The sequence below is a fragment of the Vipera berus genome (genome assembly GCF_964194415.1).
Source record: "Vipera berus genome assembly, chromosome: 2".
Taxonomy (NCBI): Eukaryota; Metazoa; Chordata; class Lepidosauria; order Squamata; family Viperidae; genus Vipera; species Vipera berus.
Window position 1 is genome coordinate 168,736,233 of NC_138203.1, and position 56,787 is coordinate 168,793,019.

Here is a 56,787-nt window from a genome sequence, read left to right on the forward strand (position 1 = left end):
AGGGTGAGGCAAATTGAGAAGCTGCCAACATTGACGTTCCCATGTCCCTCCTAGAGTAGAACTTGTTGGTCTGGTTTGGATGTGGGGGAAAAAAAAGTGAGCTGAAGCTGTTCATTTTACAGTTATTGTACTTGCCCACCACCAGGCTTCTAACATCTGGCTATTTCCTCTAAAGCTTTCGTTGGCTGCTCTTTCCTGCCAATGAAAATTAGTTGTGGAGCTCATAAATGGATTTTCTTAGTGGGGGTGGGGGTGGTTATTTATTTATTTTATTTATCTTATTTATTTTATTTATTTATTCAGCATATGGCATCTATATATATATATATTGACAGTGCAATATACGAGTTAAAATATTAAATTAAGGCAAATCCATAATAAAATCACCATTCTCAGTAGGATGTCTGAACTTAGTCATTACAGCTAGTTCAACAAACCTTTGTTAAGCCATGGCTTTGATGAGAACTGTGCAGCTAAATTCTAAATCCAACGTCTCTCATAGCAAGGGGTAGCAATTCTATTTTTTTCCTGTAGATTTTGCTGTCCATATATAATCCTTTCCCTAACTATTTCACAATGGTTGTTCACTCCTCATATCTAAGCCCTTAGTCTTAATATATTTGCAGTTGGGAAGTGGCTCAAAAGTGTTTCATATATTTTAGAGTTACTCTTGAATCACAATAAGAATCCTCTAGGAGCGGACTACCAGAAGTCTTGTTAAACACCTACGAAGTTGCACAATATTGAAGAAAGGAACAAATCATTTATTGAAACTGGCATAGTTTCCATGGTAAGTTGGAATTGCTCAATTTCAGAAAAGTACAGATAGTCCTCGATTTACAACAGTTCATTTAGTGACTGTTTGAAGTTACAGCAGCACTGAAGAAAAGTGACTTATGACCATTTCTTTCACTTACAACCATTGCAGCATTCCCCATGGTCAGCTGTTCAAAATTCAGATGCTCGGCAACTGACTCAGATTTATGACGGTTTCAGTGTCCCGGCATCACGTGATCACTTTTGCGACCTTCTGACAAGGAAAGTTAATGGGGAAGCCAGTTCCACTTAACAACCATGTTACTTACTTAACAACTACAGTGATTCATTTAACAAGAAAGGTTAAGAAAGGTTGTAAAATGGGGCAAAACTCACTTAACAACTGTCTTGCTTAGCAACAAGAATTTTTGGCTCAATTGTGGTTGTAGGCATCTGTATAAGCATCTTGAGTTGCCAGAATTACTCATTTTCTGGATGCCGTACTTTGTTTTTGTCTTTATGGTGGGGTTTCTGCCCAACATGCTTGACGTAGTAGGGGATTTTATACATGTTATTATTGAAAGAAGCCAACAAGACTTGGGTTTAGCTAGCATGTTAATTTGATATAGGTCATAAATTAATATAGAAATCCTAATTCCAAGACTGAAGCATTCCATATTTCCATTCCATTTTTCAACAGTTATGGCAGGTATAAAGATTCATAGTACTAAAATACAAAAAATGTGGTATTTAAACCATTTATACCAGTGGTATCAATTAACAACAACAACAAAAAGACTGTTTTTGTTTTTTTTAAATCAAAAGCAATCTGCAACAATTAAATAGGAAATGACATTATTTTCATGGAGCAAAGTGCATTGCCAATAGAATAAAAATTCAGCTTCTACATAGCACTTAGGCAAATATCTGATGTTGATATGAGGGGAAATAATTAATTGCTGTATTTGGATACCCCTTGATATTTATCATGCTGTGTAATATTCTGATTTAGTAGAGGTGAAGGAAAGAAATGATCAAAGCAAAACTAATGGGCACAAACAAATGATGGAGAAGCCATCATTCAAATTTTTGTTTTTGTATTTTGCAAACACTTCTTCTGAAAAATGATTTCGTATTTAAATGATGTCCTGATGCAGTTTTCCCCATCTTATTCAACAGCTATACACGTCGAACTAAAAATAGAATGTCACTTTTTATATGTTCAAAAGTCCTTGAATGGAATATTTTCCTGCAGTTATGCAACTGTTAAGAAATCTTCTGTGGAGTGGGCTGAAGAAGGCTGAAATCAAATAGCATATTCTTTTCTAAATCTAGGTATCAATTAGCCTGCCTGGAAAAAAAAATATTGCAATGTTGAGAAACCTGGCAGTCAACTAAGAATCATGTTCCCGGTATCATACTTTCTATCATTTACCTTCTGTTACGTCCATGCCCTGGAGTTACGTACTGGGGTTTCAGAAGGAAGCATCTACGTATCAACTAACCTTCAAAGACCATCAAAACTAGTTTTTGGGTGAACCCAAGTCTACTTACACATGAAAGGCTCCTAGGACTATCAATGAAAAAGCCTTGTGGTCTGATTCCATTCTTTACTTCTTCATGGCTGTTCTTTGATAAAGAAAGCGCCCTGAAGCAGCAGGTGAATTGCAAATAGAACACAATCACTTAAGTGCCCATGCAATCTGTGAACAAAGCAAGACATTTTCATGATAAAAGCCTTGTCTCAAAACAGCGCCTCAGCTGTCAAACCAGATCAGAGAAGAGGAGAATATAGGGATTGTAAAGCACACCAACTGCAGCCTTAAAAGGTAAAGGTAAAGGTTCCCCCGCACATGCATGCTAGTCGTTTCTGACTCTAGGGGCCGGTACTCATCTCCGTTTCAAAGCCGAAGAGCCAGCGCTTGTCCGAGGACGTCTCCGTGGTCATGTGGCCGGCATGACTAGACGCCAAAGGCGCACGGAACGCTGTTACCTTCCCACCGTAGTGGTCCCTATTTTTCTACTTGCATTTTTACATGCTTTTGAACTGCTAGGTTGGCAGAAGCTGGGACGAGTAACAGGCGCTCACTCTGCTACGCGGCACTCGGGATTCGACCCGCCAAACTGCCGACCTTCTGATCGACAAGCTCAGCGTCCTAACCCCCTTTTCCCTACTTGGAATAGTTCCAGTAAAATAAATCAGTCTGCTGGATAAGCATATTGGTTAAGATGAGGCTAGGAGAGAACTTTAAAAAAAAGAGTAATCAGGAGGAAAGAGAAGCAGGCATGTATGGCAAAAGTGCTATTTCCCCATGCTTTGGAGGAGAAATGTGGAAAAGAAACTTTCCCTCAGCTGCAGTAGTTTCTGCCCTAAGGGCTGAATATTGAGGAACATTCGAAGGGGTAAAACTGGCAATGGCTTCACAACGGCCTTTCCAAAAGGAATCTGATCTTGCTATGAAGTTTAGGCATGTAATTAGTATATTCAGCTGATCCAACTCTGTTGAGTCAAGAGAAATTGTTGCTCTCAACAAGAAGCTGGCGAAAGGGAGGGGGGGTTTAACATTTACTCAAAGAAATATAGAACATGTGGACTCTGAACTAGGCAGAATTTGGATCAAAGGTGTACCAGTTCTAACAAATCTGTCTCCACCAATAACAGCAGATGCCAACAGCTTCTCTGTGAGAGTCCTAAGAAAGGACACTATGAGAAAACCCGCCATTTTTTGCCTTATCCATCACCCTTCCCCCTCTCAAAAAATGCTCAAATTTGTGGACAATTTTGAATATCTCTTGATTTGCGATTTATTTTTGGTTGATTTGTCTGAATTGCTTTAATCAGTTTTGGTACCGACTTCTAAAATAAACTGTAAGCTAATGTATTACACATTGAAGAATATACAGTAGATGTCCTGGATTCCCTATGGCTTAAAACTAACACCTGATTTTACTGTATGACCTCTGAATTCTTCAGATGGAGAGCTCTTAGCACTACAATCAAAAGTCTTTAATTTTTTCGGTTGTATTCTGCTTCATATGAGGGTAGCAGTGGACAGAAAAGATATATTTACATCTTAACAATACCCGGTTTCCCAGTAAAAGTCTATGAATAATGTCACCAGGGCAATTGCAGGACAAGGGCCTTTTCTGAATTAACCCTAAAGAAAAGAAAGATAAAAGCAGAAAATACAAAAGAACAATGGTATCATAAATTTTACTAACTATCAATCAGGACAGATTTCCCAGGTGATCTTGGTTTGCTGATTGTAGTAACAGTTTCATCCACACATCAGATGGATTACCACGCGGCAGCGCTTTCATTAGTTCATCTGATCAGGTCAGGCCAGTAGGGGTTATCTTCTAAAATAAGAAATTCAAGAGGGCAGTCAAGACCTCCTGGGAAAATGATTGCAAATATTCCAAACATGAGCTGCCACAAAAAGAAGTTCTTCAGCTGCTTGAAATCTCCTCAGCTGGGAAAATTAGCTCCCTCGCTTGAAGGAGCTGAAATGGTTTGTCTGTAGATGGTTCAAGAGGAGAACATTTCCACATCTCTAGCATTGTGGCCTACAATTGTCCAAAGATTGTTCAGGGCTCTGTATATGTAGCAAAACCAAATAATAAAATGGGGGAGTGGAAAAGGGATAGGGATCCTCCATTTTCCTTATTTCTGAAAACAACCAATTTTTTTTATTTTTTTCCATCAAGTAGTAGATCAATTTGCAATTCTAACCAGTAGAATTTTATTTGTATATTTGTTCATTTAATTGGTTCATCTAGCAGCCCACCTCATTTTTACATCTCTGGGTGGCTTACAACAAACCACATAAAAACACAATGTAAAAACTAAAATAAAAACACATCCACACAACCAGGAGACAGGCTCTAACCACCACCCAGGACCACAGGCTCAGGTACAACGCAAGGTTTTCAAGGTCTTAGGAAAAGCCAAACTGGGAGTGGGGGCGCTAATCTAATTGAAGAGGGGAGGGGAAATGGTGTTTTGCAATTGCTTTATTTATTTATTTCTCAAATTTATGTGCTGCCCATCTCTTGGATCAATTGCTTGGGGGCCCTGCACTTTCACCCAACCTAAAAAATAAAAAAAGCCATCATGCTGACAATCTAATCTGCAAAAATCACAGGAGTTGTTCTGCATGTGTTTGTTGTTAACAACTTTGGGGGGTTTGTTTCTGAGACAGTTGGGGGGAGACACTTGGTTTAGTATGCCCTGGAGCAGGATCAGCACAAAAGAACAGTAGTTAGCAAGTTTTATGTTCTTGGTCCTCAGATATTGGTTAGCTCAAGATGGAGACTGATTGACTGAGAGTGCTACTACGTGAGGGTACATGCAGATTACAGCCACAGATAGTAAGGTTGATAGTGATGGGAAAGAATTGGGGAATGGTCTCTAGGACATGTCCAACAAATGTGTAATGTTCATGGACAAGAACTAATATGAACTAATAGCCTTGGTGGAGAGCCTTGGTGGAGCAGTGGGCTAATGCCTCCTTAAGTAACACCAGCTGCCTGCAATTAGTGCAGGTTCGCATCCCACCAGGCTCAAGGTTGACTCAGCCTTCCATCCTTCCGAGGTAGGTAAAATGAGGACCCAGATTGTTGGGGGCAATTAAGCTGACTTTGTAATAATGCCGCTTGGGGGGGGGGGGTGAAAGCCCTAATAAGCAGGCATATACATAGAATGAAGGCTACTGCTAAGTTTGTAAAGCCGCCCTGAGTCTTCGGAGAAGGGCGGGATATAAATGGAATTTTAAAAAAATAAAAAATAATAGCTTGTCTTTTTACTTTCTATCTTAACTATGTCCTCTTCTTCATGAACCTGAGCAAGCTGAACAAGGAGAAGCAGAAAGAAAAGGCCCAGTTAGTCCTTTTATTTAGGCAACTGTACCTGTTAATCAGGGAAGTTTTGTACCATAAAGGTAAAGGTAAAGGTTCCCCCGCACATGCATGCTAGTCGTTTCCGACTCTAGGGGCCGGTGCTCATCTCCGTTTCAAAGCTGAAGAGCCAGTGGGACGAGTAACAGGCACTCACTCTGTTACACGACACTCGGGATTCAACCCGCCAAACTGCCGACCTTCTGATCGACAAGCTCAGCATCCTAACCCACTGAGCCACCACGTCCCTTTTTGTACCATATCAAATGGATATTGTCCTAGTTGTTCTTCAGTTAAGGAGAAGAGAATCTATACAGGTACACATTTGACTGAAATGGCATAGGGTTTCCTGCCTGAGCAGGGGGTTGGACTAGATGACCTCCAAGTTCCCTTCCAACTTTTTTATTATTATTATTATTATTATTATTATTATTATTATTATTATTATTATTATTATTATTATTATTATTATTATCGTCATCATCATCATCATCATTATCATTATGACTGCAATTGGGACCAGAATTTTTATTGCTAAGCAAGATGATTGAGTCATACCCAACTTTACGACTTTTTTGCTATGGTTGTTAAGTGAATCATTGCAGCTGTTAAGTGAATCCCATGGTTGTTAAGAGAAGCCAGCTTCCGCCATTGGATTTACTTGTCAGAAGCTAGCTGGGAAGCTGCAAATTGCAAGCACATAATGCAGGGACACTGCAACTGTTGTAAGTACATGCCAGTTGCCAAGTGCCAGAATTTTGATCATATGACCATGGGGATGCCGCGATGGTCATAAGTGCAAAGACCGGTTATGGACAGTAGTGGGATTCAGCCAGTTCGCACCAGTTCGGCAGAACCGGTAGCTAATTTTTTTGTTGCCCGGGCCCAGAATGGACTTCCAGAAGCGGCATCCACACAGAGAACCGGTTGTCCACATATTTGAATCCCACCACTGGTTATGGGTCACTTTTTTCCAGTGCGCCATTGTAGCCTCAGTCATTAAACGAATGGTTGTTAAGGTGAGGACCACCTGTATCTCTTGATTCAGATTCAGATGTGTGCCCCATCACACATAATGCACAACTCTTTTTCTGGTGAATGTCAGGTAGATAGCCTGATGGCCCAATGAAGACCTCAAGCATAAGCTATTAGCAGGCTAACTTTTGCTAGACTCTTCCTAACAGGAACCGTCTGAAAGACATGATGGAGGAAACACCGGCTCTTCTTTTTAACATGTGCTCTTACTGATGGCCCATCATGTCCCAAGCAGCAGAGTTGCACATATTTTGAATTATGCAGGAATGTTTGCTTTTCTCAGATGGCAAGGATTGACTCATGGTGAATGTATACACCTCCAAAGCTTTCTAAATGCTGCGTTAAATGGGCGCAGCTTCCTTTTGTATTACACCACATCATTATGCTGTTTATTATCTTACCCTGTCAGATGAGATTTCGAATACTTCCTTAATTTAAGACACTCCTGCTGGGTGGAAGTAACTGCTCAGTTTTGGTTTCAGCTCATTGTGTTTGGGAGGAAGGCTCAGACGTCAGTCGTGTCACAGAATCAATTATGGGATGGTACAGAGAAGCTCAACAGGAGTCTCCCATCAGTCAGGTGCCTTTCAGATGCGATAAACCCACAAATTTTAAACCATAATTCTTTCTCAATGTGCTATCTGGGGGAACATGAACATTGTAGCCACCACATACCTGGAGGGTGCCAACTGCTATACAGAAATAACCTTAGGCCTTTCCCTTTTCTGAAAATGACCAGGATTTGGGAGAAATCTCATATCTTTTTTTAATCATTACCAGTATCATTCTTTAATTCATCCAACTGTAACCATAGAATAATAACTTGCTCAATATGGCACAGGGAGAGGGATAATTTCTTGATGTATCTGTGGGACTGACCAGGTTCCAGTCTGATGGACAATTCTTCTGAAATAGCTGGGGATTAAAATATATTTGAATGGAAGTCTTCTCATACTTGGAGTACAGTTGGGGCTGGATTCACTTTCAACGCGGCACAAAGAAGATAAATTGCAGAGGAAGGAGAGGGAGGAGAGGGAATGGGGGTTAGATTCTAGTCATGTGTTTTGTTTTGTTTTGTTTTGTTTTGTTTTGTTTTGTTTTGTTTTGTTTTGTTTTGTTTTTGCCAGTCGCTGAAGTACCGTAAATTGACCATAGCCCTAACAGGGACATGGTCTCTTATTAGTCATCTCTTCACCAGCAGAGGGAGCAAGTGCATCACTAATCCTAGCCCCTCAGTGTGGTTTAAAGACCAATGAAATTTATGCTATGCCGATCCAGCATTGGGATGACATGTACAGAGCTGCTGAGCCATAAATCATGATTTACTAAAGTTGGCGTCAGTATTTATATCTTTTAACCAAAAATAATAAACCATATTATGACATAGCAGAAGGTGAATGAATGCAATCATCCCATGAGCCATGGGATAGAAAAAAAAACAAGCATGAAAAAGACTTCTATGGGTTTTAATATGCCTGATTTATCTTCCATACATATTGCAGTTGATGCCAGTGTTGCCATGTTGTTCTCTAAATCTGTGCATTTACCAACTGAGAATCAGAGTTCGTGCAGTTGTTCATGCTGAGTCTGTGAGCCTGGAAGTTTATGATGTAAAGGGTCTCTAGAAGCATATCAAAAAATCTTGGTCACTTTTTCCTCTAAATCATGGGTGTCAAACTCACCTCATCACGTGATGTGTTGTGATGTATGGTGACTTTTTTTGCATTGCCAGCACTGGGGTGGGTGCAGCCTCTGTATGATGCAACCGGCCCGTGGCCCGGCAGTTTGACAGCCCTGCTCTAAGGTATGAACTGAGATCAGAACTACTGCAGCGTGGAGGACTTCTTCCTAAATAGAAGATAGCTTTTCTCTCTCTTCTCAAACAGCTTCCCCAACTTGTCATTTTTAAAATAGGCAGCCTTTACAATGATACTTGGGATTGTGGGAATTGCAGTCCCCATCCTTCTAGATGGTATCTAGCAGAGTCTAGTCTGCTAGGGTTTTAGGCTTCCGTTTTCTCCCATCATGCCTGCTGTGGCATTTATCCCCACTGTCATATAAAGACTCTGTATCCCATTTCTTTTAATACACCAATGGGATCATTCACTAGCCTTGCTGTGTTTTGTATTTTTGAATATTGGTTCCCTCCCCCCGCCTAATTTTACAATGCCATTTGAAATGAATGGATAGTGGGTGGTTAGCTGCATCCAAAATTTCAGCAACTGCCGTATTATGCCTTCATCGTCCTTAAAAAAAATCCATAATTTTCACTTTAATATTATGCTGGGGAAGAATAATTATCTTAGCAATGGTTTAGTGGAAATAATTGATTACAAAGCAGGTACAGTCATGAGATGACATTTGTGGGCAGATGGACTAACCTTGTGATTATACCTGCAGTGGCTAGACCCTACTATTGAAGGTATAATCACAAGGTTAGCCCATCTGCCCGCAAATGTCATCTCATGACTGTACCTGCTATGTAATCAATTATTGGCCTTGCTACCTTTTGGAAAGTTTTTAGGATGGTATAGCAGCAAGGTCCAAACCTGAAAACATTTGCAAGAACAAGTCCTGGGCTGCCAACATGGAATAGCTTTAGCACAAAACCAGATATTACAACCACATGACTGCACAGATGGTATAACAAAACCCAAGTGTATAGCTGCTAGCTCATCTAGCTAAGTCAGGATAAATGGGGAGGAATGGAGAAAGAGCTGGTGACTTAGTCAGTACTCAAGTCACAAAACCCTATGGAAAAGTTTGTGAAGAAAAGGTCAAAGACAGTACCAGAAAGTGGGACACTCAGGAAAGAAAACATTAAACACGCTACTCAGGGAGACCAATGACCTGCTATAGGTAGTCTAATAAATTAAGGTGTGGGAAGGGAAGAAACCCCCTTGTAGATCCTGAAAGCTGATGAAGTCCGTGAGAAAAGGAATAGATTGCACTGGAAGAAAATGAACAAGATTGGCATGTGAAAGGTATGAAGAACAAACCACGACAAGCTTGATACCATCTAGAAGGAAATGAGAAGGACAAAAATAGGCCAAAATAGAGGAACTGGACTGGAGATGGCTACTTTCAGTCTGATGAATTGACAGTACCGATAGGACAACCTCAGAAAGAATGGACTAGCACTGATTACAGACAAGAAAGCCAGCAAATCAGGTGTAAGAAGCCAGCTGCCATTATGACAGAATAATAGCTGTTCAGATCCAAGTTCAACCTCTGGATGTCACATTTTTCCTAATATGTGCACCAACCACAGATCCATCTGAAGGAGGAATGAAAATCTGTTGGATCACTAAGAAGGGTTACAACAGCCACCCAAAGCAAATGTAACAGCTATCATGGAAAGTCTCAACAGCAAAATTGGAGACAAAAGAAGAAGCAGAAATAGTTGATAGATCTGATTTAGAAGAAAGCTTGTTGCAGTTCTATAATAATAATAATAATAAGAGGAAGAAGAAGAAGAAGAAGAAGAAGAAGAAGAAGAAGAAGAAGAAGAAGAAGAAGAAGAAGAAGAAGAAGAAGAAGAAGAAGAAGAAGAAGAAGAAGAAGAAGAAGAAGAAGAAGAAGAAGAATAGTAGTAGTAGTTGTTGGAAGGGACCTTGGAGGTCATCTAGTCCAACCCCCTGCTCAGGTAGGAAACCCTATACCATTTCAGGCAAATGGCTGTCCAGTATCTTCTGTCAAGAAAATCAACCTAAAAGACATTTGGAGATATGACATCTCCAAAAGGACTCTACAACAACCAAACTAGCCAAAATCTGTTTTAGATTCAGTTTCTGCAACATCAAAAAAGAACATTGCTCCAAGGAAATATAACATGGACAAAATTTCATCTGCACATGCAAACCTAGTAAAGAACACACTCAACTTATTTAATTTCACTAGAAAACCTTTGGATGAACTCTGGGAAGAAATGAAAAGCATGCTCAGCAAAAGAGCCCAGGGTCAAGGCTTGTGCAAAAGAAAATAATGCATACAAATAAGCAAATGGCTATCAGAAGAACCATCCAAACTCTTCAACAGAAGAGGAAGGGTAAAGCCTTGGTGACAGAGATGAAACAAGCCAGCTAAATGCAGAATTTCAACATAAATTTAAAAAATGACAAAGTTCTAGAATGAGCATTGCAAAATAATGGAAGAAAGAAACCCATAAACTACCGGTATTTACTGCATGCAAAGGAGCAATAAAAGCAGAGATGAATGATCAGAAGCAAACAGATGTCAGGAAGACACTGAGGAATTGTATACTAGTTATTTTAAAAAAAGCCTGTAACAAATAGTAATCTGAAGGAGAACTAGATATACCAGCAAAGGAATTAGCACTGAAACAACTGCCCAAAGGGAAATCCTCTGGACCAGGGGTGTCAAACTCAATTTCATTGAGGGCCGCATCAGCATTGCGGTTGCCCTCAGGGGACCGGGTAGGTGTGGCCTGGGTGGGCATGGCTAAAGTGCATATGGCCTACTGGGTGGGCATGGCCAGCTCTACATCGTTCGCATCAAAGGTGCCTATGGGGGCCTGGGCAGGAGTGGGACAGATCTGAGGGTGTCTGGCAGGAGGAGGGTCTCTGGGCCAGGGCCAAGGCAGTGGGGGCCGTTCCTTCACTGTTTCCAGGATGGCTTCGCGGGCCGCATGAAACCACTTCACGGGCCGGATCTGCCCCCCGGGCCTTGTGTTTGACATGTCTGCTCTGGACCATCAGAACAATATCAACAGCAGCAATTTTGACATAGCAAAGCTATGTCAAAAAACATGGGACACCAATGAGTGGCTGAAAGACTGAGAATGATCAGGGTTCATCCCAATCTCAAAGAAGAATGGCTACTGCAAATGTGCCTCTATTACCCCGGTTTGTATGCCGACAAAATTTGGTTGAACATCCTATAACAATCTAGGGTCCAACCTTGGAAAAAGAACTTGCTTGATGTACAATACAGTCTGGTTTTAGAAGAAGAAAGAGAAAGTGCCTTGCAAATGTTCACTGGATCATGGAATAATCATATTCAAATTATACCATAGCAAAGTTTTAACTGCACTGAACATGACAAATTATGGAAGTACCCAAGGGAAATGCACATTCCAGGACACTTAAATTCACCCTCTGTCAAATATCTTATGGAGATGCAGACTAGTTCAAGATTGGAAAAGGTGTATAGCAGGACTGCATTTAAGCACTTTTCTATTCAGTGACAATTCAGATTAATTGGAAATTGAAATAAAAATCGGCAGCAGAATCATTAACAGTTTAAGATGGCACCACTCTGTTGGCAGAAAACAAAAAGATATAAAAGTCCTTATCTTAAAAGTCAAGGTAGAAACTGGGGAAAAAATGGATCGCATCTAAACGATGGTGTTATTAAGATAAAAACTGACAATGAAGAAACTGAATCAGTTCGACACACACATACATACACCATTTGGTACATTTGGTGAAGTGTCCATAGGCAAGTAAAATTATAAACACTGAGTGTGGACGAGTATTACCGTATTTTCCGGTGTATAAGATGACTGGGCATATAAGACGACCCCCCAACTTTTGAGATGATTTTCAAGATTTTTTGTCTTATACGCCGGAAAATCAGCGAGCCCGGGAAGGCACGCCCTCCCCTCTCACTGTGGAGGAAGCAGGGCAGGCTGGCATCTGGCGGGAGCCGGCAGGGCAGTCCTGCGCACGCGCGTGCTCCCCAGCTGTTAAGGAGCACTTCTTAGCAGCCGAGCAGTGCGCACGTGTGCAGGACTGCCCTGCCGGCTCCCGCCCAACGCTCTTCCCTCTTGAGGCAGCATCGCTCCCCAGCTCCTAAGGAGTCCTCGGGAATGCTGCCTCAAGAGGGAAGAGCGTCGGGTCCTGCCGGCTCCCGCCCGACGCTCTTCCCTCTTGAGGTTTTTGAAGAAAGGCGTCACTGCCTGCAGTTTCGAGCCTGAGCTCCACCGTCCAAATGAATCTCACGCAACATCCCAACAGGCCCTCCGCTTTCATTTCCGCTTCGGATAAACAAATTAAAGGGAGATTTTTTGTACGACTCTCGGTTTCAGGACAGCGACGGAAGTAGAGGCAGTGATCAATTTCCTGTGTCCAATGGACAAATCAGGACCCGGTGACGCCCAAAGAGGTGGCGCCTTCTCTTCCGTTGCAAGCTGCTCCAGGGATTCCACAGGTGGCTGCGCGTTCTGGTTAGGGAGGGCAGCTCCTCGGCTTTAGAGACGAGGTGGATCGGGTGGGGGGGGAAAGAGGAAGGGACGCTTTCGTCTTATTTTCTATCTCTCGCTCACCTCCTAGCCATGATTCGTGATATTTACAGCTGCCCGGGACATTATGTACTTGTAGGGTAAGCCTGGGGGAAGGGAATTATTGGGAGGAGCTGCGGGAAGGCGTTAGGGAGACAGTGGAGGAAGAAAGTAGCGATGATCTCTTCCCACCCTCCCCTCCCCGGTGCTAAAAGGGAATTTGGGTGTACCCGGAAAATAAAATTGTCGGCGGGATCTAGGCGGACCTTTGGAAGGAGTCTAGCTGTTGCTGGAGTCTTGTCTTCTAACCCGCTCTGTAGTGATCTTGCTGGAACAGAAGGTTTGCTTCTCCAGGAAAGCTAATCAGTATTAGAAAGTTAGCACAGGAAGCGGTAGCTTCTGTTCCTTTCACAGCCAAGAGCCGGAAAACGTTTCTTCCAAGATTTGGAATCGCAGTAGAAAAATAACTAAATTTGGAACTTTTCGGCATATGGTAAACGCCAAGAGAAATACAAACAGGTTGAATGGATTTTCGGTCTGGCCAGCAAGATCCAATGTTATGTATGCTAACTAAATCATAACCAAAGCATTAATATATATCCAATATGTGTGCACAAGACAGATAGAGATCTTAGCAGGGCCGTTATTTTACTCTTGGGTCCTGCCGGCTCCCGCCCGACGCTCTTCCCTCTTGAGGCAGCATCCCCGAGGACTCCTTAGGAGCCGGGGAGCGATGCTGCTTCAAGAGGGAAGAGCGTCGGGCGGGAGCCGGCAGGGCAGTCCTGCGCACAAGCGTGCTCCCCAGCTGCTAAGGAGTGCTCCTTAACAGCTGGGGAGCGCTTGCGTGCACAGGACTGCCCTGCCGGCTCCCGCCAGACGCCAGCCTGCCCTGCTTCCTCCACAGTGAGAGGGGAGGGCGTGCCTTCCCGGGCTCGCTGATTTTACAGCGTATAAGACGACTGGGCGTATAAGACGACCCCCCAACTTTTAAGATGATTTTCATGGGTTAAAAAGTAGTCTTATACGCCGGAAAATACGGTATTAACCATTATGTATTTCCTACACATATGCTCATAGCTAAACTATAATAGTTTGCAAAGACACCCACAGGTGAATGGTCACTTATTGTTTCTGCGTAATGATTGAGGTTAAATGGATTAGTTAAAGAGGGATTATATCTGGGCAATATGCCACCCTCCTGTCCCCTGAAGGAGGATAGCATATTTCCTCATGTTGTATATCTGTACTGTAGCACGTTCCCAAAACTATTATTCATAAACAGAAGAAACTTCTGCCTGCTTGGGTGTGTAGGTGGTTGAAAGAAATGACTTTGGCAAACAGGCAGGGCTCCTATCTGTTTGCTATTAATGTGGCACACATACATCATCATGTCTTCCAGAGATTGCATACGAGTTAAGGGTGAGGGCTTAGATCTTACATCAGGCATGCCCAGCTCATGACCCACAGACAAATTGCGACCCAGAATAAAAAAATAATTAAAAAGGAAGTTTGTCATTTGTATACATTAACTGTATCATATATTTTATATGGGGACCAAGAAGAATTTCTTCACTCAGTGCATCCCAGGCAAGCCAAAGATTAGACAACCATGTCTTACATATAACAGAACACACAACTTGTACAAGATCTATTGAAGGTCCCATTCAAAATAGGAGCCAGCACAGCAGATAGTCCTGGTGCATTGAACTTTAGCATTAACAAGGCCTAATCACCCACAAGATGAATACATTTCACCTTAAGAAATTTCCAAGGGAGAAATTCTCCCTTAGGAGAAATGTATTAAAAACCAGTTTATGATTTTAGGTAGGTAGTTCATAAGTTTAGATAATTATTTTACAATTTTAGATGGTTAACATGAAGGAATATCATCTCTGTCAGTAATCTATACTGATATCAAGGATTCTAATTTGTGAGTAGTAATAATCAAGAATTACTTTGAGCAATCTTTGTACTTGGCAAATTGATGTAACTTTTTATTTTAGCCAAAAGAGGTAGTGAGTCACAAGGCAGCCAACGCCAACCAGTTCTACCTTGCAAGTTGAGTATCGAGAGAAATGATGAGTACCGGGACAAAATTTTCACATCGAAATGCATTGAGTACCAAATTTGACAAATGTTGAAGCAGTCAAATAGCTACCATTTGAGCTACCACTGTATATGTGAAGATAAGGTTCATGCAAATAAATCTTAATTGTTTACTGCTAAATAGTGGTGGTCCAGATTTTTGCAGTCAATATATAGAAACCTTAGATAAATGGCATTAAGGTAATCCTCAACTTATGACCATAATGCCCATAAATTGTGATGGTTGTAAAGGGGGTTATCATGTGATTGACCTGATTTTCTGATATATTTTTGAAGTAGTCATTAAAGAGAATCCATTGTTTGTTATGGAGCATTTTTACCAAAATCTGGAAGTAAAGGCCAATTTTTGGCAAAAACCTCAAGAATCATGGTTTTGTTGTAAATTGCAGTCACATGATCACAGGAAGCTGCAAACAGCTGTAAAAGCAGGCTGGTTACTGAGCAACTTAAATACGGTCACCTGATGGGGGGCAGAACTTTGGAACACGTTGGGGAAATCTGTCATAAGTCGAGGAGTAGCTGTGTGCCTTAATTGTTGTCATTCCCATAAATTGTTTCTCCTCTCATGGCTTATTTTTTTATAGACCTGCAACTCTTAACTCCACAAAAACACCCCAAATTTCTACCTTGCTATGTTTCCATTAGGGACGCGGTGGCTCAGTGGGTTAGGACGCTGAGCTTGTCGATCGGAAGGTCGGCAGTTTGGCGGGTCGAATCCCGAGCGCCGCGTAACAGAGTGAGCGCCTGTTACTCGTCCCAGCTTCTGCCAACCTAGCAGTTCGAAAGCACGTAAAAATGCAAGTAGAAAAATAGGGACCACTCTGGTGGGAAGGTAACAGCGTTCCGTGCGCCTTTGGCGTCTAGTCATGCCGGCCACATGACCACGGAGACGTCCTCGGACAAGCGCTGGCTCTTCGGCTTTGAAACGGAGATGAGCACCAGCCCCTAGAGTCGGAAACGACTAGCACGAATGTGCGGGGGAACCTTTACCTTTACCTTATGTTTCTATTATTTTACTAAGCACTTAGAACATATGGAATAAGAAATCATCTTTATTAGTTCATCTTTATTTTGCACATTAGCTCTCCCGGTAGATTATATGTTTTAGTTTAATGCAATTGCGTTCCTTTCCCCCACCCCCCACTTAAAAAAAAGCTCTTTAGCACCAGACAAGCTTCTGCAGACAGTAAAGCAGAAAAAGGAAGCTGAGAAAGAATTGAGGCATTTTGTTGTGGCATTCATGTTTGCTACTGATCGGATCTCTAGGAGATCATTTCTGGCAACTTAGAAGTGGTTTTCTCCTGTGTTCATGGCTATCTGTAATGGAGAAAACAGATTTTGTTAATGAACAGTGATATTACTGTGGCATTAATAAACAGAAACTAATCACAAATGAAACAGCATAAAATGGCAGGGAGAGGAAACCGTTGTAAAATCAACAATTAATTTCACAAACTGCATTTCAGAGCTGCCCTGGTAACTTGACAGCCCTACTTTTTGTTATACCTAGCAATAAGGACAGTGATGGGATTCAGCCGGTTCGCACCAGTTCGGCAGAACCGGTAGCTAATTTTTTGTTGCCCAGGCCCAGAATGGACTTCCGGAAGCAACATCCACACAGAGAACCGGTTGTTCACATATTTGAATCCCACCACTGAATAAGGATGCTATATTGTAGGAAAACAGTGATTTGAAAATACAACCTGAGAACGAAACAAACATTTTTTTAATGAAAGACATTTGCTTTAAAGAGGAGAGAGAGATCATGCCAATAGCAAGCTTAACTGATAGCTCCTGGATTGCCAGTATTCGGTATTGGATTTACTCAGTGGGGATTGGAAACATTCCTCTTGGCAATCCCTCTAGTTTTCCAATCTGCTTAGATCTCCGTATATAAGTTTAAAGCTTTTGACAGGCTTGGTGATGATAAAGGGGTAAATAAGTGATAGTAAATCACTTCATGTGAGGTGGGCAGCTGTATAAATTTAAGAGAGAGGGAGGGAGGGAGAGAGAGAGAGAGAATAAGTAACATGGTCAGAGGAGAAAATGGAGAGCATGGGATTTACTACCAAAAATAGGTAGTAAAAAATAATAGCTGAGGCATAAAATGTGCCCCACCATGATCTTATCAGCCCCAGACAGGGATGTGCTTACTGATGGCCACTTCTCTGCAGTGTAAGTGCTGCCTCTGAGGCCTGTATGAAACTGGGCATCATAGGACTGCATGCTACTCTCACTATTGCTACTTCACACTGGAAGAGGTCTGTTAAAGTGCCACTTGCTACAGGCAGGTTCTTGTCTCCTCCTGTATCCCCTGGCATGCCTTGTCTTCCTGACAGGGCTATTGCCCACTGGTCTCTTCTCAATTATGCAATTCAAGATCAGTCCCCACTATTGTGAATGCAAGAGTGTGGTGGGTCTCCTTGCCAAGACTGGTCATTCATTAAGCACCTAAAAGGCTCCATAGAAGCCAGTGCACCCCTTCAACTCAAAAGGATTGCCCATTTAGAAAGATAACCAATATATTTCCAACATGTTTAATGAGGAAAATAGGATAATACTAATTAGGGACGATAAGAATTCGGAACTAAGAAAGCTGCAGAATATTACATTACATTAATATAGCGAGCATCTCTAGTTCTTATTTATTCATCTCATAGCTACTGAAACATTTATACGGACCCCTTTTTTATCATTCAAAGTCTATCAGTTAGGTTGGCAAGTTCCCATCAGGTTTTAGGCAGAATTTCTTCTAACAACACCATGATCAACTAAAACATTCCCTGCTTAGGTGAGGAGTATGTAACAAGTACCCTGCTAAGTTATGCGCATCGTATGTTGAAGACCTGAGGGCACCCACAAGTATGAAGTGGAGCAGTTCTATTGCTTACAGATCTGTGTCTTCTATGACATCAGGGTTGTCCAAAGTCTGTTTCCTTCTTTGAACAGCATCCAGAATCTTTTTCCTGGGCCCCAGCGGAATGTTGATACTTTTCAGATCATTGTCTGAACACAACATCAGAGCTTCCAGATCTATCTTCTCCTTCTTAAGGATAGAAATAAACTCAAACATATTCAAAGAAGCCAGGAAGGTCTCCAGAGGGCTAGTGTCGGGTTCGATATCATCATCCAGACCCAGTTCCACTTCATCCCAGGGCAAGTCCTCCAGATTCCTCTCCTGCAGGCTGTTGGCACTGCCGATACTGTCGTTAAGACTTGGCGAGCGTTGAAGGCGGCTGTGAAGCTTAACACTCATCCTGTCTGTATTGCCTTCCCCCAAAATACTGGGATCACTTTGACCAATCCCAAATAGACCGCTACTGACATAGTTCCTCCGGAAAACCATGGTACCAAGTCCAGGCCGATTGAATAAAGAGTCATGGCCAGAATCAGTACTGACCTCAGAATGGGCGGAGTCCATGTGCAAACCTGGGTCACTTATGGCACGGGAGACGGTATCTTCGTCAGACAGAAACATATCTCTAACATTTCGCCGGGTCCATTCCTTTGGGCTAATATAGGTGCCTTGTTTCACAAACATGACATCGTTGCCCAGCTGTAAGCCAGACAAGGACCTCACGCTTTTCCTCCCATCCTCATAAATCTTGAATGTCCCATCCACCTGTTTCTTTTTCTCCAGTTTTTTCTGGATTTTTGTCTTGCCCTTGGCTGTGCCCTGTATGGTGGCCTGAGAGTACGGCAAGGAATTCATCATGGACATGTGTGGCAGTCTCCTGCTCAGTGTGCTACTGGAGTAGCTGGAGAAACTCATCGTGTCCGAGCGGTCAGACATCTCTTTCTTGTATCGCTTCTCCATCCTTTCGTGGTGTTTCTTCTGCATCTTTAAACAGTCCTTAATGCGTTTCTCTGCATCTTTAAAGGCTTTGTCCTTCAACTTGCTCACCAGCTTAGGGTTGAGGCTGCTTTGCTTAGCAGCAATGGAGTCCAAGTAACGCACACACTCCATGTGACCCTTCATGGCGGCCATGTCCAACGGTGTGTGGTAGTCATTGTCCAGACACCAGATATTGGCCCCAAAAGACACCAGGAAGGAGAGGCAATTCAGGTGGCCATTGGCTGCTGCCAGATGAAGAGGTGTGTTCCCCCAGATATCACATTTGTCTGGATCGCCCCTAAAATGGTGTGAGAAACAGAGAGTAAGTTCTCAAAGTGGTCTGCAGTCTCATTTTGTAGATATTCTTTTAGACTTACAGAAAATACCGAAAACAACTTTCCATAAGTTGGTTACTTTCCCGTTGTATGAACTTCAATTCCCATTCTCAACAATGGTTATGGTGGTTGGAGAATTCTGGGAGTTAAAGTCCATAGCTGTGGAGAGCACCCAGTTTGGAGAATGCTGGCCTTTCCCTGCTTTGTGCCTTCTGAGTGCATTAGGAGATCAAGTCTCAGAACATTTAACCAGCTGCCATCCTGGCTGAGAATTCTGAGTTTTTGTCCCATCTAAAGGGCATGTTGAGGAAGGCTAACAAATACAGATAATTTACATTATTGTTATTCATTGGTACTGCTTTATCATGTTTATGCTGTTAAACTATTAAAGAGTATTTTTCAAGCATTTTTTGAAGAAGGAAAGCCCAGCTTTAAGTGGTGCCCAACAGTAATATTTGTAACATGCCTTTTATAAGCTGGGAAGTATATACCGTATGTGTGAAAAGAGAAATACCTTATGCATTTCACATTTAAATAGACAATTGAGCACATGTAGCATACATATCAAGCCTCGTGCACTGCAAAAATAATACTTGGCAACTTTTACATTTAGTTCATTTGTTTTACTGTATATTCTGCTCATTCAGAAGCTTACGCAACATACTTGGCCCACTTCCAATTCCCTATCTTATGCTTTCTCACTAAGATGAGAGAGATTAGCTCCGGGGTTTCCTTCAACCTTAAATTAAACATCTTTTCTACACAGCCTGCCTGAAGAGATTGCTCTGCGGGTAAAATAGGAAAGAAAAAACAACTTAGATGCTTTTGTAGAAAAACATGGCAATAGTAGAGTCAGAGTAGGGCTTTTGCAATACTTCTTAGCCTCTTTGAAATTTATAGGACAAGACAGGAGGCATATTCCTCTTTCTTAGTGTGGATATTTGGGCAGCTTCCCAACGTTAACCAGTGCTAAAGGGACTGTGACATGGATTTTGACACAAATCTTGACATCTCAAAACACATCCGTGACATTTCTCACTCATTTCGATAATGTGGGGAATGCAAAGACTCACAAGAAGGGAAGTTGCCAGACAAGAGATTGTGGGAGCAGAGTTTCTTTTGGTTGGTGGTTTCCCTGCTGAACAGACCCAGTTAGGGCCTGCCAACAAGTTCATTTGAGCTACTTGCTTAGCCCACCCTCTCTCCCTTGCCTTGATACTGACCTATCAGTAGTGGGAAATTGAGGGAAAATATCAATATTTGATGAATTGCAGACAAGGAATAAATTATTGATGGTATGTGGTTAAAGAGACAGTGAAACTGAAAATGCCAGAGCTAAGCTTTGGGTACAAGGCACACAAGGCTTTAATGTTCTGAACAAATGCCTGTGTATTAGAGTGAGCATACATGTCTCTGTGCAAGAAGAAAAAAAGGACAAGATCATAGTCATTTTTCTCCTCTTCCCTTTTCCTGTTGCACTGCAACCCCTAGTATATTTCCTAGAAATATAAATACATTGTACCACATTTATCCCAAATAATGCTGGGCAGAAAAATCTTGTCCATGTTTTTTTCCCCCAATACTTCGCTGCTTAGTTTGAGAATATTTTGATAAAATCTTCCTACGTGAGGTACTAGGCTGCTAAGGTGTGCATGCAAGATAGACTTGCTGTAGATTATTATCTTCCATTAATCTGCAACTTCCGTGATTTTCCAGCCATCAATTAACTCTCTAGGGAAAGTCATGATGGAATTCCTCCAATGGTGTTTTTTTTTCCAGAAGCAAAGGTGGTTAAAGGAAGTTGCAAACTTCTGCAGGAAAAGTAACTACACCAGCCCCCACATCATAACAATAAGCACCACAAAGCATGAAAGCATTGTAAGAATGAGATTGAAAAAAAATAGAAGCTCCTTTTGAGGAAAAGACAACTTTTATTGATTTTGGTGGCATTGATCTTTATAGTGCTGTTCTTTACTGTAGAAGGGGGGAAAAGCATCAAAAAGTATGGTTCCTCTGCAGCCTGCAGCATACCATATTAAGTATATTATGTCGTGATGGTCCTTTGAACTTGGGATTCACTATTATTAAGCAGGAAAATTATAAGCCATATGGCCATTTAATTCATGCATCACTATTAACTCACTAAGTGAGATCATCTGTGCAGAGGGACAAAAATGAGTTTACCATAGTCAGTGAGGCACAGGGCAGTTGTTTAGTTGACGATAAGCACTGACCTCTGGACCTGTGTGTTCAAATATCCTATGAGGAACTTTAGAGCGGAGGTCCCCAACCTTTTGGGCACCAGGGACCGGTTCCGTGGAGAAAAGTTTTTCCACAGACAGGAGAGTGCGTGCCTGCATCCCACAGATGGGGCTTTGCTTGTTTGTGTGGGCTGGTTGCTGGCATGCCACGGCCCACTACTGGTCCAGGGACCGGGGGCTGGGGACCCCTGCTTTAGAGTCATATGATAGGCAATAAATGCAAAAAAAGTAAAAAAAGAAACATATATTTGTGCCACGTGCCTCGAGCGATAGTGTTTGGATGCTGATTTTGTTTACCTCTTAATTCTAATTAATTCTTAAACTTGCCACCCTCAAAATGCTAAGAATAGGCTGGGAATAACCAGAGCCAATTAGTGTACCCACATGCAAAAGAGGAGGAAATGGAGAAACTAACATTCAGTCAGTGCCCCATACCTTGAACTATGACAGCTCCTGAAGTTGGGAAAAACCTGTCAAATTGCTAACCAACTGCCACATCTACTGACTTCTGTATATGCTGCATGCATTTACCAACATACTGTTTGTTTTTGTTTTGTTTTTTAAAAAAAAGTCTGATGCGAGAACTAAGGAACAGCTGCCTGCCATAAAGACATCATTTTTCCTAAGTCAGAAATTCCCACTAAATCTGAGGTGATGGCATGGCCCCATTCTTCTGCAGTTAGATGCTTTTCCCAGCAGCTAAAAACATGGTAATTGTAATTACTATACAGTATCTATGTTTATGGAATAAGTGAAGAGACGGTCATTTAAATCCAGAGGGGGAGAATAAAGTACTTTATCTTCAGCAAGGAATAAGTGAGACAGCAGGCTCAAGAACAACGAGTTTATTGTAGTGCGGAACCGGGCGCTTGACAGGTTTTCTGCGCCGCTATTTATACTCCAGCTGGCACCCTGGGGACCAATCAGAAACTTGCCGGTTTCCCGCGGATTGCGAGGTCCAATCTGCGGCGGCTGGTTTAGACAGCCGGAGCTGCAACATTAGCCGCGCTTGCTCAGTCGCCGCAGTTTGACAGTTGACAGCTGTCACACTGCTGCGCCTGCGTGAAGCTAAGGCAGCTTTGACAGCTGTCAAAGCTGCCGTGTATTCCGGCCGGTTTACCTCATAACTAGAGAACGTATTAACCCAAACACATAAATATGTAACACCCCTTACCCCACCCCTGAACTGGTGGGATAAACACCCCAATCCCTGTGTTATTTCTTAAGCCCCCATTCGTAATCTTTTAAGTAGGCTGGGGGTTTCTTGGCTCTCTCGGAACGACGGGGGGGTGTTGCTGCATTCGCTTCTGTCCCTCTTGGATCTGGATGTACGGATGCTTGCGTGGGGTCTGATTCTGGGAGTTCGTTGTTGGTTGTGTTGGGCTATGGGATTGTTATGGGATTGTGTTGGGCTATGGGATTGTTGTTAGTTCCGGGGTTGAAGTTAGGTCTTAAAATTGACCTGCTGTCCCTTCCCCCTACGTTTTGCGCACAGCGTTGCCGTAATTGGTCGATGTGGCGGCACAAACGGTTATTGTCGTCAGTGTCCACCGTATATGATAATGGCCCGGTTTGTTCTGTTATAACCCCTGGAGTCCATTTGTGCCCCTCCCCGTAGTTTCTTGTCCAGACGAGCTGCCCCTTCTGAAAAGTTCTTTGAAGCAGGGGCGGTTCTGGTTCAGCCGATGTCCTGTCCGGGTGCAGTCTATCCAGTCTTGTAGTCAGGCGTCTCCCCCAACGCAGTTCAGCTGGTGACTTGCCTGTTGTTGTGCAGGGGGTGGTATGCTGGGCCAGCAGGTATTGGGCCAACCTGCGGTGCCAATTTCCCGCAATAATTTTCCGTAGTGCATCTTTCGTTGTCTTAACCATAACCTCAGCCAAGCCATTCGTTGAGGGGTGGAAGGGAGCCGAAGTGACGTGCCTAATAGAGTTCTCCGTTGTGAAAGTCTGAAATTCACGGGAAGTAAACTGGGGTCCGTTATCTGAAACTAATACGTCTGGAAGGCCGTGTGTGGCGAAAAGTCCTCTAAGTACTTGGATTGTCGCTGCTGTGGTCATACTAGTGACAGGCGCGACCTCCAGCCACTTGGAATGGCTATCTACGGCAATTAGGAATACCTGCCCTTGGAAGGGTCCAGCGAAATCTAAGTGTACTCGGGACCATGGATTGTTGGTTGCTTCCCATTTGTGTACTGGGGCGTGCGGGTGTGCTGGTCTGGTCACTTGGCAGGGGTAGCATCCGGCCACATGTGACTCTATATCTTTGTCTATACCAGGCCACCAGACATAGCTTCTAGCCAATGCCTTCATTTTTACCGTTCCCAGGTGACCCTCATGCAGAGTGTTAAGCACCTTGGGTCTGTGTACATCAGGGACAATGACTCTATTTCCCCATAGAATGCAACCCCTATGAGATGATAGTTCTAGTCTCCTTGAGAAGTAAGGCTGGAATTCAGGCCCGGGGGATGTGGATTGCCAGCCGGAGGTGACCCAGGCCAGTATTCTGCTAGTGATTTTGTCCGTGGCAGTGGCGGTGGCTATTTCCTTAGCGGATAGAGGGCATTCAGGTAATTCTAGAATTGCTAGGATGTTGCTAGCTGGGGCGGGGTCAGGGTCCATGTTCGGAAGGGGGAGTCTACTTAGCCCATCGGCGTATCCCATTTCTTTGCCCGGCTTGTGAACCAATTTATTTATTTATTTTATTTATTTTATTACATTTATATACCGCCCTTTCCCGAAGGACTCAGGGCGGTTTACAGGGTGATTAAAAAACCAAGATACAAAAGTTAAAAACAAATTTTAAAAAATTATATTTGTCCCTGCATAAATAAGACCCCAGTTAAAATAAGATTAATCCTCAGCCTGGGCCAGAGAGCTCGAAGAGCCAGGTCTTCAGGCCCCGGCAGAATGAATTTGAAGGAATAAGCAGATAAAAAGTTAGACCATCGCAGTATGCGAGGCGACAGAATTTGTGGTGTCAGCTTGTCTGACGTAAAAATACCTAACAAGGGCTTGTGGTCCGTATAGATTGTAAATTGCCGTCCGTATAGGTAGTCGTGAAACTTTTTCACGCCGGCCACAATCGCTAATGCTTCTCTATCGATCTGCACATAATTGCGCTCTGGTTTGGACAGAGTTCTGGAGTAAAAAGTGATTGGCCTTTGCCCCCTGTTCTCAGTCAAGTGACTCAGAACAGCCCCGATCCCATAAGGAGAAGCATCACAAGCGATGCACAGGGGAAGCTCTTCCCGGAATAGTGTTAAACTGCCTTTGTTTGTGAGTAGGCTTTTAAGATTTTGGAAACTGGAGTCATGTTGGGGGGACCAGGACCAGGGGGTTCCCTTGTCCAGAGGTCTATGAAGGGGTTCTGCTATGGTAGCCTTATGCGGTAGGAAAGAGTGATAAAAATTAAGCAACCCCAAAAAGGCTTGTAATTCTTGTTTGTTTTTGGGGATGGGGGCGGCTTTAATAGCTTTGATTTTTGAGTCAGTGGGGTGAATTCCCTGGGAGTCTATCTTATATCCCAGGAATTCTGTGGAAGGGACCCCTATAGAGCATTTTTCTTTTTTCAATTTGAGTCCGGCTGTCCTGAATCTAGTTAGGACCTCCCGCAGTCTGTCAGCCAGGTCTGCCTCTGATTCGCCTGCGATTAATATGTCATCGAAGTAAGGGCAGACCCCGGGGATTCCCTTAAGGGTTTTTTCCATAATTTCTTGGAAGATCCCTGGGGCTGCCGAAATACTGAACTGTAGGCGTTTAACTTTAAAAGCCCCGCAGTGGGTCACAATCGTTTGCACATCTGCAGTCTCTTGGGTGACAGGTAGTTGCAAATACGCTTGCGCCAAATCCAGTTTAGCGAAGATGGCGCCGGATCGTATGGCAGCGAGGACGTCTTTCACCGCGGGGACTGGGTAAGCGTGCGAATTCAACGCTCGGTTCAGGGTGGCCTTATAGTTGGTGCAAATTCTTATTTGGCCGTTGGGCTTGACAGGGGTTACGATAGGGGTTTCCCAAGTGCCACCCTCCACTGGTTCTAGGACCCCTAGGCTTACTAGGCGATCCAGTTCGTTCTCAATTTTGCTTTTGAGTGCGAACGGGACTCTCCTAGCCTTAATTCTTATTGGTAATACCTTGGGGTTTAGTTTTAGGGATACGGGGCCCTGTGTACACTCCGAGTGAGCCATCGAAGACGTCTGCAAATTGATTGCAGACGGCCTCGAGGCTCGCCACCTGGGTCGCATTAACTCCAGTTAAGGCTATTCCCAAGGCCTCGAACCAGTCGAGGCCTATTTGGCTAGTACGGGGACCCTGGGTTACCAGGACTGTTAAGGGTCCCTTGAATTCTTTGAATTCTACCCAGATTCTGGCCTTTCCCTTAAGTGGGATGGGTGCCTTTTGAAAATCGGCTAGGTGCACTTGGGTAGGACGTAAGGGGATTTGCTGCTTGCTGAGGCGGCAAATCTCACAGAAGGTTTTAAACGAAATGAGGGAGACCGAAGACCCTGAGTCTACCTCCATTTCACATGGGACCCTCTGAAGCTGTACTAAGATTCTAATCTTAGGTTTTAAAATTAGATGGACCGCCCGTGACCCCTCGTTTCTGGCTACGGTGTGCACTAGGGACCTGGGGGGCTTAACTCTGTTGGCTGCGGGAGGTCTCATACCTGCGGACATCACTTCTAGTTCATGCAGGTTCTCCAGGTTCTGGCTTCTGCAAACGGCTTTGAGCTGTCCGGTTTTGCCACAGCCGTGGCATTTGGAACTACGGAAACGGCAGGTGGCCCTGGGGTGACTTCCCCCACAGCTGGCGCATCTCGTCGGTTTTCCTTGGGAATTGCCCCTCGGGAAGTTGGAATTTTTGCCGGTCGCTTGGTTGCTAGGAGGTCCTCCGTGGCTGTCACGGCGGGTTTGGAGCCTTTCGAACCTCCGTTGGACCACGTCCACATCCGTTAGGATGTCGTTTTCCCCGTTGTCGCTGAGGGTTAAGTCCTCTTGATGTACGGACCCGAATGGCCCGTTGCCTGGTTGGCCAGTTGATTCTTGGTGGCTTTCTTCATAAGCCAAGATTTTCCTGGAGGCCTCGGTTAGGTTTAAGGATGGCTTTGCGACTAGCTTCTTCCGAAGTTGTTCATCTTTGAGTCCGATGACCACCTGGTCATGGATGCAGTCTTCCAGGTCAGGGAATCAGCACCTCCTTGCGGCATGCCTGACCCCTGCTATGAAATCTGTGGCGGACTCGCCCGGAAGTTGGCATCGCTGTGCGAAGTTTACGCGCCAGAAGAGTTCCGATTTTGCGGGCATAAAATGCTTACTGAGCCCTTCCATGAGTTCTGCATAAAAAACTGAGGCGATGGGATCCGGGCTGAACAGTCCGATGGCCACGTCGTAAACGGCTGGCCCGCTTAGGCAAAGGAGTGCCGCTGCCTTGGACCGATCGTCTGCGATTTTGTTGATGAGCAGGAATCCTTCGACCTGGCCCCAGTGTGATTCCCAACATTCTGGGTGCCGGATATCGAACTCGCAGATATGCCAAAGGTTAGCCATGCTGTCTTGATGAAGGGAACTGCTACGCAGCGTTTTGAGTGAAGTGAAACTTCCGGCTCAGTGACTTCAGCCGTGACTAGCTCTGAACCGTAGAAGAGATTCTCTTTCCATAGCTAGTGACTTCAGCTTAGTGTAGCAGGAATCCCATCCTCGTCGCCAGTACTTTATCTTCAGCAAGGAATAGGCGAGACAGCAGGCTCAAGAACAGCCAGTTTATTGTAGTGCGGAACCGGGCGCTTGACAGGTTTTCTGCGCCGCTATTTATACTCCAGCTGGCACGCTGGGGACCAATCAGAAACTTGCCGGTTTCCCGCGGATTGCGAGGTCCAACCTGCGGTGGCAGGTTTAGACAGCCGGAGCTGCAACATTAGCCACGCTTGCTCAGTCGCCGCAGTTTGACAGTTGACAGCTGTCAGACTGCTGCGCCTGCGTGAAGCTAAGGCAGCTTTGACAGCTGTCAAAGCTGCCATGTATTCTGGCCAGTTTACCTCATAACTAGAGAACGTATTAACCCAAACACATAAATACATTACATAAAGGTTAGGGTATATAAATATATTGTACCCTATAAATAGCTATGTGCTCCTGGCCTAAGTCAGCCAAGAAATTCAAGCTGAGAATTTTTATACAGTAGATTGACAAACTGAGCAGAAAGTAACTAGATGAGTTCAGGTGGTAGGACTAATCTAGGCTTCACAGTAACCCTCTCTCTGAACCTGTGTTCTGTACCAGCCTGCTACCGGCCCTGCAGAAAAAGCAGGGACAACCCCTTTACAAACGGCAAGAGGCTGGAATTATGCCTGCCAAATTTATTCACATAAAACAGAGCAAGACAAGACACCAACCATAAAACACGAGCTAAGAAGCAGGAACAATCCAAGCGGTTGCCTTCAGCAAACCAGCCCTCCCACACATTCCCCTTAAATACAGTTCAGGGCGTGGCCTCTCTGTGCCTCCTTCTGAGGTGCCCCATTGCCTTCCTCTGTTTACTCCTGACTGACTGCCTCCTGCGTCGGGCGTCCTTGAACAGGGCCAGCTGTGGGTCATCTTCATCCACGCTGTCAGGCTCACACAGCTGGGTCTGCATCATGACCAGATGAGAGGGGCCTTGCTGGGGGCTCTCATCAAGCTGTCCAATCCCCTCAGCAAGCTCTTCAACACCCCCCTCCTCCTCCTCTAAGTCGTCCGACCCAACTGCCGAACCCACAGGCTGACCCTGAATCACAACAACCTGCTCTGAAATCTTATAGAGCAGACATGTCAAACACAAGGCCCGGGGGCCGGATCCAGCCTGTGAAGTGGTTTCATGCGGCCCGCAAAGCCATCCTGGAAACAGTGAGGGAATGGCCCCCACTCCCTTGGCCCTGGCCCAGAGACCCTCCTCCTGCCAGAGACCCTCAGATCTGTCCCACTCCTGCCCAGGCCCCCATAGGCACCCTTGATGTGAATGATGTGGAGATGGCCACGCCCACCCAGTAGGCCATACACACTTTAGCCATGCCAACCCAGTAGGCCACGCCCACCCAGGCCACATCCACCCGGCCCCCTGAGGGCAACCGCAATGCTGATGCGGCCCTCAATGAAATTGAGTTTGACACCCCTGTTATAGAGGGCTCTGGAGGCAGGATGAGAGAATGGGAAAACAGCCCCACCCAACCCCTTTGGACTCCAGCTGCTAAAAGAGAATAACACAGAAATACAGTGGTGGGCTGCCAGTGCCTCTGCTGCAGAAATGCTGCATTTGGAGAGCCCCTTTCTTGCTCTGCATTGTATTACTTATTATTTAACTCTATTAAGTTGTGCAGTCAAATATCACACACTAAAAAAAGATTACACCGACAATGCCATTCGATATTACAAGTGTAGCATACATGTGGACACCCTCTCCTATTTTATGGGACTATAAACTCTCTCCTCCCCCATATTCCTTGCTACTGACCAGAGTGATCAGGACCAGAATGACAGAGTTGGAAGGGACTTTGAAGGTCTTCTAGTCCAACCCCCTGCTCAAGCAGCAGGCCCTATACCAGGGGTAGGCAACCTTGGCTCTTTTACGACTCGTGGACTTCAACTCCCAGAATTCCTCAGCCAGCCGGCTCAGGAATTCTGGGAGTTGAAGTCCAAGAGTCATAAAAGAGCCAAGGTTGCCTACCCCTGCCCTATACCATTTCAGATCAGGGTTACCAGGAGTTATAGTGCACTGATCTCCCCACCTTGTGCTTGGTAATCCACTCAGGGTTATCCAGACAACTGTAGCATTTATGCCAGAAAACCCAAAAGGCAACATATGTAAATAGTTAAAGGTATTTGCTACTCTTTAATAAATCTCAACATCTAACTCCCTCACTTATCTGAAAAAAAGGTTTTCTCTGCTCCTTTGAAATGTTACCAGACTATTCCTTCAGACAAAGTGACAATTCCCATCCACCCCTTTCAATATGTATATCTTTGGGGGAAATCATTCTTCAGTGAGCTCAGCAAAAAGCTAATTAATGTTTGTTACTGAATCAGAAGCTGTGACTTGGAGTGATGAAGGCGATGGCTTATTGGTTTCTTCCCACCCAAAGAATTTTCAAATGCAAGGCAACACACCATAAATGGGACAGGTTTCAGTGTTACAGGGCAGATCACAATATCATTCATTCTGACCTAGGACAAGGTTGGTATCATCCACTTACATAACCTCCATCACTGTCTGGTATAATGATATGCAGTATTTAAGCATCACCCCATGTGCGTGGGCAAGGGGAATACGGAAAACGGAGACCAAATTAGTCCCATAGGGTTAAGGGAGTGGTAGAGGAAGCAACCTTGAGATCACCTTCCCATTTATTTCAGATCCTCATTTTTAGAGAACTCTAATAGACTCAACTAGTACATCAGGTTAAGGAAAACATAATTATGTGCAATTATTACATTGCAAAACAAAGCGAAGCAGGAATCAGCAAGTATTGGGAAACAATGGGAAAATCCTGTTGTAAGAAAGTCCTGTATTACATTGGCTTACTGTACATTCCAGTCAATGAGAACATCTGTTTAATACAATAATAAAAGTATTATAGCAAGTAAGTGTATGCTACTTTGTTAAGGTCATTTCTTACCACAGATAGCATGATACAATCCAATAGGAGGAGGACAAAAGTGATACTGGTGTATAGATAATATGGCAGCCATCTTGTTTCCCAGGCAGCAGTGAAAGATAGTCATGTCATCCTGAGAAAAGATGCAGCTACTGTAAAGAGTTGCGAAGCAGTGCTATCTTCTTATCCTCACCAACCCCAAAGCATTTTCTCTAAATTATTTCTTAATTGCCACACAGTCCTAAAAAATAATAATTCTTCTATGATTTCTGTGTGTCATTGTTGCCCCTTTTCCTTCTTACACAGATAAACTTGTACTCCAAATCTATTAACACCCACTCCTATCAGTATCAGGGTGTATCCTATATCTGGATTGTCTATGCCATATTATCTATACATCAGTATCACTTTTGTCCTGTCATTCGTTTCTTCCCATCAGTATTTAATTTTCCTTTGCCAGCAATATAAACGCACCACAGGTTTCATCAGAGGTTTTTGCAACCTCCTACAAAGAGATTCAAATCCAATACATATTCTTTCCAAATTGTGTCCCATGCCAGATTTGACAGATTATATCTGAAGTATTGAATATCCCACACAAGTGAAGAGAACTCCTACTTTCATTCAGGAATAACGCAAGAGGAGCTGAAGAGCCCTCTGTCTGAGAGAGAATGAGTTTGCCAACAGAGCGGGCTGTCTTTTGTTTGTCTCATCTCCTGAAGCCCTTCCTGGCTGACCTCCACTAATCATCAGCTTTGGTATCTCCCATCACAGACACCCCACTGAAGAGGCTGTGAAAGATCTTGCCCAGCAAATGCTGACTCACCTCCCTTTTTCCAGACATCTCATTAATTCTACTCTTGTCCCTCGTTAGAACACCAGAGATGCTTTTTGTGAAACTAATGAACTAGGCAGAATCCTACCTCCCTCTAGTGCCTATGCTGGATGAAAAACAACTGTAGATAGAATATCAGAATAATAGGGTTGGAAGGGATCTTGGAGGTCTTCTAGTCCAACCCCCACTCAAGCAGGAGATCCTATACCATTCCTGACAAAATGGTTGTCCAATCTCTTCTTAAAAGCCTCCAGTAGTGAAGTACCCACAACTTCTGAAGGCAAGCCGTTCCACTGATAAATTATTTTGTTGGGAAATTTCTCCTTATTTCTAGATTGCTTCTCTCCTTGATTGGTTTCCATTCATTGGACTAAGATTTTACATACACAACCCACCCATCTGTTATGTAATGTATGGCAGGAATATTGCATCGTATTTCTTACCTGTAGGGCAAGGGCTATGAACATACAGTTCAGTCACCATGCTTAAAGCATAGAACAAGAGAGATACCAGCTGAGGCCCTGATGCACAATTCACCCATTCTTGAACCAGTAAAGAAGTCTCCCAACATAACATTTGTTGCCCTTGATGCCAATCCTTATCCTGTTTATCACTTTGCTTCAACTCACTGGTGAAGGGTGGCAAAACCTGGCATATTTTGCACATCTTGTGGCTGCCCTCAGATGGTGTCAGAGTACCAGCAAACACATTATTTCAATAATGCTAGAGCTAAGGATGACTTAAATCCATCTTGCTTATAGGGTGGGGATGAAATAGAATCAAAATCATGGGAGCAATGGCAGAAAAATGATGTTGCCAGACTATGTTTGTTAGGTTTGTTAGCTACAAGTGCAGAGATGGCCTTGGAGAAGAAATCAGATTGATAGATCCATGTGATTTTTCACTAACTCTGTGCCCACAGTACAACAGCTGCTTGATTTTGACGCAGAAAAATCCTCAGAAATTTTGCAAAGGGCAAAAGCAATAATTGAGCCCACAGCTCTCTGAATCTTACTTTCAAATTTCATCTTTGCCCACAAAGAAAATGAAACTGTTGTTAATTAAAAAGGTAAACCTTCACTGATGTTGAACTTCAATGCTTTGGCTTTTCTTAAGATAGTAAATCTTTCTCCCTCTCTCTTTCAAATTCTTTGCTTATTTCAATTAAGTTCCTGTAAATATTTCTTCTCCCCCAATAAAACACAGCCAATGAAGGAAGCTTCTTTTAAAATATCAGGACTATCTATCATTTCCTAATCAGATTCTTCGCCAAAAGGGCAGGAGCATTTTTAGTACTATATTCTTCAACAGACAGCAAGCCTTTTTTTTCAGGTCATTAAACACTAGCCAGGCGGTGAGGAAGATTCTTTGCTGGGAATATTTACTCCAGCTTGTAGGTACTAAGAGCATCTTTCTGCAGAAACCAACTTCTATGCCTTTTACCTCAGAGCAGAATTATATGGGTTTCTGAATTTCCACCTCATCCTACAGCTTTTGGCTATGTTTTTTAAACAAGAGATATGAATTCCAATAAGAAAGAAAAAATACTAGTTTACCCAGTTGTGGCACTTAAAGAGAATTCTGTTATTTGATTCAGTTCCAATACATGCATATTTAAAAACCCGGGGTTCTGAATCCAGCAAAATTCAGTAATACAAGAAATGAAAAACAAGGGACATAGGCCTGCACATCAGAGATAGTTTTCATACTTGGCAGTCAGGAGAAACATCAATTGCTTATAAGAATCTGAGATATAATATCAGTCATGAAAATATTTTTTTAAAAAATCTCATTGTGAGAACCCTTATTGTTTCCATTTATTAATATGTATCTTAATACACCCCTTCATGGATTACTGCCTTGTCGTGGCGAAGGGGCTTGCGTAATTCAATGAAGCTATGAGCTATGCCGTGCAGGGCCACCCAAGACGGACAGGTCATAGCTGAGAGTTCTGACAAAACGTGATCCACTGGAGAAGGAAATGGCAACCCACTCCAGTATCTTTGCCATGAAAACCCTATGGACAGTACCAAAAGGCAAAACGATATGACGCTGGAAGATGAGCCCCTCAGGTCGGAAGGCGTCCAATATGCTACTGGGGAAGAGCAGAGGGCTAGTACTAGTAGCGCCAGAAAGAATGAAGCGACTGGGCCAAAGCCGAAAGGACGCTCAGCTGTGGATATGTCTGGTGGTGAAAGGAAAGTCCGATGCTGTAAAGATTTTTTCTCCATAGGAACCTGGAATGTAAGATCCATGAATCAAGGAAAGCTGGACGTGGTCAAACAAGAGATGACAAGACTGAACATCGACATCTTAGGTATCAGCGAACTAAAATGGACAGGAATGGGTGAATTTAATTCAGATGACCATCAGGTATACTACTGCGGGCAAGAATCCCTCAGAAGAAATGGAGTAGCCTTCATAGTCAATAAAAGAGTAGGAAAATCAATACTGGGATACAATCCTCAAAATGACAGAATGATCTCAGTTCGAATCCAAGGCAAACCATTCAATATCACAGTAGTCCAAGTCTATGCCCCAACCACCAGTGCTGAAGAGGATGAAATTGACCGGTTCTATGAAGCCCTACAGCACCTTATAGAAGTAACACCAAAAAATGATGTCCTTATCATCATGGGGGATTGGAATGCTAAAGTAGGAAGCCAAAAGATAACTGGAATAACAGGCAAGTTTGGCCTTGGAGTACAAAATGAAGCAGGGCACAGGCTGATAGAATTTTGTCAAGAGAATACGATGGTCATAGCAAACACTCTTTTCCAACAACCCAAGAGACGGCTCTACACATGGACATCACCAGACGGTCAACACAGAAATCAGATTGACTATATGCTCTGCAGCCAAAGATGGAGAAGCTCTATACAGTCGGTAAAAACAAGACCAGGAGCTGACTGTGGCTCAGACCATGAGCTTCTCCTTGCAAAGTTTAGGCTTAAACTGAAGAAAGTAGGGAAAAGCACTAGGCCAGTCAGGTATGAATTAAATCATATCCCTGTTGAATATACAGTAGAGGTGACAAATAGATTTAAGGAATTAGATCTGATAGACAGAGTGCCTGAAGAACTATGGACAGAGGTTCGCGACATTGTACAACAGGTAGCAACCAAAACTATCCCAAAGAAAAAGAAATGCAAGAAAGCAAAATGGCTGTCTGAGGAAGCTTTGCAAATAGCTGAGGAAAGGAGGGAAGCGAAAGGCAAGGGAGAAAAACATAGATATGCCCAATTGAATGCAGAATTCCAGAGAATAGCTAGAAGAGATAAGAATGCCTTCTTAAATGAACAGTGCAAAGAAATAGAAGAAAACAATAGAATAGGGAGGACCAGAGATCTTTTCAAGAAAATTGGAGAGATGAAGGGAACGTTTAATGCAAAAATGGGCATGATAAAGGACCAAAATGGCAGGGACCTAACAGAGGCAGAAGAGATTAAGAAGAGGTGGCAAAATTACACAGAAGAACTATACAAGAATGAGCTTAACGTCCCAGATAATCACAATGATGTGGTCACTGACCTCGAGCCAGACATCCTAGAATGTGAGGTGAAGTGGGCCTTAGAAAAGCTGAGCAACAACAAAGCTAGTGGAGGTGACAGTATTCCAGCTGAGCTATTCAAAATCTTAAAAGACAGTGCAGTAAAAGTGCTACACTCAATTTGCCAGCAAATTTGGAAAACTCAACAGTGGCCACAGGATTGGAAAAGATCAGTTTACATTCCAATTCCAAAGAAAGGCAGTGCCAAAGAATGTTCAAACTATCGCACCATTGCACTCATTTCTCATGCTAGTAAAGTCATGCTTAAAATCCTACAAGCTAGACTTCAGCAGTATGTGGATCGAGAACTACCAGAAGTACAGGCAGGATTTCGAAGAGGCAGAGGAACTAGAGATCAAATTGCCAACATACGCTGGATCATGGAGAAAGCTAGGGAGTTCCAGAAAAACATCTACTTCTGCTTCATTGACTATGCTAAAGCCTTTGATTGTGTGGATCATAACAAACTGTGGCAAGTTCTTAAAGAGATGGGAGTACCAGACCATCTTATTTGTCTCTTGAGAAACCTATATGCGGGTCAAGAAGCAACAGTGAGAACTGGACACGGAACCACTGATTGGTTCAAAATTGGGAAAGGAGTCCGGCAAGGCTGTATACTGTCGCCCTGCCTATTTAACTTATATGCAGAGCACATCATGAGAAAGGCAGGGCTAGATGAATCAAAAGTTGGAATTAAGATTGCCGGAAGAAATATCAACAACCTAAGATACGCAGATGATACCACTCTAATGGCAGAAAGTGAAGAAGAACTAAAGAGCCTCTTCTTGCGGGTGAAGAAGGAGAGTGCAAAACTTGGGTTGAAACTTAACATTAAGAAAACCAAGATCATGGCAACTGGCCCTCTCAATTCCTGGCAAATAGATGGGGAAGAAATGGAGGTAGTGACAGATTTTGTTTTCCTGGGCTCCAAGATCACTGCAGATGGGGACTGTAGCCAAGAAATTAAAAGACGCTTGCTCCTGGGGAGGAAAGCCATGGCAAATCTAGACAGCACACTAAAAAGCAGAGACATCACCCTGTCAACAAAAGTGCGTATAGTCAAGGCTATGGTCTTCCCAGTTGCAATGTATGGCAGTGAAAGTTGGACCATAAGAAAGGCTGAGCGCCAAAGAATTGAGGCCTTTGAACTATGGTGCTGGAGAAGACTCCTGCGAGTCCCTTGGACTGCAAGGCGATCAAACCGGTCAGTCCTAGAGGAGATCAATCCTGACTGCTCTTTAGAAGGCCAGATCCTGAAGCTAAAACTCAAATACTTTGGCCACCTAATGAGAAGGAAGGACTCACTGGAGAAGAGCCTAATGCTGGGAAAGATCGAGGGCAATAGAAGAAGGGGACGACAGAGAATGAGGTGGCTGGATGGAGTCACTGAAGCAGTAGGCGTGAGCTTAAATGGACTCCAGAAGATGGTAGAAGACAGGAAGGCCTGGAGGAATGTTGTCCATAGGGTCGCGATGGGTCGGACACGACTTCGCAGCTAACAACAACAACAACATCTTAATACATATTAAGATACGAATTTGAAAGGCCTTGTGAAGATCTTATTTGGTCCCCTAAATCTTGGGGGCCAGTGATGCCATTGCAATATATTTTAGACATGAAAGTAGCTCAAAAAGATGCCACTACTCACTAGTTCACCTTACGCAAGCCCTGATTTATTACTTAGTTCATCTATAAAATGGGAAGAAGACCAGTTATATCAGACAGAAGTATTATAAATGACAATTGGTTATGATGACAATTGGGACTGAGATTTCTAAGCAATACAGTCATAAAATGCAACATCATGTGACCACATCACTTAGCAACAGCAGTTCTGGCAGTCCTAGTTGCTGTTGTAACCCCATAGGTCATTACATGAGAAGAGGTGGGAGTCCCAGATGAGCAGAGAGGTGCTGCAGAGTATAGGATTCCTGGAATCTTCTACTCCAGAGGTTTTCAAACTTGGCCCTTTTATGACTTGTGGACTTCAACTCCCAGAATTCCTCAACCAGTGTCCCTGGCTGAGGAATTCTAGGAGTTGAAGTCCACAAGTCATAAAAGGGCTAAGTTTGAAGACCTCTGTTCTACTCTGTAGTGGGACTTCTTGGGGAAAATGTAGAAGGAACAACTTAGAGGAGCTACATCCTCACTCACTTTGCTTGTGGGAAGCCAGCAAGGAAGGCTGCAAATGGTGATCGTGTGACTGGCTTGCTCTGAAGTTGTAATTGCAAGCCCGGCACCAAACACTCAGATCATAATCATGTGACCATGAGGATGCTGCAAAGGCCATAACTTCACAGATCGGTCATTAATCCCCCTTATTCAGTTGCTGAACAAGTGGCCATAACTTGAGGATTACTTCTACCATAACCCAGCTCTTTTACCTCTCGTAAAACTCAGCTTTTGGGCCCTACAGCTCAAGAAGAACATCCTCAGAATTCTGTTACCTTCATCAGAATTTTTCTCCTCCCTTCTCTACTCTTTCTATAATTAATATCATCACTGATTATATCATAGAAAATAACTGCCTATATCGAAACTGCCTTTGATCACAACTCTGACAATCCTAATCAGCCTACTTCCTTCAATGGATGTTGGAAAGGAGAGGCTTAAGACGCTAAATGGAGTCCTGCATTGGGCAGGGGATTGGAATAGAAGCTGTTCAAAATCCCTTCCAACCTTGACTTTCAATGATTCTATGAAATACTTCTTCAGACTGTAATGCAAATGAAGGCTCAGAACAAAACAGTTTCTTCTCCTCAGTGAAGATATGCATCTCTTCAGCCAATCCATGAACAGCAAAAAAGTGTACCAATGAGGTCACCCCATCCAGATTTTCAGTAAAACCCAGGGGTGGGTACATTGCAAAAATTTTGGGTGTGATGGAGGCCGTTCTATACCAATGTAAGCAAAACATTCAGCTGTTAAAAGTTTGGATGGAGTGAGAAAAAGAAATATTGAAGGAACTGATCCAAGTCAGAGCTTTTCTGCTTTCCAAGTGTCTTGAGACACATACTGTCAATATGTCTAGAACTTCATAGATGGGCACATCCTGAAACCCTGACTTTCCCCAAAACAACAATGAAGTCAGGGCATCTCACCTGCCACCAGGTACAAATGAAAGCTGCTCTCATCTCAGTGGCCTGCAAGGTTCAGCGGAGTTGATACCCAGAAATAAGGGACAAACTTCCCCACCACCACCAACAGCAGCAAGGCCTGGATGAAAACCAAAACAGAACAGTGCAAACACCAGACTTACCCTCTGCTAACTATCAGCCTTAAGGCATCCACGTTGCCATGGTAGGCGGCCCACAGGGTCGGGGTCATGCCATCTTCATCAGGGGAATTTAAGTCCTTCTTGGTGGCTTCCTTCAGCAGGTCCAGATAGCCATCTCTGGCTGCACGGTGGTATTGGTCATTCATGGTGTAGCCTTAAAGCCTGCCCATGTCACTAGGAGGGTGAGCGGCACAGAGGAAAGCAGCTGTCAAGAGAGGAGGGAGCTCCGTTGCCAGGATACTTGAGATTCCCTGCCCGGAGAGGACAGGAACTCCTCATATTGAAGGCATATTAATTGCCGTGGATTCCCCTGGGTCCTAAAAATTCCTGCCTTTGCCTTTGCTAGCCCCTCGCAGGAGACACTTTTCTTTGTGCCGCTTGTCTGGTGGGAATGCTTGGGAATGTGCTTTTGGAAACCTTGGCTTGAATTACCAAAGCAACAGCTGCTAAATCAAGAGTGCAGCACTTCAGAATATGGAGAATCATCCAGACTCAGGATTCAAGTTTTATTACAGAGTTACTCTGCCCCGTCCAAAGAATTCTGGCAGAGTGAGTGAAAATATTCAGAAATTATCTCCTTCTACATGGAACCTCCCCATGCTGATTCACCAGTTCCTCCATCCTTTTTTTTTCCTTTAGGGGGGATAAGTGAAAAGGAAGATATGCAATTATTACACTGTCACTTTAGACTTTACCCTTACGTGGTACCCATTGCTGGCCAGTGATTGGGTGTGATGGTGAGGGGTTGCACCCACAGGCCTTCAACTCAATGTTAGTTCCTGGTGATTGCATGGACAAGTCCCCACAGTTTCCTTGGCAAAGATGTCCAGAAGTGTTTTTCCACTGTCTCCTTCCTAAATTTCAGAAACAGGTCTCCCAATTGGTTTTGACAGTTCCCGGGTTCCTACCCTGAGGCGCCTTAACCGCTACACCAAAAGGTTAATTCTACGCCAGGCCAGGCTTATGAAGTCATTTAGAGAATGGATTCAGGTAACACTCTGGCACCCCCTACCACAGAAGTCATGAGCTCATCTCCATGAGATGCCTGGCAGGCCACCATCTTTGCACAGGGGCTACTAAAGGCAGTCTAATCCCCAGTAGCATGTCAATGCATTGATGATGGGAACAATACACATACACATATCTGCATGGAGCTATAATTTATATTTTACACGTGTGCTCAGAAATGTGAGAAGTAAATAAATGTGTGAAACACAGGTCTTTTATTGGTCACAGCTTTGTGGTGCATTCAGAATAAGACAATATAAGTCAGTAAGCCAATATAAGTCAATCTAAGCCAATATAAGTCAATCTAAAAACAAATCAGCCTGCATGAAATTCTAGCAGGAAAAATACACTACCAAGCTAAGTTTGACTCCTATTGATATAGTACATGGATGCCTCCTGCCATACACTAAAAAAATAAAAAAGGTAAAGGTAAAGGTTCCCCCGCACTTGCATGCTAGTCGTTTCCAACTCTAGGGGCCGGTGCTCATCTCCGTTTCAAAGCCGAAGAGCCAGCGTTTGTCCAAGGACGTCTCCGTGGTCATGTGGCCGGCATGACTAGACGCCAAAAGTGCACAGAACGCTGTTACCTTCCCACCGTAGTGGTCCCTATTTTTCTACTTGCATTTTTACATGCTTTCAAACTGCTAGGTTGGCAGAAGCTGGGATGAGTAACAGGTGCTCACTCTGTTACGCAGCACTCGGGATTTGACCCGCCAAACTTCCAACCTTCTGATCGACAAGCTCAGCGTCATAGCATTCTTGGAACAATATGGATATGGTTAGCTGAGATCTTTCAGTCTAGCCCAGGGATAGGCAACCTTGACTCTTTTATGACTCGTGGACTTTTCAACTCCCAGAATTCCTGAGCCAGCATAGCTGGCTCAGGAATTCTGAGAGTTGAAGTCCACGAGTCATAAAAGAGCCAAGGTTGCCTACCCCTGGTCTAGCCCATAGCCATATGGTCCCCCCACTCCATCCATGCATTAACCAGGCAATCCTGCCTAGTTCTTGAGCTCAGAAAAGATTGAGCAGATGCTGCTTGGTATTTACTAGTTAGTAGCTTTCAGTTAATCTTCATTTTTATGGGCATCAAAGACATCTTTGTTGCATTTATGTACTTTTTTTTTTGTCTTTGCAGGCGTGTGCCTTCAAGTCAGTGTTGACTCCTTGGCAATGGCCTGGATTGGTCCCTGTAGTTTTTCAGGCAAAATTGCCTTCTTTCTAGGGCTGAAGGTCACCTGGCTGGCTTCTGCCTAAGGCAGGACTATAACTCAATGGCTTCTCTTTTTCTTAACCACTTTACCAAAGTGACTCTCAGGTGCTTCAACATGTGCATTTACAGTATCTTTGGCCCTTTTGGAAATAGTTGGTCCTCTAGCACCATCTGTTGTTGGAGAAGCAGAAAGAGTTTGATAGTATCTTCAGAGTACAGTAATACATTGTATTAGCATAGTTTTTTCCAGGATTACAACTGATTTCATCAGCTGTGAAAAATTTAAATTAATAGGGATGAGTGAGTAGGGGAAAGAAGGAAGCAACTAGGTAGCTGTATAAATGAAGGTTCATAGGATTAATTACAAATATATTATCAATTAACAATTGTATTAAAAATTGTTTGTTCAAACTTCCTGAGAAAGCCTGAAATATTGGTGTATTTGTTCCAAAACAGCTATTTTGAAATCTATAAGGGAATGCTATGGGCAGTTAAAATGTTCTGCTCTAGTTGGAAAATAAAATTCATGGAAAACCTTTTATTAGAAATAAATTCCAAAATCCACATCTAAGCAACAGTACAAAAAATATGCAAACTTGAAACTCTTGTAGCATTTTGGCAATTTCTCGGCAAACCATTTATTTATAGGACTTTTTCCTCATGATGGTTTTTAATATTATTTACTAGAAGCACTATTTCTTCCAGTCTTTTTGAGTTAATGATATGTTAAGGAAACTTATGATTTTTTTTCCTTTTAAGATACAGAGGTGACATGACATTAATGAACAGTTCCTGACCTTTGCTGTAAAAATAACAAATTTCCAAGTAATCCAAGTTGTGAAATTCTGACAAAAAGAAACACTAGCCTTTCAAATGAAATTGCTTACATTTACTTCCAAACTGCAACTGTTCCTTGCACTAAAAAAAGAATGGAAGGGTCTCTTTAACAGTAGTGGACCTTAGCAGGTGATCACCATCATCCTCTCAAAAAGCTTCAGTTGCTGATTTGCCCAGATCAAATTTTAATTGGATGGGAAAATTAACAGGCTTTAAAATATTGCCAGAACTACAGCTTCCAGCCTTTGTCACCATTGGCTGTGTGGTCTGAGAATGCTGGGAGTCTAGAAGCATTCCGAAGGCTATAAATTCCCCATGAAAAGGAGCAACCAGCTGAGCCTTTTCTTCTGATAGAGACAAACATCTTTCCCCAATGCCTGCTGGAACCATCTGCCACTTTTCTAGGTTTACTGCTAGACATATCTATGCTAACCTGGAATTTATATCTTTAGATTTACTTTCTGCCTTTTCTGTAAGAATTCAGGGCTGTTTCCCTAGGCATTCTTCCCATTGTGCTTTCCTCTTGGAACAAATATGTAAGGTAGGTTAGACTAAGAGTTGGTGTCTGGCCAAAAGTCTCTCTAGGAGCTTCGTGTCCAAGCAGGGATTTGAACTCAGAACTCCTTAATCTAGAATTTAATTATTAGGTCACAATGGTTGTTTATATAACCCACTAACCTTTGCAATGTAATTTAGTGAATTACCTAAGTTTGCTTTGTACTTAAACCCATTAATTATGCAATTACATTTTAGTCTAGAGCAGAGGTATCAAACTGCCAGCCCTCTGGCCAGTTGCATCATACGAAGGCCATGCCCTCCCCAGCTCCAGCAATGCAAAAAATATTGCGATATGTCGTGACACATCACGTGACGTGACAAGTTTGACACCCGTGGTCTAGGGTATTAATTAATCAAATACAGACAACGGCTATTTGCAGATGATGTTACCTTAAATAATCTAGCTGTGTTTAAAAGGGGGGGCTTTTGAATGTTCATCCTCCTGTTGAATGTCACATCAGTTGGGAAGTGACCTGCTCCAGAGAAAAGCAGTGGCTGGTTTAGATATAACATTGAAGTAATATGAGGTTTATATTGACTCAACAGAATGTGTGAATTAGGTGCTATGGCTTAGTTAACAAGTCATCGTTTAAAAGTCTGGCTTAATGGAGTCTCAGAATTGGGGAGGGGAACATATCTTTGACACCTTCTCATAGAAAAAGGTCCAAGGTCATCCTTCAACATACAAACATCAGCATCTGAAGTTTTTGTTAACTTAGACTTCTGCCTTTTAAAGAACATGGCATGCAGAAGTATCACATGAGAGACTTTTTTTTTCCAGGACTGACAGGTACTTTCTAAATTAAGAACAATTTCCCATCAGGCATTTTATAAATTTTTGCACTTCTGCTTTTGTTGGCAGGCTTTTTATGATGATTTCTTCCCATTTTCATATCAAGTAACCTTGATCCTCATATCTCTCTCACGTGTGTTTGTTTGTTTGTTTGCCCTAAACCTAGTTCAGGCACAAAATGGGTCCCGTAAGCCTTTTTGAGATGTTTATGAAGCAGTCCTGTCAACCCCACCAATGGTGTAAATCAAAAGACATCTGGACAAATATAAATTTCAGGGCTGTTGTGAACTGGGGGAAAAAAGGAAGCGGGTGCAAAAGTGGTGAGAACAAGAAGCCGACTCGAAGGCAGAAAGGTTGGTGCAATAATGCTTGGCAAAAACCATGGTTCTCATTCTGTCTGCCTAGTTAACATTAGCAAAAGAGCCAACTTTTTATTTTCATTTTATGTCCGTCACGTTCCATGGGACTCGTGTTTTATAAGATTGTAGCGTAATCTTATAAGCTAATTTTAAACACAGTGACTTGGGACTAAGCCATTGTGACTGCAATAGGATTTACTTCTGAATGGACATGCACGGACTGGTGATGTAAGAAGAGCTGATGAATTGGGTTCAGAAGTTTGAGTGGTTCCAGTGTAGAGGATGGTATTATCTAACTTATTGGGTTGAAGTGGAGATTTGTTTTTCCCCATTGTAAGGATACCCTGAGATAACTTTTGCTTTTGATTAGGAGTAAAGAAGTGTTTGCAATATGGCATTTTGTGATTTCTGTTCTTTTAGGAGACACAGTCTCCCAAATAAAACATCTTGTCCCAGTTCTTCTAGATCAGAAAAGTAGGTAAGGAAGCTTGCTGCCTTAAGTACTTGGTGGATTTGTTATGTGTTAATGAGCCTGACTGAACAACTGAGAAATAAGCCAGGCTTGGCTCACAAGCTCCAGAAGAGATTGTGGAAGCTCAGAGTTTGTTCCATTTTTTTTTCCACCGATGGGTTCTGATGTGGAGACCTCAGTTTCAAAAATGAATCTAAACTGTTGGTCAACAAATAGGCTATCAAAAGGGAAATTTATTTGTAAGATATATTTATAGAAAGAGAGAATGTTCACCCAGCAGGTAAGAAAACAAATATGTAAGATTTTAAGTTGTTACATTTATCATCATAGCCAGATACGATTAACAAAATGGGCTTTCATTCCAATTGAAAGGGTTATATAAGAAATTCCATCAAATGTTATGGAGAAATCCTGGCTCAAGTAGTATTTAAAATACTGTACTTACATTCTGAAATTCAGCTTTCCATTCCATCTGCCTAACATCTAACCATTTTATCACCATTAGCCTAAGCTTGAAGGAGACCTGGACTCTGGTATAAAAGAATACATTTTATCCTGAAGTATTCTCACATCCTCTCTTTTTCTGTTTTCCTTTTTGCTGGCAGCTCTATATTAGTGTCGGTTAAACCATGACCGACGTGCTTGCGAGGAAAGAGAGTGAGATCAAGCGTGAAGATTCCATCATGGGTTCCGGCCAGAAGGATGACAAGAGTGGCTTTAGTCCTGATCATTTACCGCCTGTTGGCCAACATATACATAGGTTCTCCTCTGTCTCTTTACCGCACAACCCCAAGGAAGTTTGGAAAAAAGGCGGCCGGGTTTTCTCCATCCTGCTAGCCGTCAACCTGATGCTACTAGCGTGTACTCTTGTCAGTGGTGGGGCCTTCAAAAATGTCAAACTGCATGACTACGATGCCTTTTTCATGCTCACCATTGTGATGCTGATTGCCATCATCTGGATGCTGTTCTACATCTTCAATACCTCCAAGAAGCAGGCTGCCATCCTCTACAAAGACAATCACGCAGGACCTATCTGGCTAAGAGGTAAGGAGATGCTGGTAAAAGCGTACCTTTGGAGAAGGGAAGAGGCAAAGCAAAGCACAGACAATATTGTCTTGCTGGAGGAGTGCCGGGTTTATCAGTGCATCAGTCCTACCTGTGTTTGTTAAAAAAAAAATCAGCAGCTCCCATCACATGCTGTAAATGAGTACTGGGGAGAAAGCTGTGAATCCAAATTGCTCACAGCTCTGCAAAGTTAGGCTCTAATTAGAGCTCACTAACGTTCGGACAGCTCCTAAGCTGCGTCTTATCAGGCTTGCTTGTGTGTATCTAAGCTATGATTAAATACGGTATTCAGGACAAGCATACAAGGGGCATGGGTTGAAAATTGTACAAGTAAGCAGGCAGCTCACCTTTGATGAAATGATAAAAGTATACCATAAGTCTCTCGGGCTCAACGAAAACTTGGAAATGATGCCACTACTACTTCGTGAATAAACTAGCCCTAAGGATTTGAAAGATTTTTGCTGCTTCTGAACATTATTTGTAGAAAAGAAGGTTTAACCCTAACATTAAAGTTGGACACCAGACTTGCACAAGGCAAGATTTATAGATCAATCAATCACAGCTTTACAAGTCTGATAGTGCAATAAAATAGGGCTCTGGTTTTGGCAGAATTGGGGCATCCCTTGCCTTATTTCGCAGGCTGAAAAAGATTTGTCATGGCTGTGAGTAGAAGACATTCAGAGGTCCATAGAACTTAATTAGAGAGTTTGGATTGTTTACTTGTTGTGGGAAGATAATGACCTTTGCTTTCCAAAACAGGTGGCTTGGTCTTGTTTGCAATCCTCACATTGGTGATGGATATATTCAAGACGGGATACTTCAGTTACTACGAGTGTTTATCAGTCATCAAAATCATGTATCCAGTTGTGCAGGCTGTGTTTGTAATTGTCCAGGTTAGTTTGTAACTTTTATGTATTTAAACACACTTATATGTAATCAAATGCTAAGTGGTTCAGGGAGGCATACAGGAGGGAGAAAATAAAAGCTAGATAAAGCTCTAATAGTCCATGGTTACAACGTAGGTTCTAAATGGTAGGAGGGTGCTCTTCAGTTTAAGAGGGTAGCTTGAATTGCAATAATACTTTGTTCCTTAAAATAAGCATAGCAAAACAATTGGTTTGTGTGCACCAGTATTTCAACTATAATTAAATGACAGGCACAAACAAGCAGACCCACACATGCAGGGTACAAGCTAACTACTGTGTTCTGTCTATAATACAGGAATCTACCCAGCCTGGCAGCTTTCTCCTGGGAACAATTAGATAAAGCTCCAAGGAATATTGATGGGGGAGGAGGTTCAGCCACATCTCTTTTGCAGTGGTGCAGTGACTCCAGGCTAGCTCCATGCTTAATCCTTCCTCCCTGCCAGGCTGGGTGATCTATAATCTGGTTGTGAGATGTGGGAGCTAACTAAAATGTAACAATCTTGAAATATATCAAAATGGCTGAGATTCATGTTGTAATTAGTAGCAATACCAGTAATACTCAGTTACAATTACCAGGCCTTTCTAATAATCTGTGTTTTAGAACTTGAATAGCAAAATCCTGCAAAATGTGTTCTAATAGGTTAGGAAGCCCTATCCTGGTCATACCCAGGATAACAAAATGCTATACTGACAATTGCACTATATGTGTTGAAGACTAGTTAGTTTTGTTACCTGAGACAAACTAAAGATTCCCTGTTTCTTCTGCATCCCGAGTGACAGCTGATCATCTCCCACAGAAAGCAAATTTAAAAGCTGCATTTCTTTTCTTTCTAGACTTATTTTCTGTGGGTCTCTGCCAAAGATTGTGTTCATGTGCATTTGGATCTTACCAGGTGAGTATCAAGAACATTCAACAAAATATCTTTCCATCTTATTAAGCTGCAGGTGTCACTGACTGACTGAAGAATAGGATGGGTTTAGGAAGGCAGAATCTCAGTGCATTATCTATAGTAATATTGGCAATAGTGTCCAACAATGAAGGTAAAAGACCTTGTCCAAGGGTCATGTTGGATCTGGGGAGGATTTCTGGAGGACTTTTTTTTGTTTTTGGTCTTTTTCACTTTTTCTGAAACTTTTGGCATTGGGCAATACAATGTAAAAAGATTAAATATCAAAGCTGGTGTTAATTCTGAATAGAGTATTTTCTTACTTTAGAGTAAAAGTGGGCAAAGTTGGAGACCTAAGTTTGCCAAATTTGAGAGCCCAAAATCCTTAATCCATGGGATAGGCATTTCAAAACAAGATAAGTAGCAAATAAATTGAATAAATAAATATAAGTAAACAAATAAACAAATAATGCACAGCCAGGATTGTCCTTTAATTTGTGGTAGTGTAATAGTTTTAAGATGTTTTTTTTAAAAAAATACATCGAACCTACTTTACAGCTTAGTCTACGCTATTTACTACAATGAACAATTGTTTGCCAATTGATACTCTGTAATATCTCATGGTGCACAGGGTAATACGACAGGCACTAAGGATGCTATATTAGCCAACTGAAAATAATTTCTATCAAAAGGAAGAAGCTGTATGAGAAATATTTGCAAGCAGAAGAGCTGGGCTTATTTTGGAATGTAATTAAGTTACTATTATCCTTAAAGTGTAGTTCAGTTAAGGTTGTTTGCTTGCTCTGTCTCAGGAGATGGGTTGAGTGTTTGGAATGAATAGAGCTTATTCATTAAACCAAAATTCTCCATTCTTCTATGATAGATGTGGACTGATGCTCATCTTAACCACCAATCTAGCAGTGTGGATGTCAGCTGTAACAGATGAATCAGTGCATAAGGCTGAATCAAAAAAACCAGAGACAAATATGTCACACAGGATGAGTAAGTTGACTGGGAAACATAAGAATTATGATCAAATTGACCTAGAGAGCATTACTTTAAGGCAGCAGTTTCACCTTGGCAACCTGACTCTGGGGGAGGGGGGGGTGAGTGGCAGGTGTGTGCATACACCTCCATCCACTCAGTGCAAGAGCATAAGTGCCCTCCACTCAAGCACCCTCCACTCGTGCGAGTGGTGCTTTGCATGTGAGCACAAGGGTCCACTGCTCACATGAATGGAGCTTCGTGCAGGTGCACACTTTCCCACCACTCACCCACCACTCGCGCGAATGGAGCTTTGTGTGCTTGCACACGCACTTGGCCATTGCTCGTGTGGCCTGGTTTCAAACAGGTCGTGTTCCAGTAGTGGGCCGCAACCTGGGGGGGTGGGGGACCCCTGCTTTAAGGAAAACTGTCTTTCAGAGTTAGGAAGATTTAGTTGGGTGCTCTCTTCTCTTGCCTAGCTCTAATCATTATCAAATAGGGACACAGTCCCACAGATACCAATGAATAGAGGCAGTAAAGTTTAAAAAAAAAAGGAATGTAGAGCTTAAATACTTCAAGACCTATCTCTTTCTCAACCCCAAATAAACACATATACAGATAGTCCTTGGCTTACGAGCACAACTGAGCCCAAATTTTCTGTTGGTAAGCGAGACATTTGTTAAGTCAGTTTTGCCCCATTTTACAACCTTTCTTGCCACAGTTGTTAAGTAAATCATCACACTTGCTACTTGTTAAGTGGATCTGGCTTCCCCTTTGACTTTGCTTATCAGAAGGTTGCAAAAGGGGATCACATGACCCAGGGACAGTGCATCAGTCATAAATGTGAACCAGTTGCCAAGCATCCAGATTTGATCACCATGATCACATGGTGATGCTGCAAAGGTCATAAGTGTGAAAAATGGTCATAGGTCGCTTCATTCAGTGCCATTGTAACCTTGAATGGTCACTAAATGTCATATGTTAAGGACTACCTGTTCTTTAATTGATCGTGTTTTTATTATTAGCCATTTGGCTCCAGAGTGGGGCCAAAAGAATAAGAATAAGAATAAATATTATAAACCAATAAAAATATAATCAACTGGCACAAATACACTTTCAAGTCTCCAGACAATCTGTATTACCGTTCTTAAACTCTAAATCCACTTTCTTAAAGAACCAGGTCTTTGTTGCTCTGCAGAGAGGTGGGAATGTGGCGGGGTCATGCAGATTATTGATGGGGCAGTTGTTGAAAAGACCTATTTCCAGTTCCATTCCTCCTTGATCTATTAAAGAGAAAGAATGCAGGACATCTCTTCATGAGTGAATTGAGCCAGGCAGATAGATTACCTCTATTTTGGTAAAAAAAAATGTACAGGTAGTTGTGGGCATGATGCATATCACAAGAATAATACTGGAAGAAACATAGGTCCGTTTAATCCTCCCTCCATTGAGTTTTGAAAGATCATAGAGTTGGCTCTGAGAGTAGACCTCTTATTTCAGTACCATTCAAACTTTCTGATCAATGTCATTATCAATCAAAAGTTAAAAAAAACAACTTCCTGAGCTAGTCTTGACCTGCTTTCCTTCTCTCTCTGCAGTTGATCTAAAAGAAAGCATCTCTGACAACTGTGGCTGCAAAAGTAACGTCTGCCAAATCTTCAAGAATGGTTACTTTTGGCTGTATCCTTTTAATATTGAGTACAGCCTTTTTGCTTCTGCCATGATCTATGTAATGTGGAAGAACGTTGGCCGCATCATGGACCACCATTCCAACCATATCCACCACCTCAAGTTTAAGCTTTTCAAGAGGACCTACTTTTTGGGTTTCATAATGGGAGTCTTGATAATGGCATCTGGCATAGCCATCCTGATTGTGTATGAAATCCAGATCAATTCAAAAAACAAATCTAAAGTGAAGAATCAGGTGCTCACTATGTACTACACCTTCAATATTGTCTGTCTGAGTCTGATGTCCCTCATCTCTGTGGGTGGCTCCATTATTTACAGATTTGACAAAAGAGACATGGACCGTGAGAAGAATCCAACTAGAACACTTGATGTGGCCCTATTAATGGGTGCAGCCTTAGGGCAATATGCCATTTCCTATTACTCCATTGTGGCCACTGTGGCCAGCTCACCAAGGGATACAATCAATGCCCTCAACCTGACCTATTCCTTGCTGATGATTGCCCAGCACACTTTCCAGAACATTTTCATAATTGAAGGCCTCCATCGACAGCCCTTTAAAAGGGAAAGCAAAGTGGACCATCAGGAGAAGGACATTTATGGGCTCACTTTTGTCAACTTAAATGCTGTATCACTTCGTGTCCCTGAAAATGGAAACGCTTTATCAGCATCATCTCCAGGACTAGCCATCCAGATTCCTCATGAAGCAACAGAGTCCATCAGTACCTCCAAGAAAGTGAGCTGGAGGAGGAGATTCTTAAAGGAAAGCTCATTGTTCCTGCTCCTGTGTAATGTAATTGTAAGTAGGACTATTTTATTTGAGCCAATATTGGATTAGTCATCAATAGGTAGAGTATGTAGATGAGTAGGATTCCTTTGTTCTTGTTGAATAGCAAAAGATAGAGCTAGCTTTATTCCTCTTATTTAACCAAAACACCTTCACACTGAAACATGAAGTTTTGCTGATCCTATTGAATTGTCTCAACTATAATTTCAACAAATATACACACACCCAATTCCTAGTAAACATGCCCAAGAGTTGCAGCTAAGCTAGTTAGGGATGTTGGGAGTAGTAGTGTAGAAAACAAAGGGAGGACTAGACTGAGGAAAACCAAATTAGAAAATATAAAAGATATGGAGCTGCTACTACAACCTGAGATCTCTTTTCTTTCTTCCTGGAAACCAAACATGTGACATTGTATTGGGTTTTTTTTTACTATGCTTCACATCACTGGCAGCTAACAAGGAGGGGAGGAAGAGAAGTATGAAACATAACATGTGATAGATGATGCCTATATCCAAAAAGGCCAAGGATCAGCTGAGCCCATCCATTTCTTCCTGGCCTTCTTAAAACTAGCATTCTGAAGAGAATACCAGTTGTGCATAACTTGACTAATATGTTATAGTAAATTGATATTCTCTAGATTCTATTTAATTGTGTTCAGTTTCCCAGATTGTATACTAAGAGAAAAACTAGTACTGAGTGCTAGTGGAAAGCAGATTAAGTGCAAATCCATCTCCCTCTCCTCCTAAAGCTGTTTTTTCAACTGTTTAAAAACTGTACAAATAAATACAACTGCGGCACCTTTTTAAAAATAAAAGGGCCACCAGAAGCAGCAAGAGGAGAAGCAGGACTGAGTACTAAACAACAATTAGATGTCTTGTTCAGCACACACACGGCAAAGGAAGGGGAGGCTGAATTTGACTTGTGGAAGAATACCTTGCAGTACTTGCTGCTTTTCATACACATTTGACTGCACCAAAACAGTTTGAATAAATGAATGACTTCAGCATTCCGTGGAGTTATATATATTTTCTCTAGAGAGCTCAAGGGAAATTATAATGGATCATCCCTCATTTTTATCCTGACACGACTGTAATTCCCTTTCTGTGATGGCAACAGATGATGTGGACAGGATCATGGGGAGACTGAGCACCACCACCTGTTTGTTGGATCCGTGCCCCTCCTGGCTAGCTTATGCGGCTCGGGAGGGAACACGAGGCTGGTTCCATGCAGTAATAACTGCTTCTTTGAAGGAGGGTGTCTTCCCTGCCGCCTTGAAGGAGGCGGTGGTGAGACCCCTTCTCAAGAAGCCTGCTTTGGACCCGGCTGCTTTAAACAACTATCGTCCAGTCTCCAACCTTCGCTTTCTGGCGAAGGTTGTTGAGAGTGTGGTGGCGCATCAGCTCCCTCTGTTCCTGGAGGAAACTGATTATCTGGACCCGTACCAATCGGGCTTCAGGCCCGGACAAAGCACGGAGACGGCATTGGTCGCGCTGGTGAATGATCTCTGGAGGGCTAGGGACAGGGGTTGCTCCTCTGTCCTGGTCCTATTAGATCTCTCAGCGGCTTTCGATACCATCGACCATGGTATCCTGCTGCGGCGTCTCAGGGGGTTGGGAGTGGGAGGCACCGTTCTACGGTGGTTCTCCTACCTCCAGGGCCGCTCGCAGTCGGTGTTGACAGGAGGGCAGAGATCCGCCCCGAGGTCTCTCATTTGTGGAGTTCCTCAGGGGTCGGTCCTCTCGCCTCTCCTGTTCAACATCTATATGAAGCCGCTGGGCGAGATCATTCGTGGTTTTGGGGTGGGGTATCACCAGTACGCTGATGATACCCAACTTTTTCTTTCCACCCCGAACCAACCCAGTGATGCCCTCTCCGTGATGTCCCGGTGCCTGGAGGCGGTTCAGGTCTGGATGGGGAGAAACAGGCTTCGTCTCAATCCCGCCAAGACTGAGTGGCTGTGCATATCGGCATCTCGGGTTAACCAAGTTATTCCACCTCTAACGATGGGGGGGTGAGGTGTTACCCCCCGTTGATAGGGCTCGCAACCTGGGCGTCCTCCTGGACTCACGGCTCAATTTTGAAGACCACATAGGAGCCGTGACCAGGGGGGCTTTTGCACAGGTTCGCCTGGTGCGCCAGTTGCGACCCCTCCCGTTTGGACTACTGTAACGCTTTCTACATGGGGCTGCCCTTGAAGACCACTCGGAGGCTTCAACTGGTGCAGAATGCGGCCGCGCGAGTTGTAATGGGGGGTCTCCCGATACTCCCATGTAACACCTCTACTCCGCGAGCTGCATTGGCTTCCGGTTGCCCTCCGGGTGAAATTCAAGGTGCTGGTTATCACCTATAAAGCCCTACATGGCCTGGGTCCGGGCTATTTGAGGGAACACCTGCTGCCGGCATCAAACGCCCTTCGCCCAGTGCGCTCCCACAGGGAGGGTCTGCTCAGGGTTCCGCCGGTAAGAGATTGCCGGAGGGTGACACCCAGGAATAGGGCCTTCTCAGTGGGAGCGCCTGCCCTCTGGAACCAGCTGCCGGTGGAGCTGAGAACTGCCCCCGACCTCCGATCATTCCGCCGGGGCCTGAAGACCTGGCTCTTTGAGCTCTCGGGCCCAGGCTGAGGAGAAATTTTTAATTGGGGTTTTAAGTGTACAGGGTCAATTTAATATTTTTTAATTTGGTTTTAACTTTTGTATGGTGGATTTTTTAATTCCCTGTAAACCGCCCTGAGTCCTCAGGGAAAGGGCGGTATATAAATGTAACTAAATAAAACAGAAATGGAAATATGCATCTAGCACTCATGAAAAGTACTGGGAACCTGGCATGAAGGAGGAGTAGATTGTGGCACTGCACAGCAAGATTTATGGTTCTTGTCCATTAGGCATAGATATTTGGCATAAATCAAAATTAACAAAATTCTAGGGCAGTGTTTTTAATTCTTGCTCTTATTGTGAACTACCAATGTCATGGAAGAATTAAACTTCCTATCAGAGGAGGATGGATCTTGGCTCATCTGATGCATGGTGAATATCAAAGAAAGAAAATCCGAGGCATATTCTACTGCATATTCTACTGCATATTCTACTGGGGAGAAACAGGCTTCGTCTCAATCCCGCCAAGACTGAGTGGCTGTGCATATCGGCATCTCGGGTCAACCAGACTATTCCATCTCTAACGATGGGGGGTGAGGTGTTACCCCCCCCCCCGTTGATAGGGCTTGCAACTTGGGCGTCCTCCTGGATTCACGACTCAATTTTGAAGACCATATAAGAGCCGTGACCAGGGGGGCTTTTGCCCAGGTTCGCCTGGTGCGCCAGTTGCGACCCTATCTGGACCGAGATGCCCTACGCACAGTCACTCATGCGCTCCCGTTTAGACTACTGCAACGCTCTCTACATGGGGCTGCCCTTGAAGACCACTCGGAGGCTTCAGCTGGTGCAGAATGCGGCCGCGCGAGTTGTGATGGGGGTTTCCCGATACTCCCATGTAACACCTCTACTCCGCGAGCTGCATTGGCTTCCGGTTGCCCTCTGGGTGAGATTCAAGGTGCTGGTGATGACCTATAAAGCCCTAAATGGCTTGGGTCCGGGGTATCTAAGGGAACACCTGCTGCCGGCATCAAGTTCCCTTCGTCCAGTGCGCTCCCACAGGGAGGGTCTTCTCAGGGTGCCACCGGTAAGAGATTGCCGGCGGACGACACCCAGGGATAGGGCCTTCTCAGTGGGGGCGCCTGCCCTTTGGAACCAGCTGCCAGTGGAGCTGAGGACTGCCCCCGACCTCCGTTCATTCCGCCGGGGCCTGAAGACCTGGCTCTTCGAGCTCTCTGGCCCAGGCTGAGGATTAACCTTATTTTAATTGGGGTTTTTATTTAGACAGGGACACATATAATTTTTTTTAAAATTTGTTTTTAACTTTTGTATTCTGGTTTTTTTAATCACCCTGTAAACCGCCCTGAGTCCTTCGGGAAAGGGCGGTATATAAATGTAATAAAATAAATAAAAAATAAATAATAAATAAATAAAACTTTTAATTAGCAAACAAAGCTAGCCGACTACATCTCTCGTCAGGCAGAAGAGAAAGTAAAAGATGAGAAAACTTTTTCTAGCCATGCGCACTTAGTAGGACAAAACAGAGTAAATCCATAACATGGCTGGGCATGTGACAATCACTATGGTTACATGATAAGATAGTAACACAGGTGCAGAGAGCAGGGGAAAATGTACAGACAGAAATGAGCGAAGCTGGCAAAACTAAAAAAAAACACGCAGTGACAACCCAGAGTTGCTCAAGAATTCAGTTCCCAGAATTCTCCAGCCAGCAATCCACATATCATAAAGTTGCTAACGGTGAGAAACCCTGTTCTAGGATACTCCACACTGCTATGGATCAGGGTCATTGCCTTAAAGGATTCAGTGACACAGAGGCATGTCAGTTAAATATTTCTACTTAAATGTCATAGTGTCTGATGCTCTTAGAATCATGCTGTCCTGTGTTTAATCTTGCCTCAAGGTATCTTTTGCATCAAGAATTGTGCCTTGCTAGCCTCATTGTTTTTACTTGCTGACAGTGCTGTTATCTTTGTCTCTTTCTCAAACAGCTCTGGATTATGCCTGCATTTGGAGCCCGGCCGCAATTTGATAACACCACAGAGCTTGAATTCTATGGTTATCCCATGTGGGCTGCTATTGTGGACATCTGCTTGCCCTTCGGCATCTTCTACCGCATGCATGCAGTTGCTAGCTTAACGGAGGTCTACGTCATGTCCTAATGGAGAAATGAAGAACTTTCTAGAAGAGCCCACATTTCTCATACCACCCCAGGACTTGAAAGCCTAAAGAGCTGCACTGAGGGGGTTGAGCTCCTTTGGGCACCAGGCCCAGTGATTTAATGGGCATTACCCAAGAAAACTGACAATAGCCAAAAACAAAACCCTCTTTTTTCTATTTAAATGACTCCTTTTCTTGATAATCATCTTCAGTTATTTTTTTTTCTACCAGGATATGCAGACATCACGGACCCTACATAGGCTTAGATTCACTCCTAATCACTTTAAAGGACACTTTGACTTCAATAGAGCAGTCTGAGGAAGAGACTCAGCTTGGAAGAAGAACTTAGTGAATGTTGAAGATTGTTAAAAGTAACTGTGCCTTTGTGTCATTTGGATGGCTTCGTTAAGATACCTTCCTGACCCTTCAATCCCTTTTCCAGTGATTTATGAAGGCCTCAGGAATATGACCCTGTTAAAGCTCATACATGATAAGAAGAATCCTGGAGCCGTTCTGGGTTTCGATGGGACTTCCTTGCTGTCCTGAATCAGGGCCTGAAGACTGTATGAGTCCATCTAAAGGGTTATCCTGTCAGGAGCATAATAAGAAATGTTAGTTTTTAACGGTAGTTTGATTTTTTTTAATGAGCCTATTTTTATAAAATGTACATATTTATTGATTCTCATTGTGATAATTAAAAGGGAAATGAAGCACCAGAGAACCACCGCCATAAGGAAAACTCTCCCCCACCGGCCCAAGCTTAGTGCTCTAGCAGTGCTTAACTGGTGGCCCGCCAAAGGATTGTGGTACTTCCTTCGCTGCTTTGGCTCAGAGTTTGTAGCAAGGGGGATATTGTTCTCCTTCATATCCCATTGGAGGATCTCTTTTAGGATGATGATGTGTATCTACAACTCTCTGTAGAGCTAGATTGGTTAGATAGTGCTTCCTTCACAAAACTTTATACACATACACACCTTATAGTATAGTTCACACCTTAGGATAATGGTCATATAAATAATCCCAGGTCTTCTGCATTGGCTTAAGATCATCATTGTGTTACCAAGCCCTCCTATGACCAAAAAGGGGAATCAGCTATCAGTGAAAATCTATGGAGTTTATTCATTTTAGAGTACCCTTTCTTAATTTAGTTGTCCCTTCACATGCATCAAAACATAGTTTCTTTCATCCTCTCTCCCTATGTTAAGAGTTTGGGGCATGTTGCTGGAGCGATGGAAACTTTGGCAATCAGGTTGAAGAAGATTGGTTTAGAAAATCCTCTTCTTTTTTTGGCCACTGTTGAAGCATCTCTCCTAGGCTTGTATTTGGACGAAGAGCAAATGCTGTGCATTTTGTATTAAATTTAAGTGATGTAATTTAATTCTATATGACCATAAAGCATAGCTGATAAGAGAAATTAACAGAATACATGTTTCCATTCCAAAAAAAGTAAATTTTGCTGGTCCTAATTTTCAAGATTAGAGTTCCCTTTTCTAGCCTCAATTACAGATTATGAAGATTTTATTTGATTAATGTGGTGATTAATTGAACAGAACTAGGAGATTCTGTCAACATTAGTCTTACTGAATTCAGTCTTTGACATGCACAGCAGAATAGTAGCACTATCTTTGTCTCTATGCATATGTAGAGCCAATTTGGTAGGAAAAAACCCTTTGATACTGGATTCTAACTAGAAATATTCTGACATGTTTTCATGATAGCCCAGTAATTGGCTTATCTAATTCTTTCCAGTGTATAAGGTAACAGCTGTGCTAATGATAGGAATTTTCAAAATATTTCAATCTGTGGAAGAATTTGACTAGAGCTGTAGTTGATCATCACAGTAGTTATCCAATCGCACTGTTTAAGTGACCCATTTTTTTTCTTATGAAATTGTATTTACAATGGAAAGAAATGTGATTTTGTAAAATGGCTTGAGGGAGAGTAAAGATGACAGGCTACGCAGAAGTTAAAATATCTCACATGATAGAATAAAAGAAAGCTGTTCCACTTTGTCCTGCATATCTTATTTGCTTCTGAAATTCATTATTTGCCTGTTTCATTATCTTGCTTTTAAGATTTTTTTTTCACTGAGCTACTTTGGAACCTTAAGAAAGAAATCTGCTAGAGTCAGTATGGCATAACGGTGACAGAAGGTGGATATCAGAATAGGAAAGCTAAAAGAAAGGCAAAAGTAGTCCATTAAACAGAACTAGAATCGGATTGTTGTGAATTCATATCTTGCTTGATTTTCCTTCAAACATCTTGTTCAGGAATGATATTTGTAATCAAGGGTGCTATTTCCACCCTGGAGATTGGGAAAGGACTGATTTCAGAAATTAAACAAAAGATTTTATTGTGGTCATTAACCAGCACAGTCAGGGTGACATAGAATTCCAATATAGCCATGAATATGCTTAAGTGCTTGCTATTTGATGTCTCCCAGTCAGCAATTATTGCTGAATATGTGAACTTATCATTTACAACAACTACAGCAATAACATATTGCCTAAATCTAATAGTCCGCCCATATGTGAGGCAGCCGTAGGGTGTCTCTAGCTATACCGGTATTTTTTTTTCCTTGTTGCAACACAGGTTGTGCCACAGAATTAATCTGTTGCACTTCATGGATCATTCAATCAGTGGCACAGTCAGGTGACTCCCAACAGGTAGGTATAGGATTGATGAGGACACTCTT

At 43.0% G+C, this 56,787-nt stretch overlaps 2 protein-coding genes across 2 annotated transcripts; one reads left to right on the top strand and one right to left on the bottom strand.

Annotated features, from left to right (window-relative positions):
* Window positions 1-16,273: 16,273 nt before the first annotated feature.
* Window positions 16,274-37,897, bottom strand: USH1G (USH1 protein network component sans; the record flags this gene model as incomplete). The annotated part of the gene is made up of 3 exons (XM_081321150.1): window positions 16,274-16,351; window positions 17,926-19,167; window positions 37,734-37,897. 3 exons carry the CDS (start codon window positions 37,895-37,897, stop codon window positions 16,348-16,350), a joined length of 1,410 nt encoding a protein of 469 aa, XP_081177276.1. The 3' UTR covers window positions 16,274-16,347.
* A 5,723-nt stretch (window positions 37,898-43,620) lies between these two features.
* OTOP2 (otopetrin 2) lies at window positions 43,621-54,094 on the top strand (the record flags this gene model as incomplete). Its single annotated transcript, XM_081315508.1, has 6 exons — window positions 43,621-44,035; window positions 44,816-44,949; window positions 45,817-45,875; window positions 46,753-46,871; window positions 48,452-49,338; window positions 53,924-54,094. 6 exons carry the CDS (start codon window positions 43,621-43,623, stop codon window positions 54,092-54,094), a joined length of 1,785 nt encoding a protein of 594 aa, XP_081171634.1.
* Between the last annotated feature and the right edge of the window lie 2,693 nt (window positions 54,095-56,787).